This window comes from Nicotiana tabacum, chromosome 11 (genome assembly GCF_000715075.1).
Source record: "Nicotiana tabacum cultivar K326 chromosome 11, ASM71507v2, whole genome shotgun sequence".
Classification (NCBI taxonomy): domain Eukaryota; kingdom Viridiplantae; phylum Streptophyta; class Magnoliopsida; order Solanales; family Solanaceae; genus Nicotiana; species Nicotiana tabacum.
This window is the reverse complement of record NC_134090.1, coordinates 35,041,617-35,113,705: the sequence shown is the minus strand read 5'-3', so window position 1 is coordinate 35,113,705 and position 72,089 is coordinate 35,041,617.

Here is a 72,089-nt window from a genome sequence, read left to right as displayed (position 1 = left end):
TTGTCAAATGGACCATCTCCTCATTTGACTCTGGGGCCCCTTGGGCCTACTGACCTTCCAAGATAGCATTTCTCGCCTTCAATCGCCGAATCTCCTTAGTTGCACTACTCTGAGCATTGATGAGCTGAGAGATTGTTGATGTACTGACTAACCCCCCACTCTTCTCGATGCACTCACATTCTTCCAATATTGTTTGAGAGAAGGTCTGCTTTTTGGTCCCTACTTTGCTTTGTCCCAGTGGCACCTTGAAAAACTTAAACACTTGCGTAAGGAGGAATCCATATGGAAGACCATGATTGTCATCCTTGAAAGTTTCTACCTTCTGCATATGTTCGATCATGATGGCAGGCAAGTTCATATGTGTAAATCCATCCAGTTGCTCAATTAAAAACAAATCAGACTTGGAAGTCATGGACCTCCTCTCAGCATGGGGTAACAGAACTTTGTTCACCAACTCAAAGAGCAACTGATAAATAGGGAGCAAGGCCTTCTTGTGAACCTGGTCCCTTTTCTGGTTTGCATTATCCTTCACCATAGCATTTTGGAAGTTTGACCCACACGCATATTTCACAGTGGACACACTAACCGTAGGAACGTTAAGAATCTCCCCAAGCAGACTCACATCAAATACGATATCTACCCCATTCACCAAGGCACAAATATGGTCAGTATCAATAGGAAAGAGGCTGGCAAAGAAGCTTTGAACCTCATCCTCATACACCTTAGGTGCATCCATTTGGAATAGATGCCCCCACCGTTGAAACTCAACCATCTCAAGTACTTGTCGCATACCAGTCATATCAGAGATTGCTGGGTTAAAAGTGCAACCCAGCAGGACCTTTTGGTGCCTTAAACATTTTGAAGCAGAACTAGTTTCACTTCTCACCTTTTTCGCAAAAACAGTTCCTTAACAGGTTCCGACTTTCTCTTTCCAGACTTCACTACACTTGATTTGCTTTTCCCTTAGATTTGATCAACACATCCTCATCAGAAGCTGATGGTTCACTCACAACATCTTTCTACTTTGAACTGGGGGTTGTAACTTTCTCCACTGAAACAGGGTGCTTCTTTTTATGGGACCTTCTCACCATGGAACTAGGTTCCTCTGTTGTTTCCTCTTCCACTTCTACCGCAGGGACATCCTTATCACACACTACTTCATTATTTTTCACTAGTCTCTTCTTTTTCTTCTGACTGCTCTTTCTGCTCTTTTGAAGGGCAGAGTCATAAGCTACCTTTGCCTGCAACCTAGTAGTAGGTCACTTGACTGTAAAGACTCAGAGGTAATCACTGCCCTTCGCTTGACTCTGAAGGAATCAAGAGCAATGTTGTCTTGATCTTCCTCATCACTAGACCACATCTCAGGAACTATAATGTCCAGGGGCTCAACAGCAAAGTGTGGAGAAGGTGCAGGAGTAGAACTGGCCTGGGGGTGGGAACCTTCACCTGTTTCCTCTGGAGAGGGATTAGGTCCCTTAAAAGAGGGCCCAGTAGTTTCTTCTAGTGCAAAGCCTTCAACAGGAACTATGACTCCTTCTCCCACCAGTCCCTGTGTCTCATTCCTCTGAGACTTGGGTACACCAGAAATTACCTCATGCAATACTCCATCTGTAGATACAACAAAGATGGTCGCGATAGTTTCATCCTCGATAGGCTCCATGGCCATCACAGAATATAAAGCAACAATGGCGGATGATTGATCAACCCTAGCGCCAGAAACCTCTACATCCTTAGGACCTTTCCTTTGTTCTCCACTTTTCCCTTGGTCAATGAGAATATCAGAAGATAGAGAAAAGGATCAACAACTTTTGAGGTTTCTGAGATAATCGCCTTAGAATTGGTGGATGAAGGGAAATTTGGGTTAGAGGTGGTTTCAGTGATTAGGACAGGGATGGTGACAGAGGATTCATTGGGGACGGAGGGCTCAAGGGTTTTCTCTAGGTTAGTAATGACTTAATAAGGGATTTTGGGGAAATTGTCATCCATTGAAGAGATAGAGTTGAGAATCTTAGGAGAGGGTCTAATGATTGAGTATGATCAGTGAAGAGAAGAGAGAGTTTTCAAGGGAGAGAAGATTGTGAGCACGTGATTTTTGCCCTACGAGAACTACTCCCAAAAATTCAAAATAAAATAATTTTGTTTGTTTGCAATTGTTGTGAATTTTGTTTTATTTTTCTTGTATTATTGGCATTTGTCCATGAATGTTTAGTAATGAAAAATACAAATATATATGTATTGCATTTGCATTTACAATTTAGGATTAATTAAACAATAATTTGTTTTACGGAAATGAAAAATCGAAAAATAACGTACTTCGCATTTTAGTGTTTAATGTCAAATTGTGTGATTTTCTTTGTATTTAATTTTAGGTGATAATTATTATTAAGGGTTAATTAGTATTTTCTAAGCTAATTTTTTGGCTTTATAATTTATTAGGATTTTTTAAAAAAAAAAAAAGAAAAAAAAAGAAACAAGAGAAGAAAGAGTTTATAAACTCGGACCAGGCCCAAACAATATGTCCAGGCCCAGTCCGAATACCCCTCTTACTCGGTCCAACCGACCTAGCAATACGACGTCCAAACGACGTCGTATCTGTCACATCCAATCTCAGCCGTCCATCCCAATCCATCAACGGCCAAGATCATCTCTCCTTTACCCGTTCCTATACCCGCCCCGCCCCAGCACTTAAACGAAACGACCCCGTTTCGCTTGGGTTTGATCACAGTCGTTAGATTTTTGTAATCCAGTGACTCACATTAACCCTTTCAATCTAATATACCAAAACACCCCAGACCCATTACCCCCTCTCATTTCCAACCCCTCCCCCCCAGTCGTCTCTTTCAGAGACGAATGAAACGACCCACCAAACCCTAGCCGCCCCTCCACCCCTTCGCCGTAAACCCGGCGGTTCCAGCTCCGATGACCGCCGAAATAACACCCCTGAACCTCCTAACCACCCTCAACCTGAATCCCCACTCCGTTTGCCTCGAATTAACCTCCAGCTCCTCGAATCTTCAATCGAAGATTCGAGCAGAACTCGAACCTACCCCAACCAAGCCCAAAATTCATACCCTGGCACCCCATGACCTCCCTTGTGCCCGAACCACCTTTGGTTTGAGTCGAATCTGGCTTGAAACACTCGAACCCCAAATCGAAACGTAAGAACCCTAGAAAACCAAAACTGGTTTCTGTCCGAAGTTGAAGGGGATTTGGGTGTTTAACTGACCTTAGTCGAAGTGTTTTCAGTCGAGAACACTCGATTAAGGTCCGTTCAACCTCAAAAAGGTCCGAATCAGAGTCCAAGTCAGGATCGTCTAGGGTCCGAATATTGGAGGTATTTTTCCTGTCCTGTTGGTTCCATTTTTTTTTGTATATGTTTATATCTATTTATTTGTTTAGTTTAGTTCTATTGACTTTTCATTTCTTTTGTCGATTAATTCTGTCCGTCTTCAATGACCCTTTATTTGGTCGAACTTTTTCTGGTCATGGTTCATGAATGTGATAAAACTATATAATCGATTTGAATAAGTGTCGTCGATTAGTTAAGTTTTGTTACGAATCGCTGTTTTCTATCAATACGATTCGAATCACCTAGGTGCCTATTTGATTCTTATTTGCTATTGATAGTATGTGTTGTAATTCGTGTAGTCGATTGAATAAGTGTCGGCGATTAGTTTTACATGCTTCGATTTTGATTAAATAACCTGATAAACAATGTGATTCGTAATGCTTCAATTATGATTGAATCATTGTTTGAATTTGATTGTGAATTGGTTATAGCTGTAGTACTTTAGTGATCAGTTAAAAATCAGTTATTAGGTTTGTAACTCAGAAAACATATCGATTAATGTTTAGGGCATGGCAGTAATACACAGGGGTTAAGGGGGTAGTTTGGGGATTGAAAAGTTCAGAAGTTGGCTAGTTTTAGTGGGCTGACAGTAGGGTACTAAAATACCATTAAACTAATACAATTGTTTAGTGCTAATGGGGGACAAGACATAATGATGAGGGAAAGATTTAAAGAAAATGGATTAAGAAATAGGTAACCATACCTATTTGAATTTAAGTAAAGAAAAGACAAGTGTAGTGGGGAACAAAACATATACTAGTGGAATTAAAAGGAGATGATGGGCAGAATTAGTGGAAAAATTCTGCCCAAAGTGCTTTTGAAAGTTGAGGGGGAGGGTCAGTGTTTGGGGATAAATAGAGTCACTTAGGACAGATTTAGGGAGTTTTTTGGGGAGAGGGGATCAATTCTGAAAAATCTGAAGAGAGACATGGAGAGGACCTTTTTTTTTGAATGGGCAGTAAGGGTTGAGGGTCAAAAACAAATAGAAAAGTCCAAAGATAGGCACACACTGGCTGACTTTGAAAAAGATTGAGAAAACCTACTGTCGCATTAGTTTCCTTAAGTCAAATTAGAATTCCAGTTGATGAGTTGCATGTTTCTAGCTTGATTTCTGACTGGAGATTCTCAGAGGTTCCCTGGTTGGTTTTCTAGGGATTTTGGGTTTATTCAGGCTGGTTTTGAGTCAGTTCTGGAAATTCTGTTGGGTTTTAAACACTTCTGGATTTCTGGTTTATCGCTTGGGTCTGCTGCATATGTCACTAGCTGTTGTACCTGTTGTTTGGTACCCGTAGTGTTTGTTTGTTGTTCTGCTGTGTTGTATTGCCACTGCTGCTGATCCTCTTCTTCTTCCTCTTGTATTGTCAATCCCAGGTACATATTTCGAGCCTATGTGGAATGTAGCTCCATCTGTTGGAAACATGAAATGAAACTGAAGTTGAATATCTGTCGTAGTTCTATTTTGATAATTTTGTTATGTTAGGCAGTTCTCTGTATAGTGATTGAATGCCTATTGTAATAAAAGTAGGGATATTTTGAATGGTGAATCTAGGGTTGTTAGCTTAAGTATTGTTAAACTAGTTAGAAAAGTGTGTTGAGTCCGGAGTTAGCAGATTATTTTGGTCTAGCTATTATTATCAAAGTAGTGCAATTTGGATCTGTATGAGGAGTAGTTTTGCAATTGGACATTGAATTAATAATCAACAGACGTCAGGGCGATAAGCGATTCTAATAGTTTTCAGTAGTCCATTTCTAAATTCATGATCCCTTCAAGCATTGAGTGTTGGTTTAATATTGTTAGTTTGAGTTACTAATTACTGTTGCTCAAATCCAATCATGCTTCCCGTCGGATTTCCCTTTGTAGTAACAATTAGGAACTCATAATAGATAAGCAAGTGAGGTAATCTTCATGATCATTGAGTGCATGTTAAATGACTTGTAGCATCTCAGTACATGTGTATTTGACTCGAGTTAAAACCGGGTCTGATTTAACAATTAAAGGCATAATAGTCCGCTAAGCGGACAGTTCGGGCTTCAGTGTCCTTCTCAGACAACCCAAGATTTCATACCCGTAACAATTTGTCAAGGCAGGTTGGCCATTTCGTTCCTGGGCAGGCCCTGAGGCCCCAAAACCGTTGAGAGATTGACTTAGCTTGAAGTTATATGTTCAAAGTAATAGCTCCTAAATAATGTTAATTAATTAGGACTTTTCCCTTTTTAGAGACAAATAAAGTAGAAAATTATAGATTGCTTTAGGTTCGCCCTTTTAAAATAAGAATGAGATGAGCCTCACTGAATAAAAAAATACAAAATTGCGGGACCCTCAATAAATATTTATTTTAAAAATACTAAGACTTAGGGACGGGCCGTTTAGCGAATTTCACGGCCTTCCCAAAAAGATAATAACGCGCAGGTCACTTCCGGCGCGCTTTAAATAATTTACTCTCTTAAACTCGGGTGCACATTTATGTGACCCGAATCCAAGTCTCAACGAAGTCGAAATGTGTCGCTAATCACGGGTACATTGATTGTGACGTGGTTCGAGATGCATTTCCACGACATTGCAAATTCCTTTAAAAAATAATAATGAATGAGACGAGCCTCGACAAACAAAAGATATACAAGCTGCGGGGCCCTCCATACGTGTTGGTAAAATTACTTAGACTTCGGAATGGACCGTTTAGAAAAATTTCACGGCCCTACCCAAAATAATGACACGCTAGTCGCTTTAGACGTGTACTTAATAATGTTATCTTCTTAAACTCGGGTGCACATTTATGTGACCCAAATCCAAATCTCAACAGAGTTGAAATGTGTCAATAACCACGGGTGCATTGATGTGACATGGTTTGAGATGTATTTTCACGATGTTGCAATTCTTGGTAAAAATGATAATAATAAAAGCTGTACACAGTTAAAATTTGCACACAGGTTCAACATGTATCAAAATCAGATAAATAAGTCGAATATGACAGTTGAGCGACCGTGCTAGAACCACGGAACTCGGGAATGCCTAACACCTTCTCCCGGGTTAACATAATTCCTTACTCGGATTTCTGGTTCGCGAACTGTTATACAGAGTCAATCTTTTCCTCAATTCGGGACCCAACCGGTGACTTGGGACACCATAAATCTCCTAAGTGGCGACTCTGAATTAAATAATAAATCCCGTTTCGATTGTCCTTTAATTGGAAAAACTCCCTCTGCGCCCTTTTGCGCGGCGCATGTGAAAAAGGAGGTGTGACAGCTCTGGCGACTCTGCTGGGGACCGAACCCAGAATCTCTAGTTCAGGGTTTAGAATTCGAGCTTAGATAAATTATTATATTTGGCTTTGTTTATTATTTGATTTTTTACATGCTTGGGCCTAATGTGCTAAATGCTGCTTACCGCTTTGATATTATCTGAACTGTATATAAACTGTGCTGAAACCCTTCTCTTCTTACCTCCGGGGATGAGCTTGCTTGTCGAAACCCCCTATTCTGTTAGTGTCATACCTTGAAATAAGAAAGAGGCCGGACAAGTTACAAAGCCGGACGATCCCGCGGGTCCCCGGTACGTATCCCCCTCATCGACTCGAGTTGTCCGCTCGGGTACACAGTCTAGAACAAATACCCAGTTTACAAACCTAGAATAACTCAGCTTCATGTCGGATCCCTAGGAGGAACGTTTGTTTGCATCATGTGCATTCGACTTTGGAGACTCAACACAGAGGTTGGGTCTGTCTAGGACAGGTGTACCAAAACGACAAAAGACCATCCTGATGCATCCAACTTGCTACCTGTGCATTTGTTTGCTTCGGACTTGCATGCTGACCCGACTTTTTAATACTTTGAGGAAAGAGAGATAGAGGTAGTTAATCGCCTGTTTTGAAAAAATAGCGTCGAAACTCTGTCGAATTTTGGAGAAAATGAAAAAAAGAAAGGGGGTTTTGTTTATGAAAAATGGTTTTATTTGCCATTGAAAAGAGTCTTGTTTTCAAAAGAAGTTTGTTTTATCTACCCGAACTACGCCGGTTGATTCTCATAGGGTACGGGATACGTAGGCAACCCTCATCGGGTCCAATCTCCCCTTTTACAAAAATAGCCAAAAATGTCAAATTTTAATTGTCAACATAAATAAGTCGGGTGATGCCATTTTTGGCAAGAATAGTCGAATGTTCCCGAAAGGGACGTCGGAAGGCTGACTTTGCATAAACGGCCACTTTTAGTCATTTTTGTATTTTTGACCGTTGACTCACCCGACTTTAAAATCTTCGTTCCCGAAGTGCTGAAAAGTAGTGTGCGGAGCCCGATCTTTCTTTTAATCTTTGAAAAATTAAAAAAAAAATATAGTCAATTGGTTGAGTCAAATAAATTTTATTTTTGCTCAAATTACCTTAATAAATGTGCAGGATGAGCACGATGCAAAATGAACCTTTTTCAATAATGACTAAAATCCCTTTCAAATTGCGATTGTGGTGGGATGATTTAGGTGGTGAAGGGCAAGATGAGGTCAAGAAATATCTAAAAGGCCTTACGGGTTTACTGGAAATCCAGCCTCGGGGGGATATCATAAGAGCTTTGGTCACCTGCTGGGACCCGACACACAATGTCTTCCACTTCTCCGATTTCGAACTCACTCCGACTTTGGAGGAAATAGCCGGGTACGTCGGAAATGCTGAAGTTTCGTTGAGGCAAAAATACCTGGTTGCTCCAAGAGCTGTCACTGTGCATCAGTTTTTAGATTCGTTAAAGATACCCAGGACGGTCCATAACCCAGATTTGGTTGCAGGTTTTTGTAATCCGCGCTTCATATACGACAGATACGGTCATGTCGGGGGATTCAACAACCCGGGTAACAAGTTATGCAGCAAAAGTAACCGTCAGAAATGGGATGAGCATAGACGAGTGGCTTTCATGATAACCTTTTGGGCCTTTTGGTATTTCCAAGGAAAGATGGAAACATCAATCTGAAAATAGCCGGGGTCGTCAGTACCTTGCTCATTCAAGCCGAAAGCACTCTTATGCCTATGATAGTATCTGATATCTTCCGAGCTCTCACCGCCTGCAAAGCCAGAGGGAACTTTTTCGAGGGGTGTAACTTGTTGCTACAAATATGGATGACTGAACATCTCTGCCACCGTTCCCAGCTCTTGAGTTATGGTTTCTCGAAGAAAACTTGCATAGAAGAGTTCTACACAAGAATCAAGGGGGTCAGTCTACCCGAGGGAGTTACGGCATGGACATCATTCTTTCGGACCCTCACCGCTAGCCAAATACAGTGGACACTAGGATGGTTGCCCGTTGACGAGGTCATCCATATGCCGGTAGCTAGGACCTACTTTCTATTGATGGGGCTTAAGAGCATTCAGCCTTATGCGCCCTATCGGGTTTTGAGACAACTCGGGAGATGCCAAACAGTGCCACAGGAGGAGGATCTTAGTGCTCAAGTAATTGAGATTAGCACTGACGGACAGTTCCCTGAAGCAAGAGTCTGCCAGATATGGAGTGAATGTCAATATTTAAAAGCAGATACTTGCGTGCGGGATAGGGCCAAAAGCGAAATGGCACCAGGATACCTTGCTTGGTACAGTAGAGAACTTGAGCACGAAAGGCTGGCTAAAAGACCTCATCTCCAGGAGTTCGTCAAAGCGTCGCAAGAACAGTGGGATTGGTTGGCTAAAGAAGAGAGTTACAAGGCAGAAATAGGCCAGCTAAAGCAACAGATTAAAAACCTGGGATTTGAAAATAGTCTGCAAGTTGACGCCGATCAGGGAAAAAAGAACAAATTGGCCCAAGAAAATGAGGCGCTGAAAGCCCAAATCCGACAAATGAGGATAGATGCTGACAATCAACAAAGGAGTCGATCGAATGAGCGATTAATAAAAGGGTTGAAAAAGAAATCAGTGAGTGCCGAAATGATTTGAAGCAATTCGAGGGTACCATAGCACAACTCCAGGCGCAATGGGCAATAAGAACCAAAGAGCGCACACAGTACTTACAGCAGGCGAGGAAGGATTATGAAAAGATCATTGCCGGTCTAAAAAGAGAGGTAACCATCCTAAAGAGCAAGGCGGCTAAACAAGCCAAGGCTTTTGAAATCGAAAGTAAACACTGCTATAATCTAATGGCCTCGATGGAAGATGAAATATAGCAGTTACAGAAACAACATCTGCATGACTCTCGGGTTTTGAAGGTTAGAGAGGATCAGGTAGAACACCTACTCCTGGAGAAAGACCGAACCAGGGACAAGATTCTGACTATTGCTCACGCCATTACCAGGAAATGTCGGGTGTGTGAAAACATGACCCGCACTACTTTCTTCTCAGCGGTGATGATATTTGTGAAGCAAATCATGCATGAATTGGAACAGCTGGAAAGGAACCTCACACCTAAATCCGCGACGAAGCCGAATGACGCCCCGCCGGCACCCAAATTTAAAACATTAATGTGTTCATAGTTTGAATCTGCATTTTTCTTTCCTAGAGTCTGTTGTCTGTTAAAGTCTGTCTTTCTTTCGCGTCAGAGTCTGTCAGTAGTTATCGAGTTCGTACTTGGTTTGGTTTCGAGTCTGTTGTTTTTCTTTTCGAAAAGCGCCTGGTTTGTAATAGAATATTTATTAATGAAAAATCGAAAATTTCCAAAAAATTATCTCTTTGCTTTTCGCACTTATAGGGCAGAACTACGCCCGGTCTGATTCACGCGGGGACATGATACGTAGGAAATCTCTATAGGATTCGACCACCACTAAAAAGAAAAAAGAAGGGAAAATGAAAAATGAATAAAGAAGGATAGAATAAAGGAAGCTGAAAAAAGGGGCACAATTATGAGAGGCCGGAATGACGCATGCAACCGAAACAAATGCATGATAGAAATGGTTAATTGCCTAGATGCATTGCATCCCAACGTGTAATCGCATATGTGTTAAACTCTGAAAACTAACAAGTTTGTTGATTTCCAGAGAATTCAAGCAGTTAGTTTATTTAGAGGATACTGGCACATTACCATTACCAAACCAGATCGAAGGGACCAATACCGAAAATCATGTCTATTCCAGATGTCGACACTAGTGTTGAGGTAGAAGAGTTGGATGTCTACAAAATGAAAGAGGAGATGCTCAAGCTTAAGCAACAGATGGCTGAAATGTACCAAGCCTGGTCCAAAGGGCAATCACCGCCAGCTTACCCTGCCAACCCGGCTCTTACCCCACCATTAGCTCAGTCTCAGGATCCTCCCGCCACCGATCCAGGTTTTCCCATTTATCAGCACTACCATGGCACTACTTCTCATACGCCACAAGCTCCACCACCAAAATCAGTTCCATACCCTCCTCCGCCAATCACCCCTGTCTTTGTGACATCTTCACCAACTGCACTCCATAAATCCCCGAGTGAACCTTTGTTCCAAGCACAGGATAGCCAGTATTATCCCCCGGAGCTTACCTTCAAAGCGCCTGGAGCTTATCCACATGATCCACATTCTGACCTACCGGAGAAAGCAGAAAAACCGGCTAGAAATCCTGAACAGGAAGAGATGTTCAGAAAAATGAACAACATAGAGCAATCCTTTAGGGATATGAGAGGGCTAGGAGGTCAGGTAAGAATGGCTTACAAAGATCTGTGTTTATTCCCGAATGTACAACTACCGGCAGGGTTCAAAATGCCCAAGTTTGACTTGTACAACGGACACGGTGATCCAGTGGCTCATCTGAGAGGTTTTTGTAGCAAGATGAGGGGAGTGAGCGGAAGAGATGAATTACTGATGGCGTATTTCAGCCAAGGTTTGAGTGGATCGGCGCTAGAATGGTACACCAGGCAAGATAATAACAGGTGGTACACATGGGACGATTTGGCCCAAGCATTCGCTTGTAACTTTCAATATAATCTTGAGATCATTCCGGACCGACTGTCCCTGACCAAACTAGAAAAGAAGCACAATGAAAGCTTTAGAAAGTATGGTTTCCGGTGGAGGGAGCAAGTAGCAAGGGTAGATCCCCCAATGAAAGAGAGCGAGATGGTCGATTACTTTTTGCAGGCTCTGGAGCCGACTTACTTTGGTCATTTGGTGTCCGCAATTGGCAAATCTTTTAATGAGGTTGTGAAAATGGGAGGCATGGTCGAGGAGGGACTTAAGTCCAACAAAATCATGAGCTATTCAGCGATCAAGGCGACCACTCAGGCCATCCAAAGTGGCCCTGGGGGTATACCTAGGAAGAAGAAGAAAGAAGATGTCACGACTGTTGAGTCCGGAGCCTGGTTCGGATCTAGAGGCCCATCACCCAACTATAGCCAACCACGACCCTACCACCAAAATTACCCCCATACTCCATATAGCCCTCCACAACCTTACTACCCACCGCCAGACCCCCATTTTTCCGTCCATCACGCACAAACCTATACCCAAACTCTGGCACACGCACAATGGCGTGCGCCATCTCCACAAAATCCCTACCCAGCCCCACAAAACACATATCCACCCACAAGGGCCTACAGAAATCCCCCCGGGATAGGTTTCCGACCAAACCCAGCCCTCAAGAATGAGAGGCCATAGAAGAAAAAGACTTTTACTCCACTGGGGGAGTCATATACCAGTCTTTTTCACAGATTGAGACAGTTGGGCATGTTGAATCCAATTGAGCCTAAAATGCCAAATCCCCCCCCCCCCTAGAAATCTTGACCATTCGGTGAGTTATGAGTACTGTTCAGGGGCCCCAGGGCATGATACAGAGAAATGTTGGAAGCTGAAAACAGCTGTGCAAGAGCTTATCGATACTTATCGGATCGAGGTTCAAGCACCAGAAGCACAAAATATTAATCAAAATCCGCTGCCAGCTCACCATGAGACATACATGATTGAGTTGATACACAAAGAGGGGGATCCCATGAATTCCTCACAAATGGTAATGATGATCCGTTCCAGGAAACCAACTCAAGGGAAAAAGTAACCAGTGGGAAGTCCGTGGTCTAGTTGAGAGGGGTAAATGATAAGCCAGCTGTGGTAGACGAGAGAGGGTCGTCAAGCATTGTTGTAGTGAAACCAGAGAAAGCTAAAGTGGTAGTGCCAGGGGTTGCAAGTAAACCTGTTGTGGTTGTGAAGGGTGCTCGCACAGAGATTGTCATTATAAAACCGGTAACTCAGCTTCCAGTGATCAACAGCAAAGCTGTTCCTTGGAATTATGAACGAGCGACGATGATATACAAAGGGAAAGAAGTCAAAGGAGAAGTGTGTGAAGCCCAAGGTCTAACTCGTTCGGGGAGGTGTTTTGCTCCCGCAGAGTTAAGAAGGGCCCATCCAATAGCAACAAAGAATCCAGTTACAGAGGAAGAGGCGGAAGAATTTTTAAAGAAAATGAAGGCGCAAGAATACTCTATTATGGAGCAGTTGAGGAAGACCCCGACACAGATCTCATTGTTATCCTTGTTGATCCATTCAGATGAGCATCACCAGGTATTGATGAAAATTCTGAACGAAGCCCACGTTCCGGATAAGATCTCTGTGAACCATCTGGAGAAAATAGCAAACAAGATTTTTGAGGTCAACAGGGTCACTTTTTCAGATGATGAGTTGCCCGTGGAAGGTACAGAACATAACAGGTCCCTCTATTTGACTGTGAAGTGTGAAGACTCGGTAGTCACTCGATTACTGATTGATAATGGCTCCAGTGCCAATATCTGTCCGTTGACCACCTTGACCAAACTGAAGGTCGATGGTGACAGAATTCACAAGAACAACATCTATGTTCGAGGGTTTGATGGTGGTGGTACAAACACAGTGGGTGACATCGTACTTGAATTAACAATTGGTCCGGTCGAGTTCACCATGGAGTTTCAAGTGTTGGACGTGGCAGTGTCGTGTAATCTTCTGTTGGGGCGACCCTGGATGCATGCCGCCAAAGCAGTTCCTTCTACATTACATCAGATGATCAAGTTCGAGTGGGATAGGAAAGAGATCGTAGTACATGGGGAAGACAATACAAGCGCCGTAAGTGATGCCATTGTACCTTTTATAGAGACTGACGATGACAAGGGGCCGTGGGTTTACCAGGTTTTCGATATGGTTTCAGTGGATAAAATTTCTAAAGGCGAGGACCTTCCACTTCCCAGGATCGCAGCTGCGACTGTCATGGTAGCCTCGGAGATGTTGAAGAACGGGTTTGTGCCAGGCAAAGGTTTAGGGGCTGATCTTCAGGGTATTGTTCAGCCGGTTTCTTTGTCCAAAAATCTGGACACCTTTGGGTTGGGGTTCAAGCCTACAGCGGCGGATGTGAGGCGGGCCCGTAAGTTGAAGAAAAGAGTCTGGGTCCTTCCCAAGCCAATCCCGCGCCTATCCAGATCATTTGTCAGAGCAGGTATCAGAAAGTTGTCGGTCTCGAAAGTTCTCGGACCACTGATTGGGCCAGATGGAGATTTGAATGAAGGCTTTGAAAGGCTGTTCGTTGATGTCAACATGATAGAAGCTGGAGAAGATTCCAGTGAGGCAGACATACAGTTTGTGGGGCCTAGGGCCAATATCAACAATTGGATGGCTACTCCTCTTCCTACCCGGAGGGAGTCTTGGTAGTGGGCTCTAATTTTTCTTTCTTGTTTTGGATTATTCCAGGGTTGTAATCCAGTTTTGTTTTGTATTCGGCAAAGTGTGAAACTCTGTTATCCCGTATTTTAATAAAGTGAAAGCTTTTTCTTCTTATTTTGTTTTAACTTTGTTTTCTTCTTTTCTCTTTCTGAACATTTCTCTTTATATTGGTTCTAATGACATGGCATGCACAACGGATCTTCAGCCCAGTCTAAAAAATCAATCTGATTCCGAACTAATTATACAAAGGGTCGATTATGATAATGAATCGGAATACGATGAGGATGAATCCTTCGAAGAGATAAACTGAGAGTTAAGCCAGTTTGAAGAGAAATCCAAGCCCAACTTAAATGACACAGAAGCCATCAATTTAGGGGATGCAGATGATACCAGAGAAACTAAAATAAGCATCCACATTGCACCGAATATCCGGGAGGAGCTAATCAAAGCACTTATTGAGTTCAAAGACGTTTTTGCATTGTCGTATGATGACATGCCAGGGTTAAGCACGGATTTAGTAGTTCACAAACTGCCTACTGACTCGGCGTGTCCTCCCATCAAGAAGAAATTGAGGAAGTTCAAAACAGACATGAGTGTGAAGATTAAAGAGGAAGTAACCAAGCAGCTGCAAGCAAAGGTTATTCGGGTCACTCTATATCCCGATTGGTTGGCTAATGTGGTGTCAGTGCCGAAGAAAGATGGGAAGATCAGAGTGTGTGTCGATTACCGCAATTTGAATAGGGCAAGCCCCAAAGACAACTTCCCATTACCCAACATCCATATCTTGATCGATAATTGTGCCGGATGTGAGATCGGGTCTTTTGTAGATTGCTATGCTGGGTATCATCAGATTCTGATGGATGAAGAAGATGCAGAAAATATGGCGTTCATTAGGCCATGGGGGACTTATTGCTACCGGGTAATGCCATTTGGTTTGAAGAATGCTGGGGCAACGTACATGAGAGAAATGACTACTGTGTTTCATGACATGATACACAAAGAGATTGAGGTATACGTGGACGATGTGATGATAAAATCCAAGCATCAGGAAGACCACGTAGCAGACCTAAGGAAGTTTTTCCAAAGACTTCGAAGGTACGATATTAAGCTCAACCCGGCCAAATGTGCGTTTTGTGTTCCATCTGGAAAGCTGTTGGGATTCATCATCAGTCGGCGAGGCATTGAGCTAGACCCGTCAAAGATCAAATCCATCCAAGATTTGCCACCGCCGAAGAACAAGACAGAAGTAATGAGTCTGTTGGGAAGGTTGAATTATATCAGCAGGTTTATCGCTCAACTCACAGCAACTTGTGAACCCATTGTTCGGCTACTGAAGAAAGATGCTGCGGTAGAATGGACGACAGAATGTCAGGAGGCATTTGACCAAATCAAAGGATATTTACCAAATCCACCTGTGTTGGTTCCACTTGAGCCGGGGAGACCGTTAATTCTTTATCTAACGGTCCTAGAGAATTCGTTTGGCTGCGTATTGGGGCAACACGACATTACAGGAAGGAAGGAGCAAGCTATCTATTATCTCAACAAGAAGTTTACAATATATGAGGTTAAGTACACTCAACTTGAGAAGACATGTTGCGCCCTAACTTGGGTGGCCCAGAAATTGAAGCATTATCTATCATCATATACTACTTATCTCATTTCACGCTTGGATCCACTGAAGTATATTTTTCAGAAGCCTATGCCTACAGGGAGATTGGCAAAATGGCAGATATTACTCACAGAATTCGACATCATCTATGTGACGAGGACGGCCATGAAGGCCCAAGCATTGGCGGATCACTTGGCTGAGAATCCTGTTGATGAAGAGTACAAGCCATTGAGGACGTATTTTCCTGATGAAGAAGTGATGCATATAGATGAGTTGAAATTATCCGAGGAACCAGGTTGGAAACTCTTCTTTGATGGAGCCGTAAATGCGAAAGGAGTTGGAATAAGAGCGGTACTTATTTCTGAAACAGGACATCATTATCCTGTTACAGCTCAGTTGCATTTTTATTGTTCCAACAACATGGATGAGTATGAGGCATGCATTTTGGGTCTACGGCTAGCTGCAGACATGGATGTCCCGGACGTCTTGGTCTTGGGAGGCTCGGACCTCCTGGTGCATCAGATTTAGGGTGAATGGGAAACAAGGGATTTAAAGCTCATACCATATCAACAATGTTTCACGATCTGAGCAAGAAATTTCGATCAGTGGAGTTCAGACACATCCTACGAGTTCATAATGAGGTCGTCGATGCTTTGGCCACCTTAGCATCGATATTGCACCACCCATACAGAATTCATTTTGACCCATGGCATATTCAGGTTCATGATCAGCATGCTTATTGTAACATGATAGAGGAAGAAATGGATGGCGAACCATGGTTTTATGATGTCATGGAATACCTCAGGATGGGGATATACCCGGAGCATGCCACCGGAGATCAAAAAAGAGCCGTTCGGTGATTGGCGAATGGATTCTTCCTCAGTGAAGGAGTGTTGTACAAAAGAACCCCAGATATGGGATTACTGAGATATATAGATGCTAGTCAAGCCACGACAGTCATGACATAAGTACATGCTGGAGTTTGTGGGCCACATATGAGCGGATATGTGTTGGCAAAGAAAATTCTCCGAGCAGGGTACTATTGTCTCACTATGGAGCGTGATTGTATCAGTTTCGTGTGGAAATGCCATCAGTGTCAGATACACGGAGATCTGATTCATTCTCCGCCGACAGAATTGCATACAATGTCAGCACCATGGCCATTTGTTGCTTGGGGCATGGATGTCATTGGACCTATTGAGCCGGCAGCTACCAACGGTCATAGGTTCATTCTGGTGACCATCGATTATTTCACTAAGTGGGTGGAAGCTAAGACTTTCAAGTCGGTAACCAAGAAGGCAGTGGTAGATTTTGTTCATTCCCATATCATTTGTAGATTTGGCTCCCGAAAGTGATCATCACGGACAACGGTGCTAATCTTAATAGCGGTTTGATGAAAGAGGTATGTCAACAGTTCAAGATTACACACCGCAATTCCACCCCATATCGTCCCAAGGCGAATGGAGCAGTTAAAGCAACCAACAAAAACATAAAGAAGATACTTCGGAAGATGGTAGAAGGTTCGAGGCAATGGCATGAAAAATTACCATTTGCATTGTTGGGTTATCGCACTACTGTCCGTACCTCGGTAGGGGAAACTCCTTATTTGTTGGTATATGGAACTGAAGCAGTAATACCAGCGGAAGTTGAAATCCTGTCCCTTCGGATTGTCGCTGAGGCTGGGATTGATGACGATGAATAGGTCAAAGCCCGATTGGAGCAGTTGAGCTTGATTGATGAAAAACGATTGGCAGCAGTATGCCATGGCCAACTGTATCAAAGGAGAATGGCAAGAGCCTACAACAAGAAGGTGCGCCCCAAAAAATTTGAAGTGGGGCCGCAGGTGTTGAAACGAATCCTGCCACATCAGGCCGAGGCAAAGGGCAAGTTTGCCCCGAATTGGCAAGGGTCATTCATTGTAACCAGAGTGTTGTCCAGTGGCGCTTTATGTTTAACAGATATCGAAGAGAAATGCGTCAACATGGCTATCAATTCTGACGCAGTTAAGAGATATTATGTATGATTTCTTTTGATTGTAATTGTTGTTTGTTTGTACTTGGCATTTATCGGAGAATGAAATGACGGAGGCAATTCTTTCTTCTATCCAAACACTTTAACCTTTGCTTCCCCTTTTGATCCTTATTTATTTCTTTCATACCCCTCTTTTGGAATCAATAGCGGAAATGAAAGAAAAAGAGAAGAGAAAAATAATGATAATAAAGACAAAAGAAAGTCACAAGAAAAACAAAGGAAATAGGAACTACGTTTGACCTGATTCCTCAAAGAAGGATACGTAGGCGCCTCACGGCTCGGTCATAGTGTAACAAAAAAAACAAAAATCACCAAGCAAGAAAAACTGGGGCAGAAGTTGTGTTTATAATTTTGGGAAAGAAAGTTGATTCCAAGAGTTGTAATGTTTTACCCATCAAAATTATTTTGAACCTTTTACCCTTTTTCTTTTAGCCATACACAAAACCCCATATTGATGTCCAAAAAAGACCTCCCGATCAGTATCCGAGAAGTGCCAAGTCATAAAAACAGAAGTCGGGAATAACACTCTGATCCCCAGCAGAGAGGAGGATCATAAGCTGGAAATGAATTGGTAGCCGAAAGAATCCCCAGCAGAGAGAGTCATATCAGTAACACTCCGATCCCCAGCTGGAAAAAATAAAATAAAATGAGAGAGTCTTATCGGTGAAAACCTCCACAGGCACCATAAAGCGACGTAAGTTGAGAGAAATAAAACGAGAGAGTTTTATCGGTGAAAACCTTCACAGACACCATAAAGCGACGAGAGTTGAGAGAAAGGAGAGAGTCTTAGTAGTGAAAACCCCTCGAAGGGCACTATGAGGCGACAAGACAAGATTGACGGAAAGGATCCACATTTGGCAAAGAGTTGAGTGCCTATTTATCCCCAGCAAGATGAGGCCGTCCGAAAGGTTGATTGATACAAGTGGACTGGATTGATTAATCCGGAATGCACGACATGATCGTTGGGATCGGGTATATCATTCAGATAAGTTCTTTTCTTTCCTTTTCCCCAGCATTTGTTCAGAAAGATTTCTTTTTTTTCTATCTTTTGAAATCATCACTTTTTCATTTCGTGGTCTAAAGACTTTATCTCCCCAGCAGTTTGTTTTTGAAAAGGATTTTCAGAGCTTACTACCAGTTGCCAAAATGGTGCAAAGCAAAATGCGAATAGGACAGGCCAAAGATAAGGCGACACAACAAAAAGAAGTTTGTCGCAAATCCAAATGATGAATGGGTCTAGATTCCAAGAGGACCAAATTTCCAGGGGAAGTTGGAGAAAAACAGAAAAACAACAGTTGAGAAGTTATGGATCAAATTCCAAGAGGATCCCCAGTAGATTTGCGAGATGCAGGAACAACTCCGACAGATTATCGACCAAGTTCCGCTATGGTCAGACAACACAGAGCGGGGAAGGAAGAGAAAAGAAAACCATCTCCGGCAGGAATATCATCCCTAGCAAATAATATCATCCTCAGCAAGTTTTGTAATAAAACGCAAAGCAGGGAAAGGAAAAAGGGAAAAACCATCCCCAGCAGGAGTGACACGACCACTCACCACGTTTTAAACTAACAAATTTTTCTTTGATTTGAAGCAGGGAAAGGAAATGTTATTGACAGCAGGAAGACATGGCCACAAAGAAGATTACCCAATTGAGGCAGAAAATTTTCTCTCATTGCGAAAATTTTCTTGAAATCAGATAACCACTTGGGGGAAGATGGAAGGTAACACAAGTTTTGAAGGAAGTGAAATCCCCAGCAGTATACGAGAGAAGGCGATACAAGTTTTAAAGAAAGCAATCTTGGAAGAAGCAAGATAACCCGAGTTTTAAGGGTAGTGGTGTTTGAATCAGTGCCATCCCCACCATTGTTGAAATGAGGAAAGTAACTAGTCTTAAAGAAGGAAGATAATTCCCTAGCAGTGTTATCCCCGGCAGGTTTCAGAGAAGTGAAAACACCAGTTGGAGGGAAGTAGTTCCAGTGGAAAGAAAGCGCCAGCTTTAAAGGAAGTAATCTTTGAAGAAGGAAAATAACATATTTGTGAATAAAATATCGGTGTTATCCCCAGCAGTTCAAAGGAATAAAACACCAGTTTTGAGGGAAGCAGTTCTGAAAGAGGAAGATTCAAGATTAGAAGGAAAAATGGTTCAGGAGGTAGGAAGGAACAACAACAACAATAAAACGCATTGTTTAAGTTGTAGTTGAAGGCAGGAGCCCGCCTGGAGAATGGAGGTGTTACATTTTAAGAAGTTGTATTTGAAGTCAGGAGCCCTCCTGGAGAATAGAGGTGTTATTTTTAAGAAGTTGTAGTTGAAGTCAGGAGCCCGCCTGGAGAATAGAGGTGTTATTTTTAAGAAGTTGTTGAAGTCAGGAGCCCGCCTGGAGAATGGAGGTGTTACATTTCAAGTTGAAGTCAGGAGCCCGCCAGGAGAATAGAGGTGTTATTTTTAAGAAGTTGTAGTTGAAGTCAGGAGCCCGCCTGGAGAATGGAGGTGTTATATTTCAAGTTGTAGTTGAAGTCAGGAGCCCTCCTGGAGAATAGAGGTGTTACATTTTAAGAAGTTGTAGATGAAGTCAGGAGCCCGCCTGGAGAATGGAGGTGTTACATTTTAAGAAGTTGTAGATGAAGTCAGGAGCTCGCCTGGAGAATGGAGGTGTTACATTTCAAGTTGAAGTCAGGAGCCCGCCTGGAGAATAGAGGTGTTATTTTTAAGAAGTTGTTGAAGTCAGGAGCCCGCCTGGAGAATAGAGGTGTTTTATTTTTAAGAAGTTGTTGGAGTCAGGAGCCCGCCTGGAGAATAGAGGTGTTATCTTTAAGAAGTTATATCGAAGTCAGGAGCCCGCCTGGAGAATAGAGGTGTTATATTTTAAGAAGTAATTGGTGTTGAAGTCAATAATGCAGAGGAATACAACCGAAATCCCCAGCGGGAAACAACAAAAATCCCCAGCAGAGAAAGGCGGCTCAAGATTCGATGGAAAAATAACGCGAAGCTCACAAGAAGGAAATAAGCAGTTCGAGATCGGCAATCAAGGGAGAATACAAGTCAAATCGGAAGTAAAGAAATACCAGAGGAAACACAAGGCAACAAGGCAGCAACAGTCACATGACCAAGTTTGAGAATAAATCTTTGTAATTCATAGATCATAGCTTAGTATAACTTCTTTGTCTTTCATAAAGGTGTAATAAGGAGGTCAGTGAGCGGTAACATCAGCATCAACAGCAATAACAGCAAAATAACAGCTCCATGGTAGTCCCAGCTACCGAAACTTCCCGAACTACATTGACTTGATTCCCTTTTAGCCAGGGATATGTAGGAAGCCTTTGAAGCAGAGGTCTGGTCAAATCTTTCAAAATACTTCGCACGGAGTAGCCGAACGGGCAAAAATCGCTCGTATCCGCTCACTTTATCTTTGCACAAAAACTTTTCGTATTTTCGGACAAAGAGGGGCAGCTGTGAGCACGTGATTTTTGCCCTACGAGAACTACTCCCAAAAATTCAAAATAAAATAATTTTGTTTGTTTGAAATTGTTGTGAATTTTGTTTTATTTTTCTTGTATTATTGGCATTTGTCCATGAATGTTTAGTAATGAAAAATACAAAAATATATGTGTTGCATTTGCATTTACAATTTACGATTAATTAAATAGTAATTTGTTTTACGAAAATGAAAAATCGAAAAATAACGTACTTCGCATTTTAGTATTTAATGTCAAATTGTGTGATTGTCTTTGTATTTAATTTTAGGTGATAATTATTATTAAGGGTTAATTAGTATTTTCTAAACTAATTTTTGGCTTTACAATTATTAGGATTTTTTTAAAAAAAAAGAAAAAAAAAGAAGCAACAGAAGAAAGAGTTTATAAACTCGGACCAGGCCCAAACAATATGTTCAGGCCCAGTCCGAATACCCCTCTTACCCGGTCCAACTGACCTGGCAATATGACGTCCAAACGACGTCATATCTGTCACATCCAATCTCAGCCGTCCATCCCAATCCACCAACGGCCAAGATCATCTCTCCTTTACCCGTTCCTATACCCGCCCTGCCCTAGCACTTAAACGAAACGACCCCGTTTCGCTTGGGTTTGATCACAGCCGTTAGATTTTTGTAATCCAACGGCTCACATTAACCCTTTCAATCTAATATACCAAAACACCCCAGACCCATTACCCCCTATCATTTCCAACCCCCCTCAGTCGTCTCTTTCAGAGACGAATCAAACGACCCACCAAACCCTAGCCACCCCTCCACCCCTTCGCCGTAAACCGGCGGCTCCGGCTCCGATGACTACCGAAATAACACCCTTGAACCTCCTAACCACCCTCAACCTGAATCCCCACTCCGTTTGCCTCGAATCAACCTCCAGCTCCTCGAATCTTCAATCGAAGATTCGAGCAGAACTCGAACCTACCCCAACCAAGCCCAAAATTCATACCCTGGCACCCCATGACCTCCCTCGTGCCTGAACCACCTTTGGTTTGAGTTGAATCTAGCTAGAAACACTCGAACCCCAAATCGAAACGTAAGAACCCTAGAAAACCAAAACTGGTTTCTGTCCGAAGTTGAAGGGGATTTGGGTGTTTAACTGACCTTAGTCGAAGTGTTTTCAGTCGAGAACACTCGATTAAGGTCTGTTCAACCTCAAAAAGGTCCGAATCAGAGTCCAAGTCAGGATCGTCTAGGGTCCGAATATTGGAGGTATTTTTCCTGTCCTGTTGGTTCCATTTTTTTTTGTATATGTTTATATCTGTTTATTTGTTTAGTTTAGTTCTATTGACTTTTCATTTCTTTTGTCCGTCTTCAATGACCCTTTATTTGGTCGAACACTGCTTCAATTATGATTGAATCATTGTTTGAATTTGATTGTGAATTGGTTATAGCTGTAGTACTTTAGTGCTCAATTAAAAATCAGTTGTTAGGTTTGTAACTCAGAAAACAGATCGATTAAAGTTTAGGGCATGGCAGTAATACACAGGGGTTAAGGGGGTAGTTTGGGGATTGAAAAGTTCAGAAGTTGGCTAGTTTAAGTGGGCTGACAGTAGGGTACTAAAATACCATTAAACTAATACAATTGTTTAGTGCTAATGGGGGACAAGACATAATGATGGGGGAAAGATTTAAAGAAAATGGATTAAGAAATAGGTGCCCATACCTATTTGAATTTAAATAAAGAAAAGGCAAGTGTAGTGGGGAACAAAACATATACTAGTGGAATTAAAAGGAGATGATGGGCAGAATTAGTGGAAAAATTCTGCCCAAAGTGTTTTTGAAAGTTGAGGGGGAGGGTCAGTGTTTGGGGATAAATAGAGTCACTTAGGACAGATATAAGGAGTTTTTTTGGGAGAGGGGATCAATTCTGAAAATCTGAAGAGAGACATGGAGAGGACCTTTTTTTTGAATGGGCAGTAAGGGTTGAGGGTCAAAAACAAATAGAAAAGTCCAAAGATAGGTACACACTGGCTGACTTTGAAAAAGATTGAGAAAACCTACTGTCGCATTAGTTTCCTTAAGTCAAATTAGAATTCCAGTTGATGAGTTGCATGTTTCTAGCTTGATTTCTGACTGGAGAGTCTCAGAGGTTCCCTGGTTGGTTTTCTAGGGATTTTGGGTTTATTCAGGCTGGTTTTGAGTCAGTTCTGGTAATTCTGTTGGGTTTTAAACACTTCTGGATTTCTGGTTTATCGCTTGGGTCTGCTGCATATGTCACTAGCTGTTGGTACCTGTTGTTTGGTACTCGCAGTGTTTGTTTGTTGTTCTGCTGTGTTGTATTGCCACTGCTGCTAATCCTCTTCTTCTTCCTCTTGTATTGTCAATCCCAGGTACATATTTCGAGCCTATGTCGAATGTAGCTCCATCTGTTGGAAACATGAAATGAAACTGAAGTTTAATATCTGTCGTAGTTCTATTTTGATAATTTTGTTATGTTAGGCAGTTCTCTGTATAGTGATTGAATGCCTATTGTAATAAAAGTAGGGCTATTTTGAATGGTGAATCTAGGGTTGTTAGCTTAAGTATTGTTAAACTAGTTAGAAAACTGTGTTGAGTCCGGAGTTAGCAGTTTATTTTGGTCTAGCAATTGTTATCAATGTAGTGCAATTTGGATCTGTATGAGGAGTAGTTTTGCAATTGGACATTGAATTAATAATCAACAGACGCCAGGGCGATAAACGATTCTAATAGTTTTCAGTAGTCCATTTCTAAATTCATGATCCCTTCAAACATTGAGTGTTGGTTTAATATTATTAGTTTGAGTTACTAATTACTGTTGCTCAAATCCAATCATACTTCCCGTCGGATTTCCCTTTCTAGTAACAATTAGGAACTCATAATAGATAAGCAAGTGAGGTAATCTTCATGATCATCGAGTGCATGTTAAATGACTTGTAGCATCTCAGTACGTGTGTATTTGACTCGAGTTAAAACTGGGTCTGATTTAACAATTAAAGGCATAATAGTCCGCTAAGCGGACAGTTCGGGCTTCAATGTCCTTCTCAGACAGCCCAAGATTTCATACCCGTAACAATTTGTCAAGGCAGGTTGGCCATTTCGTTCCTGGGCAGGCCCTGAGGCCCCAAAACCGTTGAGAGATTGACTTAGCTTGAAGTTATATGTTCAAAGTAATAGCTCCTAAATAATGTTAATTAATTAGGACTTTTCCCTTTTTAGAGACAAATAAAGTAGAAAATTATAGATTGCTTTAGGTTCGCCCTTTTAAAATAAGAATGAGATGAGCCTCGCCGAATAAAAAAATACAAAATTGCAGGGCCCTCAATAAATATTTGTTTTAAAAATACTTAGACTTAGGGACGGGCCGTTTAGCGAATTTCACGGCCTTCCCCAAAAGATAATAACGTGCAAGTCACTTCCGGCACGCTTTAAATAATTTACTCTCTTAAACTCGGGTGCACATTTATGTGACCCAAATCCAAGTCTCAACGAAGTCGAAATGTGTCGCTAATCACGGGTATATTGATTGTGACGTGGTTTGAGATGCATTTCCACGACGTTGCAAATTCCTTTAAAAAATAATAATGAATGAGACGAGCCTCGACAAACAAAAGATACACAAGCTGCGGGGCCCTCCATATGTGTTGGTAAAATTACTTAGACTTCGGGATGGACCGTTTAGCAAAATTTCACGGCCCTACCCAAAATAATAACACGCTAGTCGCTTTAGACGCGTAGTTAATAATGTTATCTTCTTAAACTCGGGTGCACATTTATGTGACCCAAATCCAAATCTCAACAGAGTTGAAATGTGTCAATAACCACGGGTGCAGTGATGTGACGTGGTTCGAGATGTATTTTCACGATGTTGCAATTCTCGGTAAAAATGATAATAATAAAAGCGGTACACAGTTAAAATTTGCACACAGGTTCAACATGTATCAAAATCAGATAAATAAGCCGAATATGACAGTTGAGCGACCGTGCTAGAACCACGGAACTCGGGAATGCCTAACACCTTCTCCCGGGTTAATAGAATTCCTTACTCGGATTTCTGGTTCGCGGACTGTTATACAGAGTCAATCTTTTCCTCGATTCGGGACCCAACCGGTGACTTGGGACACCATAAATCTCCTAAGTGGCGACTCTAAATTAAATAATAAATCCCGTTTCGATTGTCCTTTAATTGGAAAAACTCCCTCTACGCCCTTTTGCGCGGCGCAGGTGAAAAAGGAGGTGTGACAAAGATAATTATGAGGATAGAGATAGGAACCAGTTCTGAAATAGTGGTAGTGCTTGGGGAGTTGCAACGTTTCAGAGGGAGATGGAAAGGATTTGAAACGAAAAGACGTGACGGCAGAGTCTGAAAAGGTGGATAACGTGGAATCTGATATTTGTACCTTTTCAAGATGTGTATTAAAGAATGTATAGGACTACTAACCTTTAGTACAAGGACCAGGTTCTTGACCTGATTTTTGAAAATTTTCAATCCTCTTTCACCACCCATGCAATGCATCTACAACTTCTTCCTTAAGAAATCCATTCAAAAATGCACTTTTGACATCCATTTGGAACAGAGTGAATTCCGTATGTGATGCAAAAGCGATTAGGATTCTAATAGCTTCCATGCAAGCAACTGAAGCAAACGTCTCATCATAATCAATTCCTTCCTCCTGATTGTAACCTTGAACCACTAGCCTAGCCTTGTTCCTTGTAGTGTTTCCATGTTCATCAAGCTTATTTCTGAATACCCACCTGGTTTCTATGATGGTTCTATCTGAGGGTCGAGGTACCAGGTGTCATACATTGTTCCTTTCAAACTAATGCAACTCATCTTGCATGGCTTTAATCCAGTTTGCATCATTCAAGGCCTTCTTGATGTTCTTGGGTTCTATTTTGGAAAGAAAGGCTGAAAAGGTAAGTGAATTTCCGGCTTTTGATCGAGTTTGAACACCTGAATCTAGATGGGTAATTATGTTGTCAAGAGGATTGGAACTGTTGTGTTTCCAGTTGGGCATTTGAAGTTCATTTGCAGAGGAGCTGGGTAAATCTGACTGGTTCCCTTGCATTCTTCTCTCAGCTACCTGTGGGGTACATTGAACTGCATCAACCACTCTTTTGTCAGCTTCAGTGGTTGTAATTGGGGTACCTGGTTCCCCTCCAACTAGTGAGGATAATACTGAATTATCTTTACTTGATTTCTTCACCTGACTCATCGTGTCTACCTTTCCGTTTGTCATGTTAATGACTTCACCTGGAACTAGCAGAGGCTCTCCATCTTGATCATCCTTGTTGCTTTTCTCATGGGAGGGATATGACTCATCAAAAATTACATGGACACTTTCCTCAACACACAGAGTCCGCTTGTTGTATATTTTATAGGCTTTGCCTTGAGAAGAGTAGCCCAAGAAGATTCCTTCATCACTTTTAGCATTAAATTTTCCAAGCTGATCCTTTCCATTGTTAAGAACATAGCATTTGCATCCAAATGTTCTTAGGTGAGTCAGCTTGGGTTTCCTTCCATTTAACAACTCATAGGGGTTTTGTTCAGAAGAGACCGGATCATGCACCTATTTACCAAGTAACATGCAGTGTTAACAGCTTTAACTCATAAGTTCTTGGCAATCCCACTGTCGATTAGCATTGTTCTTGTCATTTCTTCAAGGGTTCTATTCTTCCTTTTCATAACTTTATTTTGCTGGGGAGTTCTTGGTGCTGAAAAGTTGTGGGTAATGACATATTCATTACAGAACTCATCAAATTTGGCATTGTCGAATTCTATTCCATGATCTGATGTGATACATGCTACTCTAGACTCCATCTTCACCTGGATTTTCTTCACAAAAGGCCACGAATACCTCAAAGGTTTCATCTTTTGTTCTAAGAAATAGAGTCCAAGTGAATCTGAAGTAGTCATCCACTATCACAAAGATGTATCTTTTTCCTCCCATGCTTTGCACTCTCATAGGGCCACACATATCGATATGAAGAAGATTAAGTGGCTTTGAGGTGCTGACATCTTTCTTAGGCTTAAATGAGGACTTAACATACTTCCCTCTAGCACATGCATCGTAGACTTTCTGTTCTTTGAATTTTGACATGGCTAGTCCATGAACCAGGTCCTTTTGAATCAGCTTATTCAATAGAGAAAAGCTTGCATGCCCCAATCTTCTGTGCCACATTTTAGCATCATCATCAACTACTTTCAAGCAACTCAGATCACCACTTTGTAGAGACTCGAAATCAGCAACATAGATGTTCTTGTATCTTTTCGCCACCAGTTACTAAACTTGTAACTATGCATATCTTGGACAAGAATTTCACCTTATTTCCCTTGTCACATATCTGGAAGACACTCAAGAGACTGTACTTGAGACCATTGACATAGTACACATTCTCAATTGAGTGAGTGAGTGACTTTCCAATTTTTCCAACACCAAGAATGTATCCCTTTTTTCCCATTTCCAAAAGATACACTCCCTCCCTATTCCCTGCCTGTTACCACCATTATTAACATGCATGGCAGTGACAACCTCCGAGAACCAGGTCCACTTAAGTGACTTCTCAAGATTATTTTTTTACTCTCTCCAGTTCAGCGTGGAGCTGCCTAGTTTTCTCAAGTTCATCACACAAATTACTTTTCACAGCTTTTAATTCATTTTCAAGCTTAATGTGTGTCTCACTAGCTACTTCTTTCCTCTTTTTTTTTTCTGACTTCCCAGGCCTACACTCAACTCCAGGTTGCTCTATTTTTTCCCTTAAGTCTGCATTTACTATTAAGAGATCATCTCTTTCCTGCTCAATAGCAGTTACTTTCTCCACTAAGGCATCCTTTTCTTTACTGAATTTCTCAATGGTTTCTTTCAAGTCAACTACTACCACCACCCGATCATCTCTTTCATGTTCTACACTAGTAATTTTCTCAGTTAAAGCCTTCTTTTCATTTTCCAAATTATCTATAGTTTCCTTTAGATCAACCACACACACTACCAAGTCATCTCTGGTTTGCTCAGCATCTCCTAATTCTATGGTCAAGGTATCTTTATCATCTATAAAACTATAATGGGCATCAATCAATACATTTGCTAATGACATGAGTTTTTTAGGAGAGTAGGATTTTAGATTTCTCTGAACAACCCTAAAATTTACCTCATCATTGTCATCATCGTCTGATTGTGCCATCAAAGCAAATATTGAGTCATATTTATTTGCTCCACTTTCAACTGCCATCATAGAGCTATCACCTGCATCAATTTCTTCATCAGACTCACTGGAGAAATCTCCCCATGTTGCAAGAGCTTGTTTCATAACATTATCATCGACATTCTTTTTTTGAAGAGCTTGTCAGGAATCTGGTTCCTCTTGGCTGCTTTATCAGGGTTGTATTTGAAGTGTTCTTGCTTTAGGAGAGGACACTCTTTGATGAAGTACCCTGGATTTCCACATTTATGACAGAGGTCATAAATCTTTGGTCTACTAGAACTACCTCTCTTTGGTATTCCCCCATTTCTTCTGACCATTTTCTGAAATCTTTTGGTTAGGTAAGCCATATCACAGTCTTTCTCACTTGAGTTTTTTCCTTCAGCTTTGAGTACCAGGTTCTTCTCCTTCTTTGGTTCTCTTCTTTCACTATCTATCTTCTTCTTCATTTCGTAGGTTCTCAGATTTCCTACTAGCTCGTCTATGGTCAGCTCCTGCAAGTCCTTTGCTTCAATAATAACATTTACTTTGCTCTCCCATGAACTAGGATAGATATTAAGAATTTTCCTCATGAGCTTGTTCCTGGGAATCGTTTCACTAAGTGAGTGTAACTCATTTATGATGGAAGTGAATCTTGTTTGCATGTCTTGGATAGATTCATCATCTTTCATCCTAAATAGCTCATACTCAGTGGTAATCATATCAATCTTGGATTGCTTTACTTGAGTGGTTCCCTCATGTGCTGTTTGCAAAGCTTCCCATATCTCCTTGGCAGATTGATAAGCTGAGATCCTATTGTATTCATCAGGTCCTATCCCATATACCAAAATTTTCTTGGCACGAAAATTTTTCTCCACAGCTTTCCTATCTGCATCGGTGTATTCTTTCCTGGTCTTTGGCATTATCAAGGGAAGATCTCCGACATTCTTTGTTAGGACAAAAGGACCATCACATATGACATCCCACAACTTAGAGTCTTCAGCCATGATGAAATCATGTATTCTCGTCTTCCACCACCTATAGTATTGCCCATTGAACCTGGGTGGTCTGTACATAGATTGAACTTCTTCAAAATTTGGTGGAGCAACCATACAGATCCTTCTTAGGTGTTAGCCTGATAGGAGGAACCCGCTCTGATACTAATTGATAGTTTATATGAGTCCACCAAACTATAGAGTACCAGGTCCTCTATGAGTTTCTACTAAGAATACTAATAAGACAGTAAGTAAATAAGACAGGGAGTTTTACGTGGAAAAATCCTTGCTCAAGGGGATAAAAAATCATAACCTACACTGGTAGGATTTCAACTTCATTACCGAACAATCTTCAGATTACAACCTATTGTAACCTAGGAATTAAACTCTTAATCCCTCACTAACTTGTAATACTTATATTACAAGCCACTTTGTAATACACCTATTACAAAGACTTCAACTCATGACTAACTCTAGTCACGACACAAACACTAAGGGTTTATGATTTTACAAGAGGGTTCCTAAGCGACGCTTCTAGTTAAGCAAATTAGGAATTGCAATGAAGAACAATTATAAAGTTACAACTCAACTAAGGAGAACAAAATACTGGATCTAGGAACTAGTCTGTAGTAGTGTTTAAACTTTTTTCTTGATGCACTTGAGAATTGAATGCTAGAATATCAGATGGTTTGAATGTTTGAAGAAAATTCTCAAGTGTTCAAGTGATGTTTTATTGTAATGCTCTTGTTAATACAATTTGAATGACATCACTTGAATGATGTAATCACTTGGTTGGTCAAAGGACAAGTGACCGCTGGAACACTGCAGTGTAGGCAGTCACATCGCTTTCCAGCTGTATCCAATTGACTTCGTACTGTTGTCAGGGAACCACAAGGGTATCAGGTCTTTGTATTGGTTCTCTATCTCCCGAAGCTTGTAACAGTTCACATTTAGCTGGAGTCCGTTGATTAGCAATGTATGCCAAGTGTGTTGGGTTCCCTATCTGGTTCTTGACAGTCAGTTTGTTAGATAATCAAAACATAAGGCTAAGACATTGAAAACCCATCAATAATGAACTTGGATGCGCCCGACTTTGATACAATATAAGAAAATTAATCTTGGGTCTAACTCAAACTCAACCGCTAGTTCAATAGACTATCCTATCCCTAAAGAGCCGATAAATGGAACTCAACAAACAAGTCTCTAGAGCCAGCAAATTCCAAAAAGATTATAAATTCCTTTTTTTTTTTTTTTTTTTTTTTTGCCAAGACGAGTCTAAGAATGTGTTTAACCCATTCAACGAAAGATTTAATCGGCCTTTGGCATCCAAACAGAGACAATATATGAAACAAAGGACATAAAATAAGAGAGGTTACTTTTAGTACTGATAGCTATTTAATATGCAATTATGCATACTTTAAGCTGATCTCAAAACAAAGCTAAACCTAAAGGACCTAGCTATTAACTTCTTCGTACTTAATTAGAGCAAAGAAGTAGTGGCAATCAACCATTTACCTACACTTATTCAACTAGTTGATATTTAATTTGTTAGTAAGAAAAGTAACAACCATATATTCCTAGAGATCAACCTCAACCATAACTTCCATGCCTCTCTAACTTACCTCTTAATTCCTAGTGTACTTCCAGTTTCTGCTTGTCTTCTAGTTCAACAACTTGTCTTTTTCTAAATAACTCTGCAGATTCCTCGTAGAACCAAATCTTAGAATTTTATCTAGTTTCCATTGGTTGGACTGTAGCTAGGTAGACTATTCTAACATCGGATCGCGTATTTGCTAGCTTCTTTATTGTTTGTACTGATTGGTGGAGATGTTACTCTAGTAGTAACTAGTAATAAATTTGCTTGTTTGGCTTTAGAGGATAGAGCATGAAATCAGTGCCTGATAATGAGGATAGTGTGCTCACATGAAAAGCACATTTTGCTGATAAAATTACCAAAAAAAGATTAGTTTGACGTATAAAGTAGGCCATGAAGAGTTTGAGAAAGATTGCACATAAAAGGTAGAGGCGGAGCTAGAGAAGTGGATACAGGTTCGGGCGAATCCAATAGTTTTTGCTTAGATTTTGTATTTGTATTAAAAATTTTACTAAATATTTAATTGTGAACCCAGTAACTAACACAAGCAATGGAGTCGATGACAATTTCAGAACTCATAAGCTTTAAATCTTGATTTCGCTTCTGCCTAAATGGTGTAATCTATATAGGCAGCCCTCTTCTTGAAGGGGCCTTTTCTTACATTACTTTCTCCAATAGTGATTAGCTTGAAAAAAAAGACTAATCGGGCGACAAAAAAAAAAAAAAAAAAGGAGAAGAAAACATTAAAATGGTGACTAATTTATCAAGGTTAAAGCCTATAGGAGATGAGTTGAGACTTTGTTGGAACATGAGTAAGGAAAGGAACGGTAGTCGTCAACATTAATTAGATGATTGGAATAAGTATTAAAAGGGTAGTACTAATAGTCGTCACCAAATTAAAATACTTGCAAATTGCAATTCTAATAACATATCACCAACTTTGATCACTCTTTTTATTTGCTTTTTCTCTTTAAATGTCGATTGTCGAGTACGGAGTGGAATTCAAGATTGGCTGTTAATCCAATATGAAAAGTTCAGATAGGATATGCTTGGAAATCTCAGAAAAAATATGTACATATAAATACCAGAAAGCAAAGACGTAAATCATATAGTCTAAGAAGACAGTTTATTTAGTGTCACAAAATCAAATATTCTTTCATTTTTGACTTGAAGTAGTAATTCTAGTTTTCTATTTTTAAGAACCCTAGTACATAAACCAAAAATCTGCTGATGCTTCCTAATGCCTTTTATTTGGTTTCGCACACGGTATTTACTATCCACATTAGGGTCCGACTAATCCTGATTAAGACCGCATAATACTATTAATTAAAGAGGGAAACACTTTTTTATTCCTAGGGTTCGAACATAAGGCTGTATTGTGGTCCGGGCCCAGCCCGGGACCGCGAGCCCACATGGGCTTTGGGCTAAACGGGCTGGCCCGTATGGTCTGGTCCCAAGCAGTCTTAAGAGCCCACTATGGGCCGGTCCTGCACGTAGAGACCGTGAGCCCGGGACCGTTTAGCCCAAGACCGGCTGGCGGGCCTGGGCCGGTTCAACCGGGCCCAACGGCTATTTTTCAATTTTTTTTAAAAAAAAATTGGCCAACGGCTGGAAGTTTAAAAACTAGCCGTTGGCCTGCCAATTTAGCCGTTTGGCTTTTTAAAAAATAGTCATTTGCCCCCCAAACTTTGTTTTAACCCCAAACTTTTTATAATTACACTTTTTCCCTATTTTCAACTATAAATACTCCCTCATTCTTTCATTTTTACTCACAAAATCATCCATCTCTCTCTAATTTTCTTCTATAATTCCTTACTTTATTATTGCAATTTGTGAAAAATTGTGAAGTTGGTGAATTGAAGTATTCAAGTCTTCAACGAAGAAGTTGTTCGTCAATTCGGTAAACTCGTTCTAACTCTTAAGTTTTAATATTATAGTTTTGTTTGTTTTAGTTTGTATAATTATAATTAATATGGCCTTTCCTTTGCCATGATATTGCACCAGGTCAACAATTAAATGATGAATATATGAATGCTCTTTATGGTAATCAAACTATCGATGAAAATGATGAGGAAAATGATGATTTAGATGAAATGCAACCGGATTTAGATGATACACCTACTAGTCCTGCTGTTAACCCAACTGATAATAATCCAAATGATGCCCCGCCTGACCCTCTTGTAGTAACCCCTACTTTTAATAGACAACCTTCTAGACGGTGCGAAACATCTCTTGTTTGGCACTTTTTTACTCAACTAAGAGATCAAAATAAGGCTAAGTGTAAAACTTGTGAGACTTTGATGGCTCGTAAATATACTGGAGACCGTAGCGGTATGAGTACTTTGACTAGACACATAAAGACACACCCTAGAGATAAAGCTAGATTTCTTCAAATGAAAGCTGCGCAAGAGAGGACAAGTGCAGGTACTCAGGTTAACCCTAGTACCGGGTCAAATCTAGTTCAACCGGGAATTAACACTGTTACCGGTGGCATTTTATATTACGATCCAAATAAAGATCGTGAAGAATTGGCAAAAATGATTACTGTTATGTGCTTACCCTATAATTTTCCTTTTAACTCTCACTTTGTGCATTATATTAGAAGAGTTTTTAATCCTACTTATAAAGGATGGCCTCGCGCAACCGTAAAGAGCGATATTTATAAATATAAACATGAATTATTTTCGCTATTTATTTACTCATATAAATTGTTGCATTGCTATTACTACTGATATTTGTAGAAGTGGTAATCACTGTGATTATCTTACTGTTACCACTCATTGGATTGATGAGGAATGGAAAATGCAAAAGCGCAATATACTTATAGAATAATTAATTCACGTCACACAGGTAAGTTTATTGCTAACACAGTTGCAAATATTTGTAGATATTTTTGCATTAGAGATAAAATAATGTCAGTTTCAATGGATAATGCTTCTAGTAACAGTAATTGTATAGGCTTGCAACTACACTTAATCCTGCATTTAGTAATATTTTCCATGTTAGATGCATTTGTCATATTTACCATTTAATCGTCGGTGATGGTATGAAAATATTAAATGTTAAAATTAAAAAGGTTAAAATGGCTCTTGATTGACTTTTTTTATTCAAACTGTAGAAGTAGACTTAGAGAATATTTTAAAAAATGTGATGAATTTGGCCTCAGAGAAAGAAAGGTTCTTAAACCTTGTCCGACTAGATGGAATTACATGTATGAAAGTTTAGTTGTTGCATATGAATATAGAAACCCAATAAATGCAACGTTTAATGCTCGTGTTGGTGGTGCTGATGATGATGAGCACCTTACAAATCAGGATTTGACTAATGTTAAAATGCTTGTAGACTTTTTAGAACAATTTCATGTTGCTACAAATGAATTATCTGGGCAATCAACACTTGCCGATTTGTTTACTCAATTTTTAGAGGGTGGGGTAATTTATCAACTTGCTATTAATTCTATGAAAGATAAGTTTAAAAAATATTTTTTCCCTATCCCCCCTATTTTTGGTGTTGCTGCCATGTTAAATCCTACCATGAAATTAGGAGGTCCTCACTTTTGGTATACAAATATTTATAAGGCTTTATCACTTTCAGATAAGGAATTTGTTACACTTGCAGATGCAAAAACTTCAATTAAAATAAATGCTCAAACAATTTATAATGCTTATCAACTTGCCTTAGATCATGCTAGACCAAATGTTCCAACTCCTACTTTGTCTAGTTTGCAATCATCTAAAAGAACTGCGGGCCTAAAAGTACTTAGTTCTTGGACGGAGTTCAGGGGTTCTCAAGGTGATAATATTGGTGATAGTTCACAACTAAATGAGCTTCAAGTTTATTTGTCGCAGGGACTTGAATCAAAGAATCCCGACGGCTCCTTTGATGTTTTGGAATGGTGGAAGGACAAAGAAAAACACTATCCGGTTCTTTCAAGGATGACTCGAGATATTTTAAGTATTCAAGCTTCAACAGTGGCATCGGAGAGCGATTTCAATCAAGTGAGACTTCAAATCGGTGGTCATTGAGCGTCTATGAGAGAGAGCTTGGAAAAATCAGTACTCTTAGAGATTGGATCCGTTCGGAAAGAAGAAATTTTGGACTTGCTGAATCACAACCGGAGATAGACGAAGCTTACGAAGAAATGCTAGCGGAACTTGTGGAGGATGTTGCTTCGCCCGGAAGCGGTGATGAACAAACTTCTTTTCCGCCACCACCAACGGAAATTCCTCCGAACCTTGAAGGATTTATGAAATTTGTTAGAGATAATACATAGACTAATATGTAACTTGTATTTTGGCACAGCTTCATTAGTTTTTTTCCCTTTTAATGGTGGTATGAGCACCTTGTTGTGCTCATTCCATTGGGGGGAGGAAGACTAAGAAAGATATTGTCATTTTTTGTTAATGTCGTAATAATAAAAATTATATGGCATTCCCTTGAATATTTCTTTGCAATTTTTTTTTTGTTTAAATTTGAATTAGAAGATTTAAGTCACAATTATATAATATAATTTACAAGAAATTGCCTTAGATAAAAAAAAATTCAAAAAAAAAATAGCCCGGAACACTTAGGCCCGTTTAGGCATGTGAGCTCGACCCATTTAGCCCGGGACCATGTGGGCTTAGGCCCACAATGGACCAGTTCCACCCTCCAGGACCGTTTGGCCCGGGACCGCTTGAGCCCGCCTGCCAGAGCCTGGGACTGTTTGGCCCGATTCGTTTAGCCCATTTAGGCCCGAGATCGGACCACAATACAGCCTTATTCAAACCCGAAACATCTAATTAAAGATGAGAGATCCTATCCATCCCACCACAACTCTAGGTGGTTCTTGTTAAAGTACCATATCTTCTTCCATTTTGAGTTAAAGCGTTACCAGCGGCCCTGCTAGTGGTAATTAGTCTGATTACAACACGGCAAATAATTTTGGGAATCAAGTATAAGCTTTAATTATTCTTCTTGTGGCCTGTAATTAAAGCTAGATAATCTTGTTAGATACTTAAGCAAATCCTTATCAAGCAGGAGTATTATTTTAAAAAGATAGATTGGTGATTAACGAAAGGCTTGAAAGGTGTAAAGTTGACATGGATTTTCTACATCCATCCGTTTAGATCAACTGCTATATTTATATCAATAGGGTTGTCTTTCCTTTTTGTTAAACTACTTTAGTTTTATGTCTGTGCTCATTATTATTAATTATTATAGAAACTAAGGTTGGGATATTATACTGCTTCTTGCTGATTTTTTTTCAATGTTGCTCATAAAAGACTCTATCTAATTGTAGGTTAGCTGGACTACACTTGTAAAGTACGTTGATATTAGGGGTCCACCCTATAAAGAAAGCAATCAAGTTAACAGAATTTTCCATGGATAAATTCTGTAATTAATAACAAATATCACTAGCTAATTTATTAATTAATAGTGTTAACAGCATTAAAAAGGGATAGAATGGGAAAAGAAACAAAGGGGACGTAACGGAATAGGAGATGAAAAATTATACTCCTTCTGTTCCAATTTATGTGAACTTGTTTGACCGGGCATAAAGTTTACGAAAAGATGAAGACTTTTGGAATTTATGGTTCTAAGTCAAAAAGGGGCCTAGAATATTTGTGTGATTATAAAAGCTACTCACTAAGGGTAGAATTGAAAGTTTAACATAAATTGTTTCCAAATTTAGAAAAGGATCATTTTTTTTTGGAATGAACCAAAAAGAAATAAGTTCACATAAATTAGAACGGAGGGAATACTCCACTTTTAGATTTACAGTAGAAAGTTTAATTCTCATCAGAATCTTCCCTTCCTTTACTTTGGATCGCTCACCCAAAATAAAATTGGGACTTTGTGCACAAAAAGGGGAGAAATTCAAAAATAGCCAGATTTACAACTGGTCGTTCAAAAATAGCCAGTTTTAAAAGTAATCGAAATTTAGCCACTTTTCATGTAAAGATAAATCTGAGAGAAAACACTATTCAAAACCCGAAAAATACGTCAGTATATTATACTGGAGTTCCAGCATAAGTATGCTTGAACTCTAGCATATTATACTGAAGTTCCAGGATAAGTATGCTGGAACTCCAGCATAATATGATGGAGTTCCAGCATAAGTACACTAGAACTCCAACATAATATACTGGAGTTCCAAGTATAATTGTCCAGTATAATATACTGGAGTTTGGAGCACCGGTGCTCCAGTCTCCAGTATATTATACTGGAGTTAGCAAAGTATACCGGTCCAGCATAATATGCTGGAGTTCATACACAAGTGCACCGAACTCCAGTATATTATGCTGGACCGGTCTCTGTTGCAGCAAAATAGTGGTTATTTTTCATTGACTTCGTAAACGCTGGCTATTTTTGAATGATCAGTCCGAAAACTGGCTATACCATGCTATTTTTACCACAAAGAGTCAGCCAGATTCATTATATTTTTTTCTTTGCGGGTTTACATACAATTATACACATATTGTACATGACAACCGGGGCAGATTTATAGCTTAATACATGGGGCACATGAACCCATGATTTTTCCGCTAAACTAGGTATTTTAAGTACATATTTTGTAAAATTAATCTAATATTATCTGTTTCACCATGCTTCAAAGAGGTTAAATGGTGCACTTGATTCAATGCAGAGTTATTTACCTAAAGGAGCAATCGAGCAGGTATCAACTCCCACTTAATAGTTTTTTTCCCTTTCTTTAGCGGTACAACCATATTATAAGAATTCTAGATTTACCTCTGCATGAATAATACATATAATATATATTCGCCAGATATTTTTAATTAAAACAGCTCGGGGGAGGGCTATTTTGGTTAATTCATTGATAAAAATTAAGGATTGCAATAGAAAGCATCGAGTGTCCAGCCCCTATATCTTGGTTACTGAACTAGCTAGGTTGACCAAATGAAGAAGTTTATTGTTTAAAAGTTTATTGGAGATTGTTAGTTTATTTTATTTGTTTGACTTTGGGGTCACAAAAGGGCACCCCTTACAACACACTCTATTTAATTATTTTACATTGAAATTTGAGTTTGAATCCACCAAAAAAGGTTCCAAAGTCTGAAGCAGCCTTATCCCTTTTATCTTTTTTATGTATTGAAAATAGATACTTTAATTTATATTGCAGGTTCATGGCTCCAGAGCAACATGGCCACTTCCGAAAAACCAGGTTAGCGTGTGAATTTTTGAAGAGATAACGAACCAAATGAAAAGAAGAACTAAAAAAGAAAGAAATTAAGAAAGGGCATTATCCAAAGATAGTACTCCACTTATTTAAGTATGAATATTTCTAACTATTAGTTTACATGGTCCTTAAACTGGTTATTGGAAATCCCACATAGTAGGGAAACAATACTATAAATAGTTGTTATTACCATCCGTGTATTTTATATGGTTATAGCAAGTTTATTATTTCATTTTTAGGCTATTGAATTAGTTTTACTATAAAAGATACACGTTATTTTTGCAAGTTTTCTTGACATGACAGTGTTAATTATCCACATCAGTGGGTAGTAGGGTACTTGTATGGTTGATCTTGGGCATAATTTTATATGTTTTAATGTTATTTTTTTCATGTTTTGACTGCTTTTTGGTGCTATTTTACGATGAATATGCCTAACTTATATTAATTATTGATTTTTATAATAACTGAGTTGTGTGTGGTGGTTTAGGACTTTTGGATACAAAAATAGAATAAAAATATGCTTAAGTTAAAAGAATAAAGTATGCAAGCTTCGCTTGCAACTTAGCATGCGGAATGGAGAGCCAACAACCTTAGCAGTGAAGTTTCAGGAAGGCCTTCACCTTAACATCCATACCTGAGCCCAGCAGAGTTAGTGGAACGAGGCTTTGATGTGAGGCATCCACCCTAGCATCCGCCGCTAGGAAATTCAAACTGAAGTGGACGTGAAGCATTTAATTTAGCATCAATCCCTGAAGCTGATTCCGAAAAGGAAAAGGAGAATTTTGACACACGACTTTTGGGCGCAATATATAAAGAAAAAATGTAGCTTTTAGGTCACTTTTGGACACGACTTTCATCTTAAGTTCTTCTTTTTCCCTTATATTACTGATTTTTATGTATTCTTGGGAATTAATTGAGATTGTTATCGTGACTATGTGTAGCTAAACTCGTTTATTCTGGGGTTAAGTTTTTACATGAATGTTAATATTCAGAGATTTTTTTGACGATTTAATTTTATCTTCATATCTTGAGCCTAATTATTTTACTGCATAGCTAACAATGAAATATTATATATGAATCTTGAGTTAAACTTGAATTTGTAATTCTTGATTGTAATAAGATTGAATAGAGCGTGATCTTAAACATAGTCATTGGGGAATTGATTTGTGAATACTGATAGAAGTATACCTATTTGCCGTGTTTAGCCGATTGTGCAAGAAATTGTTAATAAGCACTTTTTATCTCTAATCTCCTAGAAATATTGGGTTTAGAATAAATTGAATAGATGAGTATAGAAGTTGTCAAATTTCTAAGAATATTGTTGTCCATGTAGGTTAACAACCCAGATAAATTAATAAGTCGAGTCGATTGAAGAATTCAACAAGATTGTTACATATCCATGACCTAGAATATTATTTCTTATTGAATTCAACCTTTCTTGCTAAGAGTGCTAGTTAATTTTTTTTTCTTTTAACCACAACTCTAGTTAGTAGAATTAATTAAACAAAAATTACCTTGAAATTGTTCTTGACTCAATAAATTAGAATTTATTTGATTTAGTTTATAATTGAGCACAAGTTCTACGAATGATACTCTGCTCACTCTTTATTACTTTATTGACCGCGTATACTTGCGTGTGCGAGGCAACAATAATCTTGGGATATACTTACCTCATAAGCTAGCTTTTGGGATTGAGTTAGACCCAAAGTTTATTTCTATTTCTCCTACCAAGTGTTGGAGCATATCAACTGATTGGTCAAGGATTTTTTTTTGGGGGTCCGGACCGGGCATGAAGAATTATTAAATGTGTTACCATTATGAATTATGATTTAAACAAATATTCGACAATTGGTGTTACGATAGAGATGTTAGCTTTAAGGTTTCACGTATTAATTTTGATGATAACAAACCAATATAAATCAAAGAATATTTACTTGTGATAATCTTATTTTTGTACAGATTTATTCAAGAAAGAAGATGCTGGTAAAGATCCAAACAAATATGGAAAAGAGAATATCGTGTGAAAAAATTACCAAGGAAGATTATTTTCAGAGATTTAATCTCCAAGCGTCAGAGAAGGAATAATATTTGAAAGTGAAAATTCAAATATTGAATGGCTTACTACAATATCAGAAGAAGAATTTATGGAAATTATGGATGAAAAGCTCTTCAACATCTTGAAAGGAAAGTTGCTAAAATCATGGATAAAATCTATTATTTTGTGGAAGAAAGATATTATATGGAAGAGATATTACAAGGCAAGGAAGAATATATTTTTTATGGAAAGAAAATATATTATGAGTATAGTATATTCTCTATTATAGAAAGAGATTATTTTTCAAGATCAAGAAAGGAGTCGAAGATATATTGAGATCTATCAAAAAAGAAATATTTTATTGGAAGAAGATATCATGGTTTATTTTAGGGAGCAAATCTTTTACACCAATCAAGGAAGTCTATTAAGAAAAGGAAAGAGGGGTTCTACGGAAGGAACACTATATAAAAGAATATTGGAGGGTGCATATGTCAAGCCACAAAAATATGATCAGTACCTGTTCAAAAGGAAGATATGTAACAAAGGAAGTTCCCATGTCAAATTATCCATAAGGAAATAAATGACATCATGGACTCACACTCAGAAGGCAAGAAGTACAAAGTGTCCAAGTTCAAAGGACATTTTCAAATACTGTCATGGCAATTTCTGGAAGCAAATAATATTAGAAAAGGACATGATCAAGACAAAATATGGAGTATCAATTGACAAAGACTACTATCAGCAACCAAGGAAGGATTCAATCAATAAGGGAAACCAAATTTATTGGTCTTTCTATTAGTTCTGTCACTTTCCTTTGCTCGGAGATGATTAATTGTTCACTGGCAATACATGTATCTTTGAATCTCTAGCAAAATTCTATTATTGGATAATTGGTCCTAGCCAAATCGGAACAAGATAAAAGGTGACGGATTGAGTTATCTGGCACTACTCGCAACACATGTAAGGAGGAATAAGAAGAAAAATAAGACACATCCTATCACGCCTTCGCATAATCACAATTATGGGAATGACCGGCTACATAACCATAATTGAGATTCTACTACCGACATGTGCTCCAATAGTCACAAGAATAACCTAGGACTCTGATACCAACTTTGTCACGACCCAATTTAGGGCCTTGACCGGCGCTAAGGGGTAGGATCCCAAAGTAAGCCTTAACGAAAAACTACAGAAAATCGGGCAGAGTTTTCCCTATTTTAGGACTATCCAAAAATTTACCCTGTCTCACAAATCAACAACAAAACTAACCTATATTAAACAAAATATCTCATATTCTTCATCAACTAATCAAACAATTACTCACCACTATTAATCAATCACTTGTAACACAATAATCTTAAATTCATCTCCAAAATACTATAAGATAGTCTAATATTAGTCATAGGTTTAAAATAATGAACGAATACTCATGACACTAACAAAATGCCTATGGAGCGACTCTAAGTGTTTTAAAGAAAATAACATGACAAATGAATAAATATTTCACCCACACGAACAAGCGCGGGGATCACCAAAAATTTCTCAAATCGTGTACGCTAATTAATGAAATCCTCACTCGCGTCAACTGATATCTCTTTAAAAAAAATAGCGGGGGAGTGAGTCGCTAGCTCAATAAGTAATAACACTTAACCACAACCATTTTTAATTGGGGACAAGTCAGAAAGCATGCTTGTTTAATAATAATCAAAAACTATGATAAAAATAAAATGCCCTCTCAAAAACGGTAAATATAATTAGCCTATTCATGTACTTCCTGTGACAGAAATTAATGTAACAAATCGATAATAAACACGGTAGACACTGTCTCATAGCAAATCTTTATGTTTGGGAGGTTTCCAAGAAAGGATCATGTAATCTGTATCACTATGTGAGCCCCTTCATAAAAGGAGCCAAATATAACTTGTAGGTCCCTACTCGAGGGAAAACTGTAATTGTATGCCAGTTCTATCTTCTCACTAGCGAGGGCTATAACTGTACTCGGTAATCGATAAATACAAGGTGCACCAGGTCTAACGAACCTACCATTAGCTACGGGATCCTTCAAAGTCTCCTCCCATTCATACTTTTCTTTGTAAACAGTAAATATTTACATTGAGGCATTTTCAAAATAGTACAAGGGCATTTCAATTCTTATCAAATCATGTAATCCAATTTTTGTGACGGTAATCATATCTCTAGTAAAAATAAAATATGTCTAGTAACAGTGAGAATATTTTAAATAACGGTAAACATCTCAAGTAAACTATTCAGTACCATATCAAGTAAAGGACTTGTCCCACATGCAATTTCAAACACTCAGTAACATATTTTATTTTCAAAATAATGTATAAACCATGCAGATTATGAAAACACAAATTGGGGTAAGATTACTACTCACAGTACTCATGCCGAAATATCGAACTTGACGCTGCGAGCACTTTGTTTGACTTCTTCAACTACCTATATCGTTACAAAACCAATCTATGTATTAACTCCATGAGCACCAGTATAGTCAGTTAAATTTTGTTGAACTTAATTCTTTCCCTGTTTTCACTCCACAGGACATGACTTATTTCTGCGAATCAATAGTATACCCAACTCTCAGAATATCTCATTTTATTCTCAAATAACGTAAACTAGTCCAGTATCTTCCTTAAAAAGGTTTTCAAATAGTTTATTTGCTATAATACTAACAAAGAAGAAAAATTCTTTCCCTGGACATACGAATCAGATGTAACTTAAAATATCATTGTTGCCCACAATATTTCTTATTGATATTTAATTTTATATACCTTGTGATATCCTTCAAACATAAACGAGATTAAAAAGGAGAACTCAAATGAGAAGTTCGAGTATTACCCGTAAGAATCAGTACATATTTAAAATTTTCAAACTTTGGTTCCAGCTCCTTTCTTCTTCTTCTCCTTTGTTCCTTCTCTGCGTCCTTTTTTTTCAACTGGTATAGCTTCTATTTTAGCCGGAAAAGGTTGCGTCCCTTTTCCCCCAAATCTTTTGATTTTAATTGTACTAAAACCCTATAAGACTAGGAACTCCAATCTCCTTTTTGCTTAGTTTGAGTTATGCTACTTCTCTTTTGGTGGGCTTTGACCCACCTAAATTTTATTATTTAATTATTTTTTATTTATCTTTTTTTTTTCTTTTGTCTTTTTCAATTAAGTTCTAGCTAAAGGACAATTATGTACTTATTTTAAATACGGGGTATTACATCAATCAAGAAAGGAAAACAAATATTCTTGAAGACCCATTCGCAATGATCAAAAAATCATTTCTAAATATCCTTGGGTTATGCAATAGCCAGAAAATGTTGAAATGCTAAAATAAGAGATCTACAAAGGAAGAAAGCATGCAGCCTTGTACACAATTATCTATACAACTACAAGTTCTTTATTCTACTCTTTACAAACATTGTAATTTACTTTAGTAGATTTACTGTGTACACAAAAGAGAGAAGAGAGACAAAAAAATATTGAAGAGGCAGTGTATCTGAGAGGTTGTGTCATTGTTCGTTTCTTTGGTGAGCGAGTGAAAACCAAAGGGTCGTTGTTGGTGAGAGAGTGAAAACCAACTCTTGTTCGTTATTGGTGAGCGAGTAAAAACCAACCCTGTCAATGTTGGTGGTGACCGCTGAAAACCACAAAGGTTGTACTCAATTCAATTTATAAAGAGCTCTAAAAGACAACACTCTTGCAACCCAAGAGGATCGAATTAGGATACTACATTAGTTCCGAACCAGTATAAAATTCCTTGTATCATTAACTTTATCGCTCTTATATTATATTCTGTTTCTTTACTGTTTATTTTGATTAACACTTGTTTAAATCGAAAGGACTAACAATTTTGTGTAGGCTGTCTCCGCATAAGTCGACTAGGTATGAAGAGTAGTCGACTAGAAATTTAAAAAGGCTACAATTCACCCCCTTTTGTACTTTCAATTGGTATCAAAACAGGTCTCACATCTTTATTTTTTTTGCTTAACAGCATGTGAGAAAAGATCGATGGCAGGTCATCAAATTGTTGGAAACGTACTTCAAGAGGGATACTCAACAAGAAGGCCACCGTACTTAAATAGTCAATACTATAGCCATTAGAAAGAAAGAATGAAGGATTATGTTCAATCAATAGATTATCGAGCATGTCTAGTTATTCATAATGGGCCAAGACCTATTTCGAATAATATTGATGGAAAGAAGCTTGTAAAAATGGCATCCATATTTGACTACACAAAAGAACAGTTGGATATTATGCAAACACATGCTAAAGCAATCAACATGCTCTATTGTGCGATTAGGAAAGAAGAATATAAGAGAATATCCACCTGTGAGACTGCTAAAGATATATGAGACAGAACTGAAAGGTGGTAAATGCCACACCACTAGACTCAAGAATCCCTGCTGTACGGAGCATCCACTGACACTTGTCAAGAAAACCTGAGCATCCTCGCCCTCAGCGCCACTGAGCGACGGAGGCTGGAGCCTACCAAACCTCTCAAGACGACGTTGCTCATCATCCGGCATGGCTGGTACTATGAACTCATAAACTGGCGTAACCGGCTGAGCTGGAGGTGCCCCCAAAGTCTATAGTCCTTGCACTACCTGCTGAGGTGTGCAAGCAGCGGGGGTCTGATTGCCTCCCTCGACATGTGAAGTAGCTGCTACGGTAGTGGCTGAAACGGACTGAGCCAGGCCAGTGCAAACCGATTAGATCTGCGTTAAGGCCTCCTGAAGACCCGGAATCACGATGGGCACAGCTGGTGCCTGAACTGGTGCTGTTGGAGCCTGATCCGAAGTTGGGGCAGCTGGTGGATCAATAAGTGCTTCCCTCGCTGCTTTGCCTCTGCCATGTCCACGACTGCGTCCACGGCCTCTGGTAGCCCCAGTGGATGGTACTGGTGGTCATCCACCTCGTCCGGTAGCTCGCGTCCTCACCATCTGTGAGAGAATAGAATGACAGAAGTTTATTTCTCGAATCAACAAAGTCGCACGACAGAATTTCAAGGATGTGAAGTTTTTCCTAAAGGTCCTGCAGCCTCTCGAGGATAAATACAGACGTTTCTGTACCGATCCGCAAGACTCTACTAAACCGGCTCATGACTTGCGAGACCTGTGTAACCTAGGCTCTGATACAACCTTGTCATGACCCCAACCCCGGTCGTTATGGCGCCCAACACACTTCTAGGCAAGCCCGACCAACTAACAACCTCGACCCATTTCTTATACAATTCATTATTAGCTAACACAGTTAAATTGCCAATTTATCATAATAAAAGTTTAGGACAACGAGTAAAATATGCAGAAATTCAGATGATAATACCATTACATAACCCATACAGATCTGGTGTCACAAGTCTCGAGGCTCTAGCACAATTTTAACAGCCTAATACATAATCAGTTTAGGAAATATGGATAAAACAAAAGGATAGAAGGGAGAGATACGGGCTGCAGACGCCGTGCAGCTACCTCGATGCTCCCGGATATGAACAGATTGACTGAATATCCTCACTCAGCCTCTGGAACACCTGGATCTACACGCAAGGTGCAAGGAGTAATGTGAGTACTCCGACCCAATAAGTAATAAGCATAAATAATGACTGAGAATAAGAAATCACGGAAATCACAGAGTAATCTATAATGCGGCAGTTTAAACAAGTAATATGAAAGCAATAAACCAATGGAAACGAAATATGGAGATGCTACAACAAATAAGCAGTTAAGTGACAGACATATAACGAAAATCAACACATAGAACAGTACCCTATAGTACCCGCTGCGGCGTGCAGCCCGATCCGTATATTTATCGTCGACGACGCTCACTAGGGGTGTGCAGACTCCGGGAGGGGCCCCTTATGGACCAAGCGCAATATCAAGCCATCCCATGGCATCAAATAGGCCCTCGGCCTCATATCAATATCAACATAATACTGCTGCGGCGCGCATCCCGATCCCATAGTATCCTCACATCTGGCCCTTGGCCATACTTAGTCCAAAAATCATATAAGCCTCTCGGGCATTTAGTAAAACAGTAGTTCTCAGCCCAAAACATCATTTAATATATCTTTTTAAATTCAAAAACCGAGTAAAAGTGGCTTAGTTGTAAAACAGTGGAAAACGGTACGACTGAGTTCAAGTAGTAACTCTAAATAGTGAGAAAATAGTGATAAAACTCCCCGGAGGGTTCAAATAGTTGGCACGAAGCCCAAATATGGCAATCAATCCAAATAATGAGGATAACAAATAAGCTTTAATCAAATACGCGGTAAAAGCGTCACTCAGGACGGACCAAGTCACAATCCCCAATAGTAAACGACTCCATGCTCATCATCAAGCGCGTGTCTCACCTCAATATAGCATTACGATGTGCAAATCCGGGGTTTCAAACCCTCAGGACATCATTTACATTCATTACTCACCTCGAACCGGCTAAAGCTCTAGCTTACTATGCCCTAGCCTCTCAAATCGGCCTCCTCGCGCGTCGAATCTGACCAAAACCAGAACGAATACGTCACAATATGCTAAGGGAACAAAGCCCAAGCAAAAACAATCGAAAAATATCAAAAATCTCGAAATTGGCAAAACCCGAGCCCCGGCCCCACTTCTCGAAACTCAGAAATTTTCACATCATTAGATTTCTTATCTCCCCACGAGTTCATACATATCAAAAACACCAGAATCGGAGTTCAATTGACCCCTCAAATTCTTAATTTAAGCCCTCTTAAACTCAAGCCCTAAACCTCCATTTTTAGTCCATTCATGAAATACCACCATAGAAGTGTGTTTTAATACCAAAATCCTTACATTATCGAAGTTCCCTTGAAATCTCTCTTCAAAATCACCCAAAAACTCTAAGTCCAAAGTTAAAAATGGTTAAACCCTTTAAAAACCGCGAAGAAGAGACATATATACATTCTGCCCAGGGGTTTTCGCATCTGCGACCCCTTTACCGCACCTGCGGTACCGCATTTGCGGTCCAACCAACCACTTCTGCGGTTTCTCATTAAAATTCCAAAAGTCGCTTCTGCGACTGGACTTCCGCATCTACGGCTTCGCAGATGCGACCACCTCGACCGCTTCTGCGGAAACTTCTCCCCAGCCCAAACTTCGCATCTGCGGTTTTTCCCCTCGCACGTGCGGTACCGCACCTGCGGTTCCCAAGCCGCAGGTGTGAAAACACCAGAAGCAACACACTTTCTACAATCATTCAAGTTCTAATCTTCCCGTTAACCATCCGAAATTACCCCGAGGCCCCCGAGACCTCAACCAAAAATAGAAACATGACCCAATACCTTATTCAAACTTGTACCAATCGTCAAAATACCTTAAACAACACCAAACTACTAAATCACATCGAATTCAAGCCTAATTTTCTAAAATCTTCCGAAATACGTTTTCGATCAAAAACCCAACCGAAACACATTCGAATGACCCGAAATTTTGCACACACATCCCAAATGACATAACGAAGCTACTACAACTCTTGGAATTCTATTCCGACCCTCAGATCAAAATCTCACCTACCAACCGAAAATCGCCAAAATACTAACTTCGCCAATTCAAGCCTAATTCTATACCGGACCTCCAAAACCAATTCCGATCACACTCCTAAGTCATAAATGACCTCCTGAAGTCAACCAAACCATCGGAACTCACATCCAAGCTCTCTAACTCATAATTCAACATCCGGTTGACTTTTCCAACTTAAGCTTTCTTAAAAGAGACTAAGTGTCTCATTTCTTACCAAAATCACACCAAACACAAACCAATCAACTCGACCACACAAAACACAGATAACAAAGCATAAAGAAGCAAAAATGGGGTAAACGGAGCGGTAACTTATGAGACGACTGGCCGGGTCGTCACAAAGATAATTTGTGAAGAGAATTACTTCTTATATCCATTCTCTTAGTTAAAGTTTCAATATTTCATTCAAATCTGAGAAAGTTGTTTAACCTTGATGCCTCGGTAACTTGTGCATGTGGAGATACTCGATTGTTCTTAAGACTCAATGTCACGACCCTGGTTCACCAATTGTGAACTTGTCATGACGGCACCCAGTCTTCGCGACTAGGTAAGCCTAACACATTGCGGAATTTAACAGTTCAAAATAAAAATAGTAAACAAACACTAAATAGAAAAGGAAGTGTATAACGATGTCGCTTGGCACATACACTGAATACACAACTCCTGAAAGTAACATCCCAAAACCCGGAATCCCACGGGCAACACAGGTTACAAGAAGTCTAACACTGCTCTAGTCACCAGAATTTGTCTAATACAAAGAGAGGAATCGAAATAACAGCTAACAACTAGGGATGGAATGAGAAGGAGACTTTGCAGATCTGCGGACGTAGCAGATGTATACCTCAAGTCTCCAATAATGCTCCCTGACAGCTACTGGCGGTATGCCTGCTCAGATGTACCTGGATCTGCACAACAAAAGTATGCAGAAGAGTAGCATGAGTACACCACAGCGGTACTCAGTAAGTGCCAAGCCTAACCTCGGTTGGGTAGTGACGAGGAAGGTCGGGGCCCTACTGAGGTTATAAAAAAAAATAAAGATGTCAGGATAAGATAAGCAGTGCAATTGAGAACCTACAGTAAGAATCTATGCAGGATAATAAGAGTACAATAACGGAAACAATGATGAAAGCAAACCATAAGGAAAGTAACCGGGGATCTCTAAGTATCCCGAGGATCTCTTAGTATCCTCGTCATGTACTAGGGATCTCTTGGTATCCCGAGGATCTCTTGGTATCCTCAATATAAGCCAGGGATCTCTTGGTATCCCGAGGATCTCTTGGTATCCTCAATATGTACTAGGGATCTCTTGGTATTCCGAGGATCTCTTGGTACCCTCAATATATGTGCCGGGGATCTCCCGGGACTCTAAACCGTTGTCCCAAAGTAAAACACAGAGCAACAACACAAGAATATTAAATTAAACGCTAATTTCGTACCAAGTAAACATTTACTTCTAGCCCAACATGCTTCACGTAATGCAATTCAGGCAATTTAAGCAAATAAGCAATTAAGTCAACTAAACATGCCTTTCTAGACTAGCAACATGCTAAATTCACAAGTAGCATAAAACAAGGAAAGAACTCAATTGAAATACTTAAGGAAAAACCGGATTTTCAACAATTAGTTCAAGTACGCGCTCGTCACCTCACGTACAGGGCATTTCAATTATCAAATATAGCACATCCTAAGGGGAAAGGTCCCCCACACAAGGTTAGACAAGCCACTTATCTCGAACCGGTACAAAAATCGCTAAGAAACAATGCCCTTGCCACGAGTATCCAACTCCGAGTGGCCCAAATCTATTCAAACCAATTACATATTGTAAATAACATCGCAAGTAACTAGTTCCACTATTAAAATCAAAGCTAAGGCGCGAAAATAGGTAAAATGATCAAAATGCCCCTCAGTCCAACGTCTCGGAATCGAATAAAATTTACATTTCCAGAAATCTCGTACTCTCACGAGTCTAACCATACCAAATTTATCCAATTCCGACACCATTTGGTCCTTCAAATCTTCATTTTATATTTTTGAACGATTCCACAATTTTCTTCCCAAATTCTATCTCAAATCACTAATTAAATGATGAATTCAATGGTATATTCATATATTCTAACCAAATATGAGTTAGAATCACTTACCCCGACCAATTTCTTGAAAAACCTTCGAAAAATCGCCAAAATCCGAGCTCTATAGGTCAAAATATCAAATAAAATCCAAAACCTCTTATTTATAGAGTACCCCTCGGATTCCGACAGTGCTGACCGCACAAAAATGACCGCGGTCCGCGCCCAGGGAGTGTTGACCGCACAAAAATGGTCGCGGCCGCGCAGCAATTTGACTGCAGTGACAGGCTTCACTATTTAGGCCGTAACTTTCTCTACAAATGTCCAAATGCCTATTATAATATGTTTCTGAAAACTAGATTCAAAGCGCTACAACTATCGTTTTTAAATTACCTCAAAATTCCGTGTTGAACAAAAGATATGAGCTTCCGAAGTAGAACCAGCAGCCTGCAGATCTTCCCGGCCGCGGCCGCGTCTCCACTGCTGCCACCTCCATTTTTCTAAGTTCCGGGGTGTCTGTACTTGCTCAAAACTCACCAGAAACACACCCGAGGCCCCCGGACCTCAACCAAAAGCACCAACGCATCCTAAAACATTATGCAAATTTGTTCCAATCATCAAAACACCTCGACTAACACTAAAATCATTGAATTACATCAACTTCAAGCCTAAGTTCTTTAAGAAACTTCAAAACACACATTCGATCAAAAATCCGACCAAAACATGTCCGAATGACTTGAAATTTTGCATTCATATCCTAAATCATCTTACGAAGCTACAGCAACTTCCAGAATTCCGTTCCGACTCTTGGATCAAAATTTAACATATCTACCGGAATTTGTCAAAATACTAACTTTCGGCATTTCTAGACTAAATGAGCTACGGACTTCCAAAATATATTCCGAACACGCTCCCAACCCCGATATCACCTAACGGAGCTAACAGAACCATCAGATTTCCATTCCGAGGCCATCTTTACACTGTTCCGATTACGGACCATTTTTCAACACTTAAGCTCTTATTTAGGGACTAAGTGTCCCAAAACACTCCGAATCCCAACACCGAATGTCCCGGCAAACCGGAATAGCAGAAATGAACTTAGGGTTAATGGGGAAACTGGGCATAAATTCCAAAGACGACAGGCTGGGTCGCCACATCCTCCTACACTTAAACATTCATTCGTCCTCGAACGAGCATAGAGAACATACCTGAAGTAGCAAAAAGATGAGGGTATCGGCTGCGCATATCCCGCTCGGTCTCCCAAGTCGCCTCCTTGGCCGGCTGACCCCACCACTGAACCTTTACTGAAGCTATATCCTTTGACCTGAGCTTTCGGACTTGCCTGTAAAATATTGCCACTGGCTCCTCAACATAGGACAAGTCATTGTCCAGCTGGACTGAAGTGAACTCCAACACGTGAGACGGGTCACCGTGATACCTCTGAAGCATCGAGACATGGAATACCGGATGAACCCAGGCCAAACTGGGAGGTAAGGCAAGCTCATAAGCAACGTTTCCAATCTGCTTCAGAATCTCAAATGGACCAATGAACCTCGGGCTCAACTTCCCTTTCTTTCCAAACCTCATGACGCCTTTCATAGGCGAGACCCGAAGCAAAACCCGCTCACAAACCATAAAGGAAACATCAAGAACCTTCCGATCCGTGTAACTCTTCTGTCTGGACTAGGCCATACAGAGTCTATCCTGAATCACCTTAACCTTCTCAACCGCATCCTGAACCAAATCAGTGCCCAATAACCTGGCCTCACCCGGCTCGAACCAACCCACCGGGGATCTACATCTCCTACCATATAGGGCCTCATACGGCGCCATCTAAATACTGGACTGATAACTGTTGTTGTACGCAAACTCAGCCAATGGCAAGAACTGATCCCAAGATCCTCTAAACTCAATCACGCACGCACGGAGCATATCCTCAAGAATCTGAATAGTGCGCTCAGACTGTCCGTCCGTCTGAGGTTGAAAAGCTGTACTCATAGTCACCTGGGTACCCAACTCGTGCTGGACGGCCTTCCAGATCCGTGATGTAAACACTGAACCCCTGTCTAAGATGATAGAAACTCGAATGCCATGCAGATGGACAATATCCCTGATATAAATCCCTGCTAACCGCTCCACTGAGTAAGAAGTACACACTAGAATGAAATCAGCAGACTTGGTCAGCCGATCCACAACAACCCAAATAGAATCAAACTTCCTCGCTGTCAGAGGGAGACCAGTCACAAAATCCATAGTGCTCTTCTCCCATTTCCACTCCGGAATCTCCATCTGCTGGAGTAACCCTCCCGGTCTCTGGGGCTCAGCCTTTACCTGCTGATAGTTGAGGCATCTAGCTACAAACTCTACTATATCCGTCTTCATCCGCCTCCACGAGTAATGCTGCCTCAGATCCTGATACATCTTCGCGGCACCCGGATGGATGGAGTACCGCGAGCTATGGGCCTCGGTCAATATCAACTCCCGAATATCATCCACATCGGGTACACAGATACGACCCTGCATCCTCAATACCCCATCATCTCCAATAGTCACATTCCTAGCATCGCCATGCTGAACTATGTCCCTGAGGAAAAGCAAATGAGGGTCATCATACTGCCGCTCCCTGATACGATCAAACAATGAAGACCGAGAAACCACACAGGCTAGAACTCAACTGGGCTCCGAAAGGTCCAATCTCACGAACTGACTGGCTAAAGCCTGAACATCCATCGCCATGGGCCTCTCTAAAGCTGGTAAATATGCCAAACTCCCCAAACTCTCCGCCCGATGTCTCAAGGCATCGGCTACCACATTGGCCTTGCCCAGGTGATATAGAATAGTGATATCATAATCCTTCAGTAGCTCCAACCACCTCCTCTGAAGCAAGTTCAGATCCTTCTGCTTGAACAAGTGCTGTAAACTCCGATGATCCGTGTAAATCTCACAAGGCACGCCGTACAAATAATGTCGCTAGATCTTCAAGGCATGAACAATAGCAGCTAACTCAAGGTCATGGACAGGATAGTTCTTTTCATGTACCTTCAACTGTCTGGACGCGTAGGCAATCACCCTACCGTCCTGCATCAACACCGCTCCTAGTCCAACTCGTGAGGCATCACAATAAACCGTATAGGACCTCGAACCAGTAGGCAATATCAGAATAGGGGCTGAAGTCAAAGCTGTCTTGAGCTTTTGGAAGATCGCCTCACACTCGTCTGACCACTGAAAAGGAGCACCCTTCTGGGTCATTCTAGTCATAGGGGCTGCAATCGATGAGAACCCCTCCACAAAACGACGATAATACCCCGCCAGGCCAAGGAAACTACGGATTTCAGTAGCTGAGGAGGGCCTGGACCAACTCTGCACGGCCTCCACCTTCTTTGGATCTACCCGAATGCCCTCACTCGATACCACGTGGCCTAGGAACGCCACAGAACTCAACCAATACTCACATTTTGAGAACTTTGCATATAATTTCTTTTCCCTCAAGGTCTGAAGCACTGTTCTCAGGTGCTGCTCATGATCTTCCCGACTCCGGGAGTATACAAGAATATCATCTATAAAAACAATGACAAACGAGTCGAGATAGGGCCTGAATACACTGTGCATCAAATGCATAAAAGCTGTTGGGCGTTGGTCAGCCCAAATGACATGACAAGGAATTCGTAATGACCATACCGAGTCTTGAAAGCAGTCTTCGGGATATCCGGCTCCCGAATCTTTAGCTGGTGATAGCCTGAGCGCAAATCAATCTTAGAAAACACCTGTGTGCCCTGAAGCTGGTTAAATAGATCATCAATACGAGGCAAAGGATATCGGTTCTTCACTGTAACTTTGTTTAACTGACGATAATAGATACACATGCGCATAGAACAATCCTTTTTCTTTACGAACAAGACAGGAGCACCCCACGGTGAAACACTGGGTCGAATAAAACCCTTATCAAGCAATTTCTGTAACTGATCCTTCAACTCCTTCAACTTAGGAGGAGCCATACGGTAAGAAGAAATAGATATGGGCTGAGTGCCCGACAACAAATCAATACCAAAATCAATGTCCCGGTCGGGCGGCATGCCCGGAAGGTCAGCTGGAAACACATTGGGGAAATCCCGTACTACTGGGACAGAGTCAACAGAAGGGGTATCAGCACTGACATATCTCACATAAGCTAAATACGCGGCGCACCCCTTCTCAACCATATGCTGAGCCTTAAGAAAAGATATAACTCTACTGGGAGTGTGATCAAAAGTACCACTCAACTCAATACGGGGAATACCTGGCATAGCCAGTGTCACGGTCTTAGCGTGACAATCAAGAATAGCATACTGGGGCAACAACCAGTCCATGCCCAAGATAATATCGAAATCAACCATATCAAGTAATAAAAGATCTGCCCTGGTCTCAAAACCACGAATAATAACCAAACATGACCGATATACGTGGTCCACAACAAGGGAATCTCCCACGGGAGTAGAAACATAAACAAGAGAGCTCAAAGTCTCTCAGGCTGTACCCAAATGCGGAGCAAAATAAGATGACACATAAGAATAAGTAGAGCCTGGATCGAATAGAACCGATGCCTCTTTGTGACTAACCAATATAATACTTGTGATAACAAAATCGGAGGCGACAGCCTCGGCACGATCAGGAATGGCATAAAATCTGGCCCGGCCCCTCCCTCGAGGGTGACCTCTATCTTCCTAATCTCTGCCCCTGACTGGCTGGGAAGGTGGGGTGGCAGCTGGAGCTGGAACAATGGCCTAAGAATCCCGCTGGGTACGCTGCTGCTGAGACTGCTGTGGAGGTGAACTCCTCCCAAGCCTAGGGCAATCCCTCACTAGATGGCGGGTATCCCCACACTCATAACAGGCTCTGGGAGGGCGCGGTGGTTGTGACTGACTGGGCCCACCCCTGCTAGACTGACCTCTGGAGGTACCCCGCGTAGGAGGCACACTAGAAACCGGAGGTTCATAATAAGGCTCCTCAGATCAGGGAGGAGCTGGAGTACTGCTGGGTGAAAGAAGATCTGAGTGAACTGGGAGACCCGTATAGCCCCTACCATGGCGTCCTGCTCCTGAAGTATGGGTACCAGAGAAATGACCCGACTCTCGAGGCCTCTTGGCCTCTCTCTCCTCTCGCTCTCTGGCATGCATACCCTTTATCCTCCTGGCTATGCTCACTACCTGCTGATAGGGTATATCCATCTTCAACTCTCGCACCATGCCAGACCTGATGGAAGGAATAAGGCCCTCGATAAACCTGCGAACCCTCTCACAAACAGTAACCACCAAAGCAGGCGCATGCCTGGCCAACCTAGTATAGCGGATGGCATACTCAGAGACAGTCATAGGGCCCTGGCGCAAATGCTCAAACTCCGCGCGCCATGCATCTTGGAGGCTCTGGGGAACAAACTCCCTCTGAAACATATCTGAAAACTGAGTCCAAGTCAGGGAGGCAGCCTCGTTCGGACTGTCTAACTCAAAGGTGCGCCACCAGTCATAGGCGACTTCCCGAAGCTGGAAAGCTGCGAAAAAAACCCCGCTCGAGGCAGTATACCCATGGTGTGAAAGATGCAATGGCAATCCTCCAAGAACCCCAAAGCATCGTTGGTAGATAGCCCGCTGAAAATAGGAGGGTCATACTTCTTGAACCTCTCCAATCTACGCTGCTCATCCTCAGAAGCAGGTGCCCCATCCTTGGGCTGAACCGGTACCGCAGGCTGGACAGGAATAATATCTGGAATATGTCCCATATGCACCCTCTGCTCTGGAGTGCGGGATGTGGGAGTCTGGGATCCTCCCCCGACCTGGGACGTGGCTACGAGAAGTGGAAGTAACCCTGCATGGGACAGCGTAGTATACATGCTCATAAACTGCGCCAATGCCTCCTGAACAGCTGGAGTGGTGGCGACTGTGGGCGTGTCCGGTGCTTGAGTCCTAGCTGGATCCGCTGGTGGTACCTCGGCGACTGCTCGCGCAGGTGCCCTGGCTGCACCCTGCGCGCGTCCACGACCCCTGCCCCGGCCCCTGCCTCTAGCGGCTGCAGGAAGGGGTGCGGGTGCCTAATCGTCCCGGGTCATGAGTGTCCTCACCATCTGTGAGAGAATAGAAGACAGGAGTTTAGAATCGATGTTAAAAACATAGCACGACAAAGAATTCAATGAAGTGAAGATTTTTCCTTAACAGTTACATAGCCTCTCGTAGATAAGTACGGACGTCTCCATACCGATCATCGAGACTCTAATAAACCGGCCTGTGTCCCGTGACTCCTATGAATCTAGAGCTCTGATACCAACTTATCACGACCCTGGTTCACCAATTGTGAACCTGTCATGACGGCACCCAATCTTCGAGACTAGGAAAGCCTAACACATTGCGGAATTTAACTGTTCAAAATAAAAACAGTAAACAAACACTAAATAAAAAAGGAAGTGTATAACGATGCCGCTTGGCACATACACTGAATACACAACTCCTGAAAGTAACATCCCAAAGCCCGGAATCCCACGGGCAACACAGGTTACAAGAAGTCTAACACTGCTCTAGTCACCAGAATTTGTCTAATACAAAGAGAGGAATCGAAATAACAGCTAACAACTAGGGATGGAATGAGAAGGAGACTTTGCGGATCTGCGGACGTAGCAGATGTATACCTCAAGTCTCCAATAATGCTCCCTGACAGCTACTAGCGGTATGCCTGCTCAGATGTACCTGGATCTGCACAACAAAAGTGTGCAGAAGAGTAGCATGAGTATACTACAGCGGTACTCAGTAAGTGCCAAGCCTAACCTTGGTTGGGTAGTGACGAGGAAGGTCGGGGCCCTACTGAGGTTATAAAAAAAATAAAGATGTCAGGATAAGATAAGCAGTGCAATTGAGAACCTACAGTAAGAATCTATGCAGGATAATAAGAGTACAATAACGGAAACAATGATGAAAGCAAACCATAAGGAAAGTAACCGGGGATCTCTAAGTATCCCGAGGATCTCTTAGTATCCTCGTCATGTACTAGGGATCTCTTGGTATCCCGAGGATCTCTTGATATCCTCAATATAAGCTAGGGATCTCTTGGTATCCCGAGGATTTCTTGGTATCCTCAATATGTATTAGGGATCTCTTGGTATCCCGACGATCTCTTGGTACCCTCAATATATGTGCCGGGGATCTCCCGGGACTCTAACCCGTTGTCCCAAAGTAAAACACAGAGCAACAACACAAGAATATTAAATTAAACGCTAATTTCGTACCAAGTAAACATTTACTTCTAGCCCAACATGCTTCACGTAATGCAATTCAGGCAATTTAAGCAAATAGGCAATTAAGTCAACTAAACATGCCTTTCTAGACTAGCAACATGCTAAATTCACAAGTAGCATAAAACAAGGAAAGAACTCAATTGAAATACTTAAGGAAAAACCGGATTTTCAACAATTAGCTCAAGTACGCGCTCGTCACCTCACGTACAGGGCATTTCAATTATCAAATATAGCACAACCTAAGGGGAAAGATCCCCCACACAAGGTTAGACAAGCCACTTACCTCGAACCGGTACAAAAATCGCTAAGAAACAATGCCCTTGCCACGAGTATCCGACTCCGAGTGGCCCAAATCTATTCAAACCAATTACATATTGTAAATAACATCACAAGTAACTAGTTCCACTATTAAAATCAAAGCTAAGGCGCGAAAATAGGTAAAATGACCAAAATGCCCCTAAGGCCAACATCTCGGAATCGAAAAATATTTACATTTCCAGAAACCTCGTACTCTCACGAGTCTAACCATACCAAATTTATCCAATTCCGACACCATTTGGTCCTTCAAATCTTCATTTTATATTTTTGAAAGATTCCACAATTTTTTCCCAAATTCTATCTCAAATCACTAATTAAATGATGAATTCAATGGTATATTCATGTATTCTAACCAAATCTGAGTTAGAATCACTTACCCCGACCAATTTCTTGAAAAACCTTGGAAAAATCGCCAAAATCCGAGCTCTATAGGTCAAAATATCAAATAAAATCCAAAACCTCGTATTTATAGAGTACCCCTCGGATTCTGACAGTGCTGACCGCACAAAAATGACCGCGGTCTGCGCCCAGGGTGTGCTGACCGCACAAAAATGGTCGCGGCCGCGCAGCAATTTGACTGCAGTGACAGGCTTCACTATTTAGGCCGTAACTTTCTCTAAAAATGTCCAAATGCCTATCATAATATGTTTCTGAAAACTAGAGTCAAAGCTCTACATCTTTCGTTTTTGAATCACCTCAATATTCCGTGTTGATCAAAAGATATGAGCTTCCGAAGTAGAACCAGCAGCCTGCAGATCTTCCCTGGCGCGGCCGCGCACCCAGCGCGAAAAGGAGCGTGGTCCGCGTCTCCACTGCTGCCACCTCCATTTTTCTAAGTTCCGGGGTGTCCGTACTTGCTCAAAACTCACCCGAAACACACCCGAGGCCCCCGGACCTCAACCAAAAGCACCAACGCATCCTAGAACATTATGCAAACTTGTTCCAATCATCAAAACACCTCGACTAACACTAAAATCATCGAATTACATCAACTTCAAGCCTAAGTTCTTTAAGAAACTTCAAAACACACATTTGATCAAAAACCCGACCAAAACATGTCCGAATGACATGAAATTTTGCACGCATATTAAATCATCTAACGAAGCTACAGCAACTTCCGGAATTCCGTTCCGACCCTTGGATCAAAATTTAACGTATCAACCGGAATTTGTCAAAATACTAACTTTCGGCATTTCTAGCCTAAATGAGCTACGGACTTCCAAAATATATTCCGAACACGCTCCCAACCCCGAAATCACCTAACGGAGCTAACGGAACCATCAGATTTCCATTCCGAGGCCATCTTCACACTGTTCCGATTACGGACCATTTTTCAACACTTAAGCTCTTATTTAGGGACTAAGTGTCCCAAAACACTCCGAATCCCAACACCGAATGTCCCAGCAAACCAGAATAGCAGAAATGAACTTAGGGGAAACGGTTAATGGGGAAACGGGGCATAAATTCCAAAGACGACAGGCTGGGTCGTCACACTCAAAATTTTGGGAGGTATATATATATATATATATATGTTTCTATTGATGATTATCCTTACTTTTGCATAGGTCATATTTTTTAATAAGAAAATAACGCATTTGCAGTGATTATCGATGTGTGTCTTAATAGTATCTATTTGATATTTTCTTGCAACAAGCATGATCTTTCACATTTTTAGTTTGACGCTTCAGTTGAAAGCAGACTTGAAAAGAAAGCATCATTTTTGCATAAATTGTCATCATTGGCTTATATGTGCTTTGATATTTTCTTTGGATCTTATCTTGAATGAAATCTTGTCTGAGCTATGGGAAGGAAGAAAAATTAATTTTTTGGTTATCTTATTTCATTTGGTTGCAACTGTCTTGGTAAGACTCTTGACATATTTCTTATTCATTAGTTGTAGAGAAATCTCATCATGTGCGTTTTTCTTTATACTAATATTTTTCTAAGCAAATTATGAATAAGGATAGGGAACTTACAGTGGATAGATTGAAATAAATCCACACCATCCTATGACCCATTTACCAACTACACACCTTTTCTTTTCGGGGGTCCTATTACCCCCCTAAACTTATTTTTACCATAATTGATTTAACATTATATGCTCAATTAAACTCGACCGTGACTACACCTCTTCCAAGCGCATGAGACCTAATTTTAAAAGGCATGTCTACTATTCAATCGCCATGTGTAATGCCAAATAAGCCATAAGAAAGGGTCCCAAACATTAAACTCAACTATTTTAATTGAACCCTTTATCTTATTCCTCTTTCTAAACTTAAAAGCTATCTACCATTGTTGAAGAAATTTTGTTGTTGCTGCTGCTGTTGAAATTGAGGTGAGTTTCAATCAACAGAATATAAATTACTAATATTTAGTCAATTCGATTTCATAATTTTTATGTTAGGGTTTAAAATTTCTTCTCTAATTTTTATATTTTAGGAATTAGGGTTATGAAATGGCAAATACCAACTTGAATAGACTTTGTATGGATGATGAAGACCCAATGCTCAATGTTCAAGTGCGATGCAAACATGGAATTTTGTTGCAAATGCAGACTTCTTGGTCGAAGTGAAATCCTGGCCGAAGATTTTAGTCTTGTCCCTACTATGGTGTATGTGTTCATTTCTAACCCGTCTATTATGGTTGATTATCTTTGTGTGTTGTCATTAAATTGATTCCAATTATAAAATTTTTAGGCCAAGAGTTGCAAATTCTTTCAATGGAGGGACAATGAAGTTGACGAAGGATCGAAGTTTATTCTTCCAAGATTGTTCGACAAAATTAAAGAGATGGAAGAAGATTTGGCACATAATGAAATCCTCAAGATGCAGTTGGTTGAGCTTGAAAATATGAAAAATGCCAATATTAATTTGGTTTTGACTGATGATGAAAAAGATAAGGGGCAAAAGAGAAAAAGAAAAGGACCTGGTGTTGTCTTAATGGGAAGTTCATTTTGTGTATTGTATTTTGTCTTTGTTGTTATGTGTTGATTACTGCCTAATTCAAGTAGGCAACTTGAAGAGTGATCAAATGAAGCTGTAATAGTAGATTTGCTGAAGTTGTAGTTGTTTTATGAGTTAACAATTATCTAGAAGTGTTTGGTTATGGTTGTAACAACTCTCTTTTGTTGTCATTGTGGTATGTAACTTCATTTTAGTATATGCTATGTAGAAGTTAATTATGTATCTATTGCACTTGCCATGATCGATTCCTTCAACTTCTATATATAAGTCACACTGAGGTTTTATGTAAATGGCAAGACACCATTGATTTTCATAGAAATATAGCTGCTACATTTCACAAATACCACCAAAATCAGTCAACAAAACATCAAATGTACTAAGGCAACATTTAAAAACTAATAGGATAAAAACTGTAGATTGTAGTCAACAAAAATAACCAACTGTCTGGCTTAGGGTATACATTGTCTACTTGTAGTCAACCAAAAACATCAAATAATTGTAGGTGAAGTAGATTTCAGTCAACAAAAACAACCAAATCTATTGGGGATGTGCAGAACTACTATTCTGGCTTAGGTTGTTTGATCCACCAGTCCTTGTTTGAATTCTATATTTCCCTCTAATCTCTTGAAGCCTTCTTGTTGTGATTGCTGGTTTTCCCTTCCATTTCAGTCCACTACTTGGTTTGAAACCAATGTCACCAGTTACATCAGCTGATCTTATTATCATTGCTGGTCCATTGGACTCTATTCTGGTACTTAGCGTGGCTACTATTCTACTACTTGGCATTCCAGGCTACAGAGAAAGAATAACTAAATAAGTTATAACAAATATACAAAACATATTGAATACCATAAAGAATATACACTTACATTCAAAGTTTTGAAGCCATTTTCAGCTTGAAACACACCCATTCCCATCACTTTTGGCCTTTTAAATGGTTTTGTATTTTCCACACCCTTTTCCATTCCTCTATTTAGTGTAGCAGTAGAGGCATTAGCTGCAGCAGATGCATTAGGTGATGATGATGTATTAGGTACAGAACATTCAAACCAACTAGCTAGTAAATGATAAGTAGCAGATGTATTAGGTTCTGAGTGAGTTGCATTCCAAGATCCTCCTCTTCCCCTACCTCTACTAGCTGCAACAGATGTTGCATTAGGTGCAGCAGATGTTGCATTAGATCCTCCTCTTCCCCTGCCTATACTAGCTACTGCAATAGGTGCAGTTGATGTAGTAGCAGCGGCAGATGTTACAGAACTTGAAAATTCAGCAGCAATAGAGACATTAGGTGCAGTATATGTTGATTTTCTAGGTCTTCCTCTCCCTTTTTTTTGCAGTAGGTTCATCTTCTAAATTTCTTGGTTTCTAACAAATAATAAATAATAAGATATAGTGTTTGCATTTAAAAGGAACAAGATACACTTAGTTATATTATATTACCTTTGGTCTGCTTCTATTTCTTCCTGAACCTGATGCTTCTGCAGCAGTAGAAGTTACATTTGATGGTGCAGGTAGTTCCTGAACCTGATGGTGCAGCAGCAGTAGCACTCTTATGACACCCCCTCTTGTTGTGACCAACACCCTTGCAGATGCTACACCTCATGACAAGTTCAGTTTTAGGTAACTTTCCATATTTTTTGGTTTTAGTTGCCTCTTTTCTCCTAACCTTCTTGGGCCTGCCAGGCATACTTTTTACCACTGGTGGTGCATCAGGAGGGTTAGTAGATGCAGTCCACATTTTCATATTATTGAGTGGTTGAAGGAAGTGAGAATATGTCATCAAATATGTCTCCTTCATGTAGCAATTATCAACATAGTCAGCTGGTTCATACCCTTTATAGTACATTGCAGCTATGGCATGTGGCCATGGTATCCCCTTCAACATCCAAGCCCTACAACTACAAGTATTATTTCTTAGGCAAACAGTATGTTGATTTGTTCCCTCCTTAACCTGATATCCTGTATGTCTATTAAAAAAAATTGTACACCTCATTGACTTTTCAATATTTTCCTCTAAAACCTTTAATGCCATTGGAGGAATGTTGTAGGACCAAGTATTTGCAAATTCCCTTAACTTAGCTATTCTAGTCATCATCTTGACTCTTATTTCTTCAAGCATGGTAATAATGGTCTTGTGCCTTGCAGCTAGAATCCATGCATTAAAAATTTCAGCCATATTATTATCTACTACATCACACTTGACTTCTACATTAAAATACACCTTACACCAAGTCTCTTTGTTATAGTACAAAAGATCATCAACTATGTTCTTACCAAGCATACTGAGTGCTTTAAGATTTTTCTTGAGTTCAGCCTCATATGTACTTCTAGCACACTTCCAGAACAACATCCTCCTCTGAATCCCTCTCCAATTCTTTGACCAATTTGCAAGGATGTGCCTGGCACACATCCTGTGCTCACATGCTGGAATAATATCTTGAATTGCTGCTAGAAGTCCATACAAAAGAGGAAATTAGTTAGTAATCAAACATGAAACACAAAAAAGAATATCAAACATACTGGAATGATATACCTTTTGCATGTCTGTAATCAAGGTGAAACCCCTGCCATCTCCTATTCCTAAATCATCTTTAAGCAAAGATACAAACCATGACCAGGTATTTTTGTTCTCATATTCCACTACTGCTTAAGCAAGTGGAAGCATTTGGTTGTTGGCATTATCACACCTCCTTTTTCTACCACCGGAAGCGGTATATAAGGGAGTTTTTCCAATTTAAGTGACAATTGAAACGAGATTATTTATATTAAATTCAGAGTCACCACTTGGGATAATTTATGGTGTCCCAAGTCACTGGCTCAAATCCTGAATCGAGGAAAGATTGACTCTGTTTTATAGTCCACGAACACAGAAATCCGGGTAAGGAATTCTGTTAACCCGAGAAAAGGTGTTAGGTACTCTCGGGTTCCGTGGTTTTAGCACGGTCGCTTAACTGTTAATACTGGCCTATTTATTTGATTTTAAAACATCTCTGAATCCTATGTGCATTTTTTATTCCTTTGAAACTACTTTTAATAATCCAATTGTTATACAACTAATTATTTGATTACACATTGCGAATCATGTCACGGAAACTATACCCATGATCAACAACATGCTTATTTTATTAACAAGATTAAATTGTGGCCGGGTCACATAAATATACCCCCAAATTTTAGAAATTAAGCATTACAACTACGTCACGGGAACCATACTCGTAGCTATGTCAGTTTATTTAATTAACGTACCTAAATCAAACTGCGAAAGTTCAAGGCATTTTCTACATTAGTTAAGATGATTAATATGATAGACATAGATTATATGATTCAAATGTATGAATGGCATGCCTCAGTTTGTTAAAGGAAAAGTATTCAACTAAATGAACTACGGATATTCATATTTAAATGAATTTGAGATCAAGTATCACAACCACGCCATGGGAACCATACCCGTAGTTGTGATGATTTAATTACGTGCCTAAAGCAAGCTACGAGATTCATGCACTTTTAAAATTAACTCTAACATCAATGACCGACTGCGGATTATGATTGAACACTTAACATTAATACATGATTTTGATCTTCTGAATTGCTTGGCCCAAATAAATAGCCAATCACGCCACTTAAAATACCAACACTAAAAAACAGTTGGGCTAGCAATCAAACCCAACAAAATTGAAAGAAAACAACGACTAGACTTCCAAACCTAGCCTGAACCAAACTACTATATACAACTCGGAATGGACCTGAATAGGCCTCTATTGGCCCATAATGAAGGAGACCTTCATTGATCTCCATGGCTTGTGTATGTAAAACACTTACATATTTCCTTAGGCCCAATGATAGTGAAAGACCACCTTTAATCATCTAGTCTAATAAAAATAACCAAGTCTACAGTAACAGACCCAAAAATGCAATAAATCGATGAACATGGTCTTAATTAGATTGAAACATGGTGGAAGTAAACAAAAAAAACATATGATTAATTTCCCAATTTTTCCAGTATTACTCATACAAAGCATAATGAATGATACTAACACATTTAGTTAAACCCTTTTAGGAAAACTAAATGCAATAATAATAAACCACCCTCAGAATCAAACCAAGTGACCCCAATATAAACCCAGACCAAAATCAGTATACATCTTGACACAAAAACCGAATTTGAGTTCTAAAATTCATGTGTTTACAATGATTGCCTTTATACTCTAACACAAGTCTTCATCTACTGATATACTACACAGAACAAATGACTAGTAGAGGAAAAATATGTAGATTAATAAATCTTAGAAACCAACTACTAAAAAAAGTGAGTGAAAACATATCAGCCTTAATACAGGTATCATCATATTCACTTCCATTCCAGTGATTCAAAGGTGTACCTGGATATAGCAAACAAAAGAACCAAAATATACTTGAAGTCAGCTTAGGGCAGCAACATAGTAACAGATTCAACAGCAGGGAACATCAATGAAAATCGATCTAAGCAGCCTCAAACCAGCTTCATTTCAGCTTAGAAGTTGAGAGAAGTTCCCAGAAAATACCATTTCCAAAATTTTCAAAGAGAAGAAATCCAACTCAAGCTATAATGAAAGAATATTTTCTGCCGTTTTTTTTATCTTTGATGTTCTAATCTCTCTCCCAGAATTCAGGGGAATGAGACTCTTTATAGAGGAGTATTAGGGCAACAGAGATTGATTTTTTCTTTTACTATTACCCCTCCCCAATTTCTCTTTTTGTTCAATTCAGACCCTATATTCAAGCTTGTTTGTTAATCCACCCAATTCCCACCATCCTAGAAGCTTCCTAGATAGTTAGGAAAGATTCTTTTTATTCAATTCTCCTAACTACACCTTAAAAGGTTTGATAATTACTTTAAACCTACCATACATTTGAACCAATCTGCCCCAAATGTCTTTGGGCTTCTGCATTAATAAGCTTCAACAATTTCTTTGGGCTTCTTGCACTAGCAAGCCCAATCCCAAATCTAAGCAAACAAATTCACAAAAAATCCAAACTAACCAAGTTCTGAACCCTACTAACATTAGACCTTCTAAAGAAGCAGAAATAAAAGAAAAAGAGTAAAAGGAAAGGAGAAAATTAACAAGTACTAACAAGCTTCTGCATTAACAAGCTTCAACAATCTCTTTGGGCTTCTTGCACTAGCAAGTTCAATCCCAAATATAAGAAAACAAATTCACAAGAAATCCAAACCAACCAAGTTCTGAACCCTACTAACATCAGACCTTCTAAAGAAGTAGAAACAAAAGAAAAAGAGTAAAAGGAAAGGAGAAAATTAACAAGTACTAACAAAGAGATTAACTACACTTCTTAACCTATTATTACCAAATTAATCTACTGAAAACTCATATGTTCTAAACCTAACTGAGATAATAAGAAAGAGAAGTATACCGACTAGATCGATGACTCAAAGATAATAACATCCGATGAGAAGACCTCAACCCATAGTATGAACTATACCATGAGCATTGGCCGGAATTTCTTCAATGGCTTGTGCTCTTTGTCACAGTCCTCATCGCGAGCCAAGAACGAAGAAGAAACAATAGCTTGAAATAAAGACACATCGAAGATTGTTATCCCAGAATTTGGCTGTCATGCACAAATCGAAACATCAGCCAATTGGATCCTCACATTGAAACTAATTGATTCGCACATGCTTAACATCAAGAAGAGGACATATTGGGAGGAAATTACACAAAAAGGGACGAAAAGGATTTTATTGTTGTTTTAGATTTCTATTTCAAGGAAGCTGAGTGATTTTTGGAAAGAAATAGCAATGGATTCGGAGTGAGGGGCCGATGGGGGTAATATGGTCAAGATTGGAGGGGGTTTGGAGACCAACCGCCGCAACTGGCGATTCCGGTGGGCGACGGACACGGTGAGATACAAAGGGTGAAGGAGAAGATGGACAAAGTTATGTGTTGTATCTAAATGTGTTCAAACATCTTTAAACAGGTGGGCTGGGGCTTTACTGGCCGTTGGATGAGAAAAACTGAAGGGTAGAGATTGATTTTAACCGTTTTAACTCAATACGACGTAGTGTTGACTTCATACTACGTCGTTTCAGAAGCCTCACAGACTGAAGGGCTTGAACCGTGTAAATGGGCTGGACCGGGTATATTTGGGTAGTGGGCCTGGGTTTGGACGGATTTGGATGTAAAATTGGCCCAAGTTCACTTTCAAAATCCAGCTCTTTTTTTCTCTTTTTCCTTTTTCAACTTTTTCTTTTATTTTACTTTTCCTTTTCTGTAATTAATGAAATCCTAAAATTAAATTCTTAAATTATATAAATTGTAAAATTATACTAATTATCTAATTAAAATAATTGTAAAGCTTACTCGATCCTAAATAAAAGAAAAATCACTAATCTAAAAAATAAAAGGTAAAATGTAAACATGAGCCATTTTTTGATTTTTATTTTTAATAAAACAATTATCTAACTAATTAATCCTAAAATATAAAAACGAAGATCTAAATGCAATGCATGACTTTTTTTTTTGTATTTTTCATGATTTTAATAAAAATAAACATGCACAACAATTAACACAAATTCCTACAGAAATTCTATAAAATTGCAAACAATTGGGAGAAATTTATTTCTTTAATTTGTAGGAGTATTTCACATAGGAAAAAAATCACATGCTCACAGGCATCCTTAGCTACAACAACTAATAACTGCCCTCTACTAACTCCCTTCAAGAAATAACCTTCTAAACCTATGCATTTCCTGCACCCCATGAATGAATTCTTCAATGCACCAAAACAGACATAGAAACTTTGAAATACCGCCTTACCAGATTCATTAGCTTCACCAAGTTTTACCACACAAGTACTCTCAGGGTTGGTTCTTAACAATTCATCCCTATAGTCAAAAATTCTTCCAAACTCATGAATATGGTCATCCATAATTTCTGTCAATACTTTGGCTCTTGCTCTCCTAGCTGTGGTATTGCCAACATGCACTTTAAATTTCTTCCTTATTAACTCTTGTAACTTGAACACTCATGTTTGGTTGTTCAACTATTTTATCTTTAAACACTTTAGCCAGGTATTTAGAATTGCACATGTAATTTCTGGTGTCCCTATTACACTTATGAACTGGATTATAAGTCCTAAGCACAAAATTATTAATTGAAGTGTCAAGGCTTGCATACAACAGCCATGAACAACTATCCTTGCACCTTACTCTGACTCTTGTTAGCTCATTCACATACTTTTCCACCTGAACCCTCCTTTAAACAACATACTTGATTACTGCATCTCTAAATTCATCCACATCTGCAAAAATCATACCCAGCTGCCACACAACCTTTTTAGCTATAGGATCATAAACCACCTTCTTGGTAGAAGATCTTCTTCTTGGTAGATTACTCTAACTTTTTCCCCATCTTCAACCCAACATTCATCTTCATTTGTTTCAAAGTTACAAGCATCGGAACTTAGGTAATATGGTTCATCACCCCCTATCCTACCTTCTATACCTTTTTTACCTGTTTCAGTTTCATCAAACCCCAAATCTGGTCCAGCCACACCACATGGAACATTTTCAGGGTCAACAGGAACTCTTTCCTTTCTTTTTCTTCTCTGGAAAGACTTCCTCTCAGCCTTAAACTCTATGAACTCTTCATGTATATCACTACCATAATCCTCTATGCCATCACCAAAAAAATCACTGTCTTAATCAATTGAACTATCTTCACTTGAGTTAACAGATTCCTCTTCAGTTGAGGATGAATCCGGATCTGGATCTGCTCGAGGAGCTGCTGGATCGGTAGGTGTAGGTGAATGTAATGACCCGACCGGTCATCTTGAGATTTTGCAATTTGTTCGTCAGTTCTCGGGCATGACTTGCCCTGTGTGATGTATTATAACTTATGCAAATTGCTGGTTTTGGTTTTCAGGGTAATCAGAATGAATTTGGAAGAACAATTCTCAGTTTGAAGCTTGAAATTTGAAAGATTTGACTTGTTTGTATATGATCTCAAATCGGAATTTTTATGATTTGGTTAGCTCTATTAGGTGACTTGGGACTTAGGAGCGTGATCGGAAAGCATTTTGGAAGTTCGTGGAAGGTTTAGGCTTGAATTGGCGTAATTGAAATTTTGGCATTTCCGGTTAATAGGTGAGATTTTGATATAGAGGTCGGAATGGAATTCAGCAAGTTGCAGTAGCTCCATTGTGTCAATTGTGACGTGTGTGTAAAATTTCAGGTCATTCGGATGTGGTTTGGTTGGGTTTTTAATCAAAAGCGTAATTTGGGAGTTCTTGAAATTTTTAGGCTCGAATCCGATGTGATTTTGGTGTTTTGATGTTGTTTAGGCATTCCGAAGGTTGGAACAAGTTTGAATGAGGTTATGGGTTATGTTGGCATGTTTAGTTGAGGTCCCGAGGGCCTCGGGTGAGTTTCGGATGGTTAATAAGATCAATTTTGGACTTTGGACTTGGCAGTTTTTGCTGGTTTTGTGTTGCAAACAATTTGTTCTTCGCATTCGCAAAGGGTGTTTTGTGTGATGATATTTTTGTTCTACGCATTCATAAGGATAAGAATGCGAACATGAAGGTGGAGGATTCATGTGCATCGCGGACGCGAGACTGGGGCCGCGTTCACGTAGAGGAGTGAGGTCATTGGGCACCCCAGGCCCATGTGTTATGCGTTCACAAGAGTTGCATCGCGTTCGTGAAAGCCTGATATGGAAAAGCATCGCGTTCGCATGGAATTGTCCGTGTTCACGAAGGAAAAAGTGGTGAGGTAGTGAATTTGGTCTACGCGGACGCGAGAGGCCGGTCGCATTCGCGAAGAAGGTAATATTACCTGGGGCAGAATGTTTAAAAAGGTGAGTTCACGATTTTTGGTCTATTACCTCCATTGTTGAGCAATTTTTGGAGCTTTTGAGAAAGATTAAAGAGGGAATCGAAGGGAAACACTTGGAGGTAAGATTATTGAACTCTATACTCGATCCTATGTTGATTCTTACTTGTTTAATCATAATATATGTGGAAATTAAAGCCAAAAAATTGGGGAATTAGGGCTTGAATTTGGAGAGTGTAAATTGGAAATTTGAGGTGGCAATTGAGGTCCGATTTTGATGTTCTTGGTATGTATAGACACGTGAAAGGATGAGAATTCCATTGATGTTAATTTTGTCGGATTCTGAGAAGTGGGCCCGGGGGCTGGGTTTGAGCAATTTCGGGATTTTTGATGTAAATTGGATATTTTTGAGTGGGCTTCGTTCCCTTAGCATATTTTAATGGTTATATACTGATTGTGGCTAGATATGAAGCATATGGAGGTCGATTCATGCGGGGAAAGGCATCGCGGTCTAGTGTTTGGATCGTATCGAGGTGAGTAATGATTGTAAATGTTGTCCTGAGGGTATGAAACTCCGGATTGCACATCGTTGTGCTATATTGAGGTGATGCACACGCTAGATGACGAGCGTGGGGTCGTGCACTATTGGGGATTGAGACTTAGTCCATCCCGAATGACTGTTTTACTTTGTATTTGGTTGAAAACTATTTGCTATCATCGTGTTTTGGGCTGAATGCCATATTTGGGCCTCGTGCCAACTATTTGAACCCTTCGAGGACTTTTATTAATATTTCCTCACTATTTTGACCTTGTACTTGAACTCAATCCTGATATATTTCACTGTTTTTGTACTCAGTCCTGAGCATCATGTTTTACTGTTGCCCGAGTGGCTTATGTGATTTTGACTGAGTAAGGCTGAGGGCCTGTGTTGTGAGGATACTTTTGGGCTGGACTGCATGCCTCAATGGTGATACACTGATTTTGATTATGAGGCCGAGGGCCTGAGATATGTATGTCATGAGGTGGCTTGTTGATATGAGGCCGAGAGCCTAGAGATGATGACATGAGATGACTTGATATTGTGATTGGGCCATAAGGGGACCCTCCAGGAGTCTGCACACCCCCAGTGAGCGCTGGTACCCATTATGATGTGAGATATAGCCCGAGGGGCTAGTGTTGTTCCAGGTTGTTGCACGGGGGTGGATTTGTTGACACTGTGCCTGAGGGGAGAACCTTTATATGTTATCATTCTTATTTGTCTACCATTTACCTGTTTAATTGTGTATTTGTTTCCCGAGGGGCGGTTTTTCTGTGCTTATCTATTCTAGTTGCTTTGAATTCAATTGCTTAACTGCTAAAGTCATTTTTAATGAAGTTTAAACTGAGCTAAGATGCTTTAAGAGATTTCACAGCTTCATTGCTTTTTTCCTAATTTTGTACTGTTTCTATACAACATGTTGATGCACTTTTCGCTATTTCTTATCGCTCAGTCTTTATTTATGATTATTACTTACTGAGTTGGAGTACTCACTTTACTCCATGCACTTTGTGTACAGATTCAGGTATTTCTGCACCTGGTATCGGGTATTAGTTGAGTAGAGGTAGAGTCATTGGAGTTTAGCGAGGTAGCTGCCCGGTGTTCACAGCACTTCTTTACTCCCTCTTGATGTCATTAGACTGTATTTAGTATTTTCAAAATTTCTGTTGTGTTTTAGACCATAGTAGATACTCGTGACTTGTGATACCTCGATGTTGGGTTGTATCTATTTTTGCATTGTTCATTTAAATTTACATTATCCAATATCTGATTAATTAGAAAGTCTTAGATTGATCTATTAAAATTGTTGAAATGGATTTGGGGATTGTGTCGGCTGGCCTTGTCTTCACAAGAGGCGCCATCAAGACCGGGTCCGGTTTGGGGTCGTGACAAGTTGGTATCAGAGCCTAGGTTACATAGGTCTCACGAGTCATGAGCAGGTTTAGTAGAGTCTCGCGGATCGGTACTGATACATTTGTATTTATCCTCGAGAGGCTGCAGAACCTTTAGGAAAAACTTCACATTCTCTAATTCTTATCGTGCATCCTTCATTCATCTTGAAAAGTAACTTTTTGAATTCCTTCCACGCATTCGTATGCGTGAATGAGCGCTCGGTATCAGATGTGCATCGATGGCTTGTGGTTCCCTAATTGAGGGACGAGATGTGATCTATGTGTTGATATTGGGCTAATCTGGAGGACTTGAGGCTAGATTTTTGCCTATAGCTTGAGCACCAAGGTGCTGATTGTGTGAGCACGTGTTTTTGATCTGATATATTCAAAAGTGTCCCTATTAGTAGGAGGGATGGCTAGATGGCCACGCGATGAGTATGTTATGACTGCGAGATGTACCCATATGATTTGGAAGCTATTAGAAGTGTCTGCTGGAAGATAGAAGAACTACTATGTGCTTGATTTCCATCTTGATTTGAGGTATAGCTCGAGTTATGGGTATGTGAAGAATCTTTTCATGTTTCCTAGTTGAGAGTGGAGTAAATTTCATGTTGCGGTCTGAGTTACGTGACTACGTAATGTTTATAACGGTGGAAGGTATGTGGAAATGTTAGTTTGAGACAAAGGAGGTGGGTTATCTCCTATAGAGTGTTCTGAAGTTTGTGTGATCCTTATATTGTCTGTTAGACGATCTCATTTACAAGTGAAAGATATGTGTTGCAACTTAAATTAGGTTGCTTAAGAGAGTGGGTTTAACTGTTGCGAGAGTGAATGCGAGAATTGCAGAAAATTTAAAGTACTAGATGATCTGTGTTTTCACAAGCTTACAAAGGATTTGAGTTTAATCTCAATATGGTATTATGGCAGTAATAGAGTATACGCATTTTGAGTTATTGAGTGAATTGATCTATGGCTTTGAGCCAAGTGGGGGAGTTTGCTATTGATTAGTTAACTGCACGGTTATGTGCTATGTTGGTTCTAGTTGAGACGTACGGGTGAATCAGTTATGGCCTATGGAGATTGAGACCGAGGATGGTTTGAGTAAAGGAAAATTCTTAACAAAAGTTATACTATGCTTCATAGGTGTGTGAGAATCACGGAATGTCTTGAGTTGTTGTTGGTAAAGGATGCTCAGTGCATAGAGCAGGAAGTTGCTTGGTTGTACTGGAA